This window comes from Gossypium arboreum, chromosome 12 (genome assembly GCF_025698485.1).
Source record: "Gossypium arboreum isolate Shixiya-1 chromosome 12, ASM2569848v2, whole genome shotgun sequence".
NCBI lineage: Eukaryota > Viridiplantae > Streptophyta > Magnoliopsida > Malvales > Malvaceae > Gossypium > Gossypium arboreum.
In genome coordinates, this window is record NC_069081.1 from 10,241,029 (window position 1) to 10,313,117 (window position 72,089).

General features: G+C 34.1%; 6 protein-coding genes and 1 long non-coding RNA gene across 7 annotated transcripts; 5 read left to right on the forward strand and 2 right to left on the reverse strand.

Annotated features, from left to right (window-relative positions):
- The first annotated feature begins 7,376 nt into the window (after positions 1 to 7,376).
- On the forward strand, positions 7,377 to 12,764 carry LOC108479463 (protein SUPPRESSOR OF FRI 4). The gene is made up of 7 exons (XM_017782082.2): positions 7,377 to 7,726; positions 8,548 to 8,648; positions 9,419 to 9,545; positions 9,802 to 10,181; positions 10,281 to 10,435; positions 10,534 to 10,587; positions 11,343 to 12,764. Exons 1-7 carry the CDS (start codon positions 7,533 to 7,535, stop codon positions 11,412 to 11,414), a joined length of 1,083 nt encoding a protein of 360 aa, XP_017637571.1. The 5' UTR covers positions 7,377 to 7,532; the 3' UTR covers positions 11,415 to 12,764.
- A 656-nt stretch (positions 12,765 to 13,420) lies between these two features.
- Positions 13,421 to 15,740, forward strand: LOC108476921 (UDP-glycosyltransferase 43-like). Its single transcript, XM_053023646.1, has 2 exons — positions 13,421 to 15,347; positions 15,434 to 15,740. Exon 1 carries the CDS (start codon positions 13,837 to 13,839, stop codon positions 15,316 to 15,318), a length of 1,482 nt encoding a protein of 493 aa, XP_052879606.1. The 5' UTR covers positions 13,421 to 13,836; the 3' UTR covers positions 15,319 to 15,347; positions 15,434 to 15,740.
- A 16,787-nt stretch (positions 15,741 to 32,527) lies between these two features.
- Positions 32,528 to 34,381, forward strand: LOC108477309 (UDP-glycosyltransferase 43-like). Its single transcript, XM_017779810.2, has one exon. It carries the CDS (start codon positions 32,805 to 32,807, stop codon positions 34,290 to 34,292), a length of 1,488 nt encoding a protein of 495 aa, XP_017635299.1. The 5' UTR covers positions 32,528 to 32,804; the 3' UTR covers positions 34,293 to 34,381.
- A 6,552-nt stretch (positions 34,382 to 40,933) lies between these two features.
- LOC128285149 (uncharacterized) lies at positions 40,934 to 43,433 on the reverse strand. Its single transcript, XR_008275569.1, has 3 exons — positions 43,327 to 43,433; positions 42,768 to 42,851; positions 40,934 to 41,190 (listed from the first exon to the last, which is right to left on the reverse strand). It is a non-coding gene; the product is annotated as an uncharacterized LOC128285149 (long non-coding RNA).
- A 6,984-nt stretch (positions 43,434 to 50,417) lies between these two features.
- On the forward strand, positions 50,418 to 52,702 carry LOC108477437 (cationic amino acid transporter 5). Its single transcript, XM_017779980.2, has 2 exons — positions 50,418 to 51,035; positions 51,132 to 52,702. Exons 1-2 carry the CDS (start codon positions 50,687 to 50,689, stop codon positions 52,442 to 52,444), a joined length of 1,662 nt encoding a protein of 553 aa, XP_017635469.1. The 5' UTR covers positions 50,418 to 50,686; the 3' UTR covers positions 52,445 to 52,702.
- Positions 52,703 to 52,927: 225 nt separating this feature from the next.
- Positions 52,928 to 55,755, forward strand: LOC108479879 (pentatricopeptide repeat-containing protein At3g57430, chloroplastic). Its single transcript, XM_017782716.2, has one exon. The coding sequence runs from the start codon at positions 52,989 to 52,991 to the stop codon at positions 55,584 to 55,586; it is 2,598 nt and encodes an 865-aa protein (XP_017638205.1). The 5' UTR covers positions 52,928 to 52,988; the 3' UTR covers positions 55,587 to 55,755.
- Positions 55,756 to 56,837: 1,082 nt separating this feature from the next.
- LOC108479880 (uncharacterized) lies at positions 56,838 to 58,391 on the reverse strand. The gene is made up of 2 exons (XM_017782717.2): positions 57,321 to 58,391; positions 56,838 to 57,064 (listed from the first exon to the last, which is right to left on the reverse strand). The coding sequence occupies exon 1, from the start codon at positions 58,135 to 58,137 to the stop codon at positions 57,331 to 57,333; it is 807 nt and encodes a 268-aa protein (XP_017638206.1). The 5' UTR covers positions 58,138 to 58,391; the 3' UTR covers positions 56,838 to 57,064; positions 57,321 to 57,330.
- Between the last annotated feature and the right edge of the window lie 13,698 nt (positions 58,392 to 72,089).

Genomic DNA, 72,089 nt, shown 5'->3' on the forward strand with positions numbered 1-72,089 from the left:
AGGAGCATGGCGACTGGCCATGTATTTGACTTAGCATATTTCATCGCCCTCGCCTTTCACCACCAGACGGATCACCATAGGAGGGGCCCCATCTGCCTTGGCCCTTACGTGACTCACCTCGCTCTACATTTTGGCCTCTTCGACACTCTAGAGATGTCATCGACACTCACACTAGTCAGCCAGATGTATCCTCAAGGAATTTTCAGCATGATCTATATGAGGATGATAGAGCAACGCCGTGGATTTGACCCCCTCAGTACCGAATCGTTCAGTCTGATGACCAAGATGAGCCAGAGGACATTACTGATGATGTCCCTCCCCCTCACGAGGATCCACCATAGCCACCACGATCGAGTCATCGACATACTCCCTCCACTGCAAGCTTTCGGACAGTGTCATTTAAGGATTTTACTGATTTCCGTTAGTACTGTGCTCAGAGGTTTGATAGTCTTGATGCGAGGTTTAACAGTATCGATAAGACTTTACGGCAGATTCGCGAGCACCTCTATATCGCTCCTCCAGCGCCACCGATTCACGACACCGATGATGAGGACCTTTGAGTCCATCTATTTTATTTTTATTTTTATTTTTATTTTATCTTTCTTTTATTTATTTTTGAAGACTTATGTTTTTAGATTTTGAGCTATGTTTATCTTAATGGTTATTATCGAGTAAGCCTTAATTCTCTTCTATAGTGGTGTTTATTTTCCTATTAGTAACTCAGAATCATGACTTTCATTGGTCATATCTACAAATCTAGCCTTCACTATTCCAAGGATTTTATCCAAAAATTCAAGGCAGTTTCACTTCTCTCCCTTTCTTTTGATATTATGCTTATATTAATATTATATATCTTTGTACATTGAGGACAATGTACATCTTAAGTGTGGGGAGGTTATTTATATGATTATCAGAAATCCCTGAATTTTTATCTTGTTCTCAAATAATTTTCTCATATCAGTATTAGAGTGAATTCTGATTGATTTATAATTTCTATTATGTTTTTGAAGTAAATCATAGGTAACTGTGCATTGATTGTTTAAACTTTAAGACATTAGAGAATCGAGTATGATAAGTTGAAACTTTTGAGAAACAAAATTGCTAGGTTGTTTCCCTGAATTGATGTATGATCTTGAAGTTTTGAGTTTACAAGGATTGACATCAAAAACCCATAATTTTCATGAGATTTTGAGCCTTTTAGAGCATATATCTTTCTTGCTCATTGATTTTATTGGTTATGAGTGTGTCAACATTGATTTGTTATTCTAGAACTTGTATCGATTATACATGTCAAGACCACACCCTTGATTTGATATACTAACTATTGTCTTTCTTTCGAATCTTATAATTTTCTCTTACACAATTATTCTTATTCAAAAAAAATTATTATATTCATTTAGTTACATATCGTTCTAAAGACCTTAGATAGATTAAAGTCATTATATTGAGAGAAAACAGCTCATTTCATTTGTTTTGGATAGTTTGACTTCTGGTAATCGTTTGTAATTCAGTAATTAGCTTTATTTTTCTAAGTTTGGTAATTTATTGAGTTAATCTCGATTCTAACCTTATTTTTCAGCTTTTATCCACACCTTTAACCCAGGCCCCATTACAGCCCTTTTAAAGACCTTTTGATTTGTGTATCATCTCATTTATAGTGGTGGAGATTTGATTTTCATGCAAGCTTATGGTAATAACTTTTCATGTGTGACTATTAAATGCTTAATTGTTAAACCTTAAATACTTTGAGTGATTTGAGTGAACCTTTAGTGAGGATGTCATCCCTTGTCAAATTTAGAATTAAAGATAATTACTTAGATAAAGGGAGATGCCCATAATTTTATGATTAAAATGCTCAACCTTGATTATTCGAAACTTTAATGTTCTTTTAGTTAAATGCTCAATATATGATTGCTTGTGGATTATTTTGAAAATTATTGATGAAAAGTATAAATTGAGAATGATTTATTTTAATTGTGAGTTGAGGATTTTGCTTGAGGACAAGCAAATGCTTAAGTGCGGGGATATTTGATAAACCGTAATATATACATATTTTTACCCCATGTTTGGCATATTTATGGATGATTTTTCCTTTATTTCATTGAATTCGATGCTCCTAATCCTTTAAATTCTTGTTTTATACTTAGGTGAGCATAAGAAGGCGAAAAGAGCAAGAAACGGACCAAAAACAGACCAAATGGGCTTAAAACAGTGTTTCACACGGCCTAAGCAGTTTCATGCGGGTGATCTACACGCACGTGTGAGTCACACGAGAAGGCCACACGCCCATGTGACATAGCTGTGTCGACTAAAAATCAACTCAATAGTACACACGGCTTAAGCACCTTCACACGGGCGTGGCACAATGCCGTCTCCCTATCGAGCCAAAGTTTAGTTCTACTCAGAAAAAGGCTAATTTTGGACTATTTTAGGCATTCAAAGGTCTATATAAACACCCTAGAAGAGGATTAGAGAGACACACAGAGTTGGAGGCAGAAAATACTCAAGAACAGCCATCGAAATCACCTCAGAGCTAGGATTTACATCAAGACTAAAGATTTCCATCCAATTTCCTAGAAGTTCTTTGGGTTTCTTTATGTTTTGTTGTTTTCCAATCTTTGAGATGTTTTCCATTATTATTATAAACTAAACTCCCTAAATACCTAAGGGAGATGAACTCTATGACGAATCTTATTACTATTTGAATTATATGATAAAGACTTATTCTTATTCTTAATTGTGAGTTCTAAATTCTTGTTTTAATATTATAGGGTATTAATTCAAGTTTTGATGTGCTTAATCAGTGGAGCAAAAGTACCTGTTTAAGAGTAGATCATCCATAATTAAGTGGAGTTGAATGCAATCTTAGAGATAGAACGACATAAATCTGCCAGATTAGAGTCTAATCTAATAAGGGAATCCATAGATCGAGTTAATGCGATAATAGGGGTTTTAATTAGAAAGAGATTTCTATTAATCAACCTAAAGTCAGTTGTTCTTAGTCTCGAGAGAGATATTAACATAAATTAGAGATTTTTATGGATTAAGTTAAGTGAATAAATTGTCTAATTCAGAAGTAATAAGTGAAGTCTAGGTGGATTCTTCCTTGGGTATTGTCTTCTTCATCGGTTTTTCCCAAAGTATTTTCCAAACTTCATCTTTGTCGTAATCTTAGTTAATTAGATAACTAGTTTTAGTTTAAAAACACACTTTAATTCTTAGGCTAGATAATAAAAAATATAGTAATTACTAGTACTTTTAGTCCTCGTCGATACGATATTTCTGGTCTCACCATAACTATACTACTGTTCGATAGGTGCGCTAGCCTTAAGTCGAATTTTTAGTTAGAAACATGACCATCATAGACCTTGGCTCAAAATCTGTTTAAATTGAGAAAAGAGTGAGAAATCATAAAAGATCTGAGCACTCAAATAGTTATTGTTAAAAGTAGTCCTTAACAAGATGACATTCACCTTTTCTAAAAAAGTAATCGTTAAAAATTGGTTCAATTGAGAAAGGGGAAAGTTGGCCTCTTTAAAAATCACAGATTGAAGCTAAAAAAAAAATTCATCTACTAAGACAAATTAGATTGATCAAACGAGGCACAATTGGTTAAGAGCATTCAAAGCTAGTTCAGACAACAGAAGCCTACAACATTATTCGGTAATGCGAATTTGACCATGCACATGGCTAGTGCATTTAGATGTGTTTTCCCCGTAATTTGATGACCACACACAAAAAACTCGCTTAATAGAGGTTCTCATTGTTTATTTTTCATTACATATACCATTACTTGTTAGAAAGGAAAGAAATTATCCAATTCTCCTCTTCAATATTTGAGTGTTTCACAAAAAAAAAAATGCATATTGATCAATAAAAATAATCACTTTTTAGATTCTATTATCATAAATGTATAATACTAATTGTGTGCGTGTGTGTGTATGATAGAGATACCAAAACATACACATATGGGTTATAGAGTGCACCCTTGATAGCACAATTGGGTTAAGATTTCATTGAGCATTAGAGCAGATCAAAGACTAATAAAAATACTGAGGGACAGGAATTTCCACATCATAAGAATATGCCAGCTGAAAGAGCACAAATTCAGTAAATATTATAGGACAATGATACCAAACAACCAACACTTTAACTTTCTTTCTAAAGCAGTCTCTAAGTCATTGTCATTGTTTACTTAAAATCCAACTCAACTTGATAACATTTCTTTTTTCTCATCTCTTGATGTCAAAACGTATCGCTCACTAACCTACCCACCTCTCTTTCGATCATGACATAGAAATATCGAAGATTTGTAAGGATTCCAAAATACGAGCAATGAAATGTATAACACTCCTGGTAAAATGCAAGATGCATAACATGTTCAAATTGATGTTTTATGCTATTTTTGCTTTAATAAGTGAATTAGTATGTTTTATACTACTTTTAAGACTTGGGTTTTCCAAATGCGCCCTAGGGGTCCTAACGGATTGATTGAGTGTTATAGGGAGTCTATGGTGGCTTGAATGCAAAGAAAACATCACCTAGAAGGGGGATATCGCGATATCGAAGCATGAAAGTTGTGATACCCCTAATAGTGTTGAAACGAAGAGGATTGAGACCACCTACAATGGTATCATGATACTAGCCATAGGGTATCATGATACCCAAACACCAAGGACTCTACTATTTCAAGGCTAACAAGGGTATCTAATCGTCGCCAAACGTGCAAACATCTGGGCTAGAAATACTACAACAAAAAGATATATAATAAAGCAGCAGTGTCCACAAGTATACGGGTCAAATTGTAATATAGTAAGTTCTACAATGAAACACTCTAGGAAATATTTCGAGGATCATACCCAATGAAAATTGAATTAAACAAAAATACTACTTTCTACGCTAACAAGGCTAAATAGTAATAATCTAAAATTATAGTACGAAAAAAATCAAAATTAATAAAAAATAACATAAATTGAATAATTATAAGAAAATAAATTGACAAACAAAATTACTCAAATAACAAACCGAAGATTAACTCACATCGATGATCATAATTAACTTCAAAACTCGGGGTTTTAATGAATTAATTACTAACTAACCAGTTATTACCTCTCGGCCTCTGACTAACTAATTAATTGACAAAAATCACTTATCTCTCGACCTCTCAGTTTAAACCGTGATAAATTAAGAGGTGTTTGGTAAATTATTCTCTCAACCTAATTTACCTAGATTGCTTCTTAGGGTTGTCAATTCTAAAGTTTAAGTATGCATAATCTAAGCCAATTAATTCTAAGGAACCCCTAATTCTTCCATTAATTAATCCTACATCTGATCGTTAATCTCCCTAATGAATTTAACCACTCATGAATCTAGATGCAATTTTCCCTAGATTTAATTTAAACATGCAATAACAATAATTAAACTAAAAAGAAGGAAAAAGAAAAATCGATCCGATTTTGATAGTAGACGCGCTCGGAAGTTGAAAATCCTTTAACAATCATCGAGATAGTGTCAACCGCAATTGAAAACCAAAAAGAAATTGCCTTATTTTTTTATTTTGAAGCAAATAAGATTAAAAGTTTTTGAGCTTACACTCAAAACTTATTATATATTTTTATATTGAAAGCAAAAACTTAATATATATCAGAAATCCTATCACAATGCTATGCGTGTGAAAATTACAAATTTAGAACATAAATGTGTGTTTAAAAATAACATACAATAAAAATGAAACGTATGGTTTGAAACTAATTAATTCATACACACAAATATATAAAAATTTAGAACACAAATATACTTATTAGAGTTTCAAATTCAAATGGTAAATGAAAAGGTTTTATATGCATGGTGTCCTTGGTTCAAATTTCATTATGGATAAATTTTTATTGATTTATAAAATACAAAAGATGAAATCACCTAGATAATCATATATCTTACTTTTCAAATAAAGTGATTTTTAATAATTTCCTAACTGAGTTGGGACCTAGTTGATGGGTGACACAAAGACTTAATAAATTGTAAATATAGATACACAAATTTGGTGAGAGGAAATAATTTATGTTAACAGTTAATTTTTAAAGTTTATTTATGCCCAATTCGTATATTTCTCTCAACCAAAAAATGGAATTGGATTTATTTTTGAAAGTTTTTTATTATTCATTTTAGAAATAGAATGCTTTGAGTGATCCATTTTTTTTGTTTCTTTTGAAGTTTTTCAAATAATTTTATTTTTCTTTTAAAATTGTTAAAACTATAAAACATTATGTTTTCAATTTTTTATTTTTTTAATTCTTTAAAGATGGGCTAAAAAAATGAACGCCGTTTTTGAGGAAAACCGAAAGGTAGTTCAGTTTCCATCCCCAATTTGTTAAAAAAGCAAAAATCATTCTAGAATTATTATTGGTGTATCCATTAAACACATATTCAATCCTTAGACACGTTAATTTTAATTCTATTATTTAAAACCATATAAAAGTATGAAAAGACAAAAATGACATCAAAACAATAATAGCAATCATTTAATTAAAGGGTATATTAGTAATTTTCTAATCGAGTTGGTACCTGATTAACCCGTGATATCAACTCAATCAGGGATTTTATTAATAGTAAGCATGTAGTATAAACATACAACTTATGTTAATAAATTGTGCATATTAAAATAACAATGTATTAACCATTATTAAAATGGAGTTTTGGTTGAGTAATAAATTTAATGTTTTACTAATTCAATTAGTGCGGATTCAAATCCCATTATATGCAATTTTTTTATTTTTATTAAAATAAAAAGATTAAAATTCCTCGAATAATATGACTTATTTTAATTAGAGAAGGATATATTCGTAAAAGAATAATAGTATAGATATAAATACACAAATTTGGTGAGAAAAAAATCATGCTAGAAGTTAACTTTTTAAGTTTAATTGCTTTCTGTGGTAAAAAATTGTTTATAATTTCATTAAACATAGGTTTAACTATTAGACATGTTAATTTTAGTTCTTTTATTTAAAAACTATTTAAAAGTATGAAAAGATAAAATACCTCTAAAATAATAATAGTAATTTAATCAAATGATATATTAATAATTTCTTAACCGGGTTGGTACTCAATTAAATCATGAGACTAATTCAATTAGGGTTTTATTAATAGTATAGATATATTTTAGAGACATTTTTGTAAATATTTCAAGAAATTTACCACTGTTCTCGACTATTTTTTCATTTTCACCCAACCCAAAGTAGGGCCCAAGTCCAAACGAGCACAGTAATAAGTGGTGGGACCCACTCGACCCATTTGGCCAATTGACCAATTTATATAATATGAAATATAATGGAAAAAAAGGTTATAAAATTAAACCCACCCCACCCCACCCCACCCCACCCGCTTTCGTATATACATAAGTCATAAACCCAACCCATCCATCGATTGTAAAGGAAAAAAAAAAGAAAGGAAGGAAGGGAGGAAGGAAAGAATTAATAAAATTAAATAAAAGAAAATCGCAGATCAGACAGAGAAAAACCCTAACCTAAATCTAAATGGGGAAGAAGAAGAAAAGAGTTCCGTCAAAGGTATGGTGTTACTATTGCGACAGGGAATTCGATGACGAGAAGATCCTGGTGCAGCACCAGAAAGCCAAGCACTTCAAGTGCCATGTCTGCCACAAGAAGCTCTCCACCGCCGGTGGTATGGCCATCCACGTTCTTCAGGTTCACAAGGAGTCCGTCACCAAGTATCTCCTTTTCCTTACTATTATTATTTTTTTCTATTTGCTTCTCTATTTCTGTCTACTATTTTTTCTTCGTTTTCCTCTCTTTTTAGGTTTCCGCCCCTTCCCCCCCCCCCCCCAAATCATTGTTTTCAATTTAATTTTACGGGGTATGATATCGCTTTTTGCAATAGGTTTATATTATTTGAGCGTTTACTTTTTCAGTTTATCAGAAACTTGTTCCCAAAATTTAAAAAAAGAAGAAATAAATGCACGATGAAAGAAAGTAAAAACTTGTTCCCAAAGAAAAAAAAATCTCCTTGTTTTTTTAGATTTTTCTACGTGGCCGATGCTAAAAACACAACCCTTTTTTTCACTACGAGTAATTGTTTTCTGGACTAAATGTTACCTAAATACCTTTCTCTTTTGGATGAACAAACCAATTAGGAGAAGTGGTAACACAATGAAATCTATATTAGTTCTTTGCCCCCGGTTTTTGTTTATCTCTAGAAGTTGTTGCATTCTATGCACTTTCTGTGCACAAGATAAAAAATATAGAGAACTTCAGTTAGATTTTTGTCTATATTAATTAATAATTAGAAGCTGCTGAAATGATTTTAAAATAAAGTGAGTAGCCTCTATCAAATTATTGCATTGCCTTGCTTCTGAAAAGTTGTCTAAGAAGTTCTACTGCCTGTTTGAATCTAAAGTTTTTTTTTTTTTTTTTTTCTGGAATGCACCCAACATTTCAATTTTTGATAAGCTGTCTATCACTTAAGGTGAAACCCTACTCTTTTATTTTACAATGAACTTTGCATTATATTGACACGGTAGTTCTTTTATAGGGTTCCTAATGCAAAAACTGGCAGAGAATCGACTGACATTGAAATATACGGAATGCAAGGAATCCCGCCTGATGTGCTGGCTGCTCACTATGGAGAAGAAGGTAAACATATTGATGTATCATTTATAACCCTGTTCCATTTCAAATGATGGTACTTGAGTTGTTTCACATACTTGTGTTTATGTACCTTTGCACACTTAAATGCCATTTACTTGCCACTACTTCTTTTTGACTGTTTTTTGCTTTTCGTTTTCTTTTTCAGATTTCCTAATGTGGAAAAAGCAAGTAGTAAATAACAAATCATATGTATTCGTCAATAAGTAAACCATGATAGATGTGTATTGGTCTAAACCATGCTTTCTGGTTTTTATAAAGTTTAATTTTCTTATAATATTTGCTAAAAATACTTTTTTTAGTTGCACCCAAACATTGCTTTCTCTTTTTTTCTTATGGAAGAATTACTGATTATTAAAAAAAGTGGCAGCTTGAAGGTGCCTTCATAAATATTATTGTAATAACATAGGTGAGTATAATCAAGTATGCATTTTAAAGTTGAATAGGAATATGCATTTTAAAGTTGAATAGGAATGCACGTTTTTGTTTAAAAGAAGAAATAAGGATGCAAATTTTCTCTTAAGCAAATCACTTTGCAGGCAGAAGTATGCTTATAAAATGAGTTCTGCAGTTTTCTGCAATTTTCATGAGTTTCCTTTATGTGAAATAGTATTTTCTTGCAAATAATTTCTTGATGTACTTGTGCTTGGAGTGTTTACATTATAATTGCAAATATTTTAATTAACAAGTTTGATGCTGTTGCATATTGACTGTGATTTCATATTTGCTGTTAATTCATAAAATAAGATTTCTCGCAGAAGAAGAAGCTCCATCAAAAGCGGCCAAACTGGATATCCCATCTACTCAGCTTGTGGGAGGATTGATGCCAGGGCCACTTGGTGTTGGATATCCTCCTCAGTCAACTTTAGGAGCAGTGCAGCCAATGTATGTTCTCTTTAGACTTTTATCCTAGCAAACTCTGTTCTAGTTATTGTTAAGGTTTTGGGTTATGGAATATTTAGAATTGGCGTTATGTAAGAATAATAGACTTTTTTATGTCATTGTTACTTACATTTTGTGGCTTTGTTCATGTGTGTATATGCATGCAGCATTTCAGTTTGCAATTTTAAGGATACTCTTCTTCATCTTGAAAAGTTGTTAATGTAGTTAATCTAGCAGTTTAATGTGTTCTTTGCCTCAGGTATAATGCTGCAGTGCCTGTACCTCCTGTTGGTTGGGCAGTTCCACCTCGTCCACAGCCTTGGCTTCCACAGCATCCAGCAGCTTCAGTTCCTTTATCTGCACCTATGGGATATGTGCAGCAGCCATTATTTCCAGTGCAAGGTGTGAGGCCTCCTTTGGCAGTGCCTTCAACATCACCTTCACTCCAACCTTCACAAATTGCTCCACCTGGATTGCCGGTGTCAGCACCTACACTTCCTGTATCCCAACCTTTGTTCCCTGTTGTCAATAATAGTGTACCGGCTCAAAGCTCACCATTTTCTGCTTCTTTGCCAACAAGTGTTCCAGAAGGAAAAGGTTCAATTGAAGCGCATTCAAGTGGTAGTGCTTCTCTGACAGGTAGCTATCACCTTCTTCCCTGCTGTTGTACTTCTACTTAATTTTGACTCAACTTGCTTCCTATTTTTGTAACTTCTCTTTTAATTTGCTTGGTTATAGGCGGAGCTGGAGGCAATTCTCATTCTTATGCCTCTGGTCCGAATACTGGTGGTCCATCTATTGGACCACCCCCTGTTATTGCAAATAAAGCTCCTGCTATCCAGCCAGCAGTAAACGAGGTTTATTTAGTATGGGATGATGAGGCAATGTCCATGGTCAGTTCCTAACTTCTCTTTAATTGTGTTTTTATTTGCTCTTTTCTAGATTATGGTTGCAAAATTTTATTGAAGGATTTTATTTTATATACTTGCAGGAAGAAAGAAGAATGTCCTTAGCGAAATATCAGATGCATGATGAAAATAGCCAGGTAAGTCATAACTCTCTCTCTAGTACACGGAGTTGGTTTACGCATCTAACCAGATGAGTAGGCTTTATGTTTCATGTTTTCAGATTCAGTTGTTTATGCACTTGTTACCTATTTGATAAGGTATTTCATGTGATTCTTTTTTTTTTTTTTTTTTAACTTTCCATATTAAAAAGAAAACAATTTGCGAAGAATTCATGAGCCTTTTAATCAATTATACCCATTAATTGATGGGCATGCACTTTTGTTTTAAAATATGACTTTTCCACTTTGCAAGCAATTGCCTCCAACTGTTTGGGCCTCAAAATATTTAAGTAGGTATTATGTCATTTTCTTTTCTGGTGTTGGTAAGTGCAACTTTGACAAGCTTGCTGCAACCCACTCAAGGATTTCTTCCGTCTAGCATTGAATCCGGTTAAGAACAGAGTATGTATGTATGCTTGTATGTATGCATGTAGGTATGCATGTATGTATGTACATGATTCCTTCAACTTTGGATTTTATTCAATGCTATTCATTCTCCCTATGCTTGATTTCAAAGTGTGGGGTTTGGGTGGAACAAGATGATACCCAACAGATTTTTGCTCAAATAAATAGCATTGATCGTGAATTCAGACTTTTCCAGGTCAGCTTCTTTCGCAAAGTTTGGTATCTTTTGCATAGGACCAGGACCAAGCTTCTAACGAATTAAGTTCTATCCAAGTGAGGGATTGGTCATGGTTCCTGTCTGATCAGTTTCATTTGGATTTTGATTTCAGATGAGCTCTATTGATGCAGCAATAGACAGAAGGATCCTGGAAAGCAGACTTGCTGGTCGAATGGCATTTTAGTTGGGAGGAGAGGAATGCGTCTTGAGAAGTTCTCTTGGGATAAATGTGCATGCTTTTGTGATTGCACTACTTACATGAATTGGAAATGGATTTGGGTCAATCAATTTTTAGGTGGGTATGGCAACCAAGGCAGATGTATTTGTGTTGTATTCTTTTGCGAAGTGATGCAGAAGAGAGAAGATAAGTCATTGTTTTTTAATCTTAAATTGTAGTTTCTCCAAAAAAAAAAAACTGTTAGGATATAAATTTTGAGTTATTATCATTGTGGATTGGTTGGTTTCTAATAGGATATTCATTTGAGTTTATTATAGATAATGAATTTTATTGAAGGAATTGGAATGTGATGATATTTGAAGAGAGAGGATGTATGTCCCATTTTTGATCAAAAAATGGAAGAGTATATAAATGTATTATTTCATACATGCATACATAAGGCGGTCAAGTTTCTTTTTTCTTTGCAGGTCCCTGTACTTTTCTCTCTCGTTTTGTAATCCCGAGGAGTGTTATTTTGCTGCTGGGCAGTGGCTGTAGGGCCGACCGTCACCCCCCCCGTTCCTTCTGTTTCTCTGCTCCAGCTGGCCGGCTGTCAACCTTAGGGCCGACTTCGGTCCCCCCTTTCCCTTCTTTTGTCCCTTTTCCTCTTGTTCCACTCTGACTTTTCTTCGCTTCCCCTTCCTTGCTGCTACTTTTGTTTGAGTCCAGTGTGGTCTCCGGTGGGGTTGCCGTTGCAGACCATGTCGGAAACAGTTGGCTTGGTTTCTCTCTTGCCACCCTGTCTCAACCTTCACTTTCTTCTCTCTCCTTCCTACTACCGGCACCCTTGTTTTGCCGGCCTTTTGTTTTGGTTTGATAATTTTGGCCTTGGGTCTTCTTATGGCCCCTCCCTCGAAGGAAATTTCTGGAGTCGGTTAGGACTCACTTTTCTTAGATCCTCTGTGTCTCGACTCACTCGAGTTCTTTATGATCTGCCTTCTTGAGGCCTGATTGAATTGTTTTTGTTTCTTGTTTGATGTGTTGGTTTAACATTCCGAGCTTTCGGGATGGACAATTTCAGTCTTTAGTAGGTACACTGCACCAGTCAATGTGTTCTGTTTTGGTGGCTGAGGTCTTTTGTTGGAGCAGAAGCTTTTGACGTGACTTGTATTTGTGGTGGAGGCGTTCTTGTTCGGCGTTTATTCCTAGGATTAGACGGTTTTCCGATATTGCTTGCCTTTTGCCTAAGTTTCATATCGCTTTTCTCTAATTTGTTCTTTGAGCGGATGTTTCAATGTGGTGAAACTTTTTGCTTTTTTTCTTTGTATGAATTATAAATCAATGGAATAAAAATCTAGATAAAATGCGTTTGGAGAAGGTATTTAACTTAGTAGCTGCTTTTAACACCCAATCGTAGCTTAGGTCAAAGAGTGAATATGAAAAATTTATTAATCAGATAATTATTTTTCTACTACTAATTTAATCATTAGATTAATAAAATTTTCATGTTTTACTAACAACAGTTTAAGTTGGGGATTGAGGTTTAATCCGTTCATTTTTTTAGATATATGGATAGTAATGAAAGAAAAAAAAAATGAAGGTGGTCTTGATCTCTAAATTCTTATCATGTATATATGGCTTTAGTTCAGATATATCTTAGCATGTGATGTGTATTTGGTGGTAAATAGTTAAAAAGCTAAGACATAGAGGGGTGGGCATGTTCCAATAGATAGTCTCATGTGTGAGCATGTTTACAAAAAAAAAAAAAAAAAAGCCAAAAAGGTAATTGAACCACATTGGTAATGAAGGGCATTTCAACTTGACAAAATTAGGTTTGGTTATAGTCTTGAATCAGTATTAACTTCCTGCTCATCTGATCCATAAGTGCAGTGCTAGAGGTGGAGGAATTAATCATTCCTTAACATAAACATACAAAGTTGAATGGGCCATTCTTTGTTTTAATCATTTTCTATTGCAAAATGACACATTTATTTAAACAGAATCACAAGTATGTCTTGGTTGTTGTTGACTCACAAGACTATCCTGCACTCCTTGAATTCCTTGAAGGCAGTCAGGATGATCTACAGTTCCGGAGAAAGCTTGCTTGGAAAGCTTTTTGAGCATGTTGCTTCTTATGATATAAAATAGTCCCCAAATCCAACAAAAATCAAATCGGAATCCACAAACCCAAAAAAATAAAAAATAAAAAATAAAATCTAATAATATAAAAAACAAATGGATGGTAGAAAAAAAAAATCAAGCATCAAGCATCAAGCATCAAGCATCAAGCATCAGGCCATCAGCCCTCAACCCTCAACAATAAATGCAAAAACAACCAAAACATTTCAAAGCATCCTTCCATAACCATTTCCCCTTCTCCCTAACTATTTCTCATCCCTAACCTAAAGAACATATTTGCAGATTCAAGACTCGTGTGTTATCACTGGGCATGGCCATTGATAAATATGAGGTGGTCTTTATCTCCACTCCTTTGATCGGCAACTTGGTTCCTACCGTCGAATTTGCCCACCACCTGACTCGTCATGACCCTCGATTCTCTGCCACCATTCTCATCATCACGGTGCACGAGAGAATAATCGTCAACCTTTACACACAATCACTTGCCACCGCTGCCTCTCACTCTCAGTCACACGTCAATTTCATCCATCTCCCTACCGTTCAACCTCCCACTCGTTATCAGTACCAATCTTCATTGGGTTACACATCCCTCTTCATAGACAAGCACAAGCCCCACGTCAAACATGCCATCTCCACCCTCGCCTCAACTACTTCTGTTGCTGCTCTCTTTGTTGACATGTTTACCACTTCCATGATTGATGTTGCCCAAGACCTTGGCATTCCTTGCTATCTCTTCTTTGCTTCTCCAGCCAGTTTTTTGGGGTTTATGCTTCATTTGCCAGCGTTAGCTACCCAGCTAGCTGCCGACTTTGTTGACTCCCACTCTGGGTTAATCGCTCCCAAAGACTCCGCAATTGAGTTGATCGTCCCCACTTTTTCTAAACCCTTGCCCCCAAGCGTGTTGCCGTCCAGTGTGCTAAAGAGAAACAAGGATGGCTATTTCTGGTACTTAGAGCACGCACGCAGGTACACGGAGACAATGGGTATCGTAGTAAACACGTTTCTTGAACTGGAGCCCCATGCCATTGCCTCGCTCTCAATCAGTGGGTTACCTCCAGTTTACCCAGTGGGTCCGATTCTGGATCATGCTGGAGCATCCCAATGGCACACGGATGGAGCCCAGCTACATGATTCCATAATGGAATGGCTTGATCAACAGCCTCCCTCTTCAGTGGTATTCCTCTGCTTCGGGAGCATGGGAAGTCTTAAAGGACCCCAATTGAGAGAGATCGCAATTGGGTTGGAGCGTTCTGGGTATCGATTTTTATGGTCCATCCGCGAGCCACCCAAAGGCAAATTAGATCTCCCAGGTGAGTACACCAATGTAGAGGCTGTTTTGCCGGCGGGGTTTCTGGATCGGACGGCTGGATTGGGGCTTGTGTGCGGGTGGGTTCATCAAGTGAGAGTATTGAGCCACCAAGCAATTGGAGGGTTTGTATCACACTGTGGGTGGAATTCCATATTGGAGAGTGTATGGCACGGGGTTCCTATTGCAACATGGCCAGTGTATGCGGAGCAACAAATGAATGCATTTGAGTTGGTGAAAGAGCTGGGATTGGGTGTGGAGATAAGATTGGATTACAGGGAGGGCAGTGATTTGGTGGTGGCTGAGGAGTTAGAAAGAGGGTTGAGGCGTTTGATGGACGGAGAAGATGAAGTGAAGGCCAAGGTAAGGGAAATGAAGAGCAAGAGTAGGATGGTACTGATGGAAAATGGTTCCTCCTGTAAATCCTTAGCATCCTTAATTCAGGAAATCAGCGGTAGGATACAAGGTTTGAAGAAAGATTGTTAGCTACAACTTGTGGTTCATGCACTGCCATGGTACCAACTTTAATATTAAGTTTAGTGGGGATCATTGTATACATTTTTTTACATCTTCTAAGATGTTATTCTGCATATGCAAGCAGCTGTGAGGATAGGAGATGCACCGGTGCAATTCTGATCGGCATGATAAATATCGAGCTTGCGGGATTCTCATGGTTAGGAATTTAGGATGCAGGTTTTAAAGGAGATATTGAAGTCACTTGTGCAGGCATTGCTCATAGAAAGGATAGTTTTTTTACCAATCTATGTTATCTATCACCCCAAGGTCATGTTTGCTGATCATTTATTGATCACGGTTACTTATGATTGTAAGACATTTATATTACTTATGATCACCCCAAGGCCAGGTGTTCACTCAGGTAGTGAAAGTAAAGCTACTCAAGAGGTAAATTTATTGGATCGTGCGTGAGAATAATTATATCATATCTACAACACTTAGAACTTATACCATATTGATCAAGCATTGAAATGCGTGAGAATAATTATATCATATCTACAACACTTAGAACTTATACCATATTGATCAAGCATTGAAATGCGTGAGAATAATTATATCATATCTACAACACTTAAAACTTATACCATATTGATCAAGCATTGAAATTTGATAGCTAGAAGTTCAAAATGTGATGTTTAATTTTATATATAAAAGGGACAGATTTATTTATATTGATGTAAATCTTTTAAGTGTTTTATATTACTTTATAATATTTTATACGATCAATATTTAACAGGTCAATAGATTATTAATGTCAAGTTTGACATAATAATAATTTTCTAACAATTAGCTTTTATGTAAAAGACTTTTAACCCTTAAATATATATTAATATAGATAAAATTTTAGATAAATATGATGGAGATATAAGGTCAATTAAAAATTTATATGCATGACACGTACAAATATATTGATAAATTCAACAATTGAATTGTTAAAATTAATTGTATAAAATTACAGAAAAATGTAAAACTACTTTAAGTTTTACATATATATATATATATAAGTGGGATCCTCCTATATACATATACACATTATATAAAAATACATACACATACATACATACTTACATACATACATACATGTATAAATATATATATATATATATATATATATATTAGATTTTGTCAAATCCACAATGTGATTGAAAAATATATGTAGTAAATTTAAAAAATGATAGAAATAACGAAAGAAATGGTTTTGGTTGAAATGGTAATGTTAAAAGATTCTAATATTTTGTGTTCAAATCCAATTATGCACAAGTATTTTTGTAGATTTTATATGAAAAACAAAATTATCTTTAAAATAGTATCTGCTTATTAAAAATAGGAGCTTTTGGTAAAATTATTATTGAATTGGTGAACCAATTAAGAGCGACATTAGCTCAATAAAATATTTAAATATAGTAATAATATATACTAGATTTTATCACACCAAGGATATGGGTGAATGGAAATATTTTTGTATTAACATATATATATATATATATATATATATAGATAGATAGATAGATAAAATTATTTCAACAAATGATTACAGGTGGAGTGGTAAGAGATTTCTATTTGAATTTGTTGGTCTTATGTTTGATTTTTAAATAATTTTTATGTTGTTTTATTTGAAATATTGTATAAAAGTATGAAATAACAAAAATACCCTTATAATAATATTAATTACCTTTTAAAATAAAATATTCTAATAATTTCATAATCGAATTGGTGTTAAATTGATTCGACATCAACTCAATCAACCATTTTATATATCGTATAGATGAATAAAATAGTTTTATTTTTCAAATAAATCACATTTTCAACAATTTTGGATACTTTTCGATATTCACAAACACTAAGGTTCCAAAATTTTTTAATTCAATTGATAAATCGAAAATTGTATTATGTTGTTAACAAAAGATGGGAAAAATCTTTCCCAACAAAACGTAGGATATACCCATGCATCCAAAGTGCAATGAAAGATGTATGTAAATAAACGTAGGATGGTAATGTGGCTTAATCATAATGTGCTTTCGCCGATATTTTATCACCTCGATGAGAAGTAAGGCCAGATCATATTTTGTGGAAATGGTATTGCCACAGTTTCTAACGTGTATGAAGCTCTAAACTCTCATAATTCGAGAGCCAAGAATTCTTTTTGGTCGCTGGTTTTGTCCCCAATGGTTTAAGAATTTCTTGTGGCTTCTTGGTAGAGGAAAACTTTTGACCAATAATAAGAGATGTCATAGAGGTATTTCGATGAATCAATCTTATTCTTTATGTGGAGCCTTAGTCAAGGATGTCATTCATGTAGTGAAAAATTGTCCAGCAGCTTCTAATGTACGGAGAAATGTTGATACACAGAATCAATAGAGGTGGAAAATGAGAGAGAGGACGCTCTGGTGAAGAAGCAGAGAAGAAGAAGATAGTAAAAATGGAATGTCTGGAGTGCCCTCTTCCCAAATAGGGGTTTTTTAGAAATATATATATATATATATATATATATATAAATATATAGGGTTTATCGAGTTAGATTTCGGGATGGGTTATTTTCTTATAATTGTATAATAATTTGTCTCCCACCTTGTCGAAAAAGAGTTATAAAGTGACCATTTTGAGACAAGCTTACACGCGTAAAGTGTGTAATTTGGGACTTACTATATAAGTTTTAACTTGAAACTTTACTAAGCAAATTTTGTTGTCTGATAGTGTGAGACAAGAGTCAAAAACTGTATTGCAGAATACCACGAACTATATTTCTCGTAAGTAAAAATTTGTCCCCCTCCTTGTCGAAGAAATCAACTAGCTTTAAAAATGACAGTCGTGATTGTAAATCAACGAATTGTTAGAAAATCGAAAGTTGTGATTGTAAATCAACATTTCATAAGAATAAGCCGTGATAATAAATCAAGGAGCTTTAAAAATGACATTCGTGATCGTAAATCAGTGAATTGTTAGAAAAGCGAAAGTTGTGGTTATAAATAAACGAATTGTAAGAATAAATTGTGATCGTAAATCATCGAATTGTTAGAAAATCAAAGGTTATGATTGTAAATCAACGAATCGTAAGAATAAATCGTGATCGTAAATTAACGAGCTTTAAAAATGATAATTGTGATAGTAAATCAGCGAACTGTTAGAAAACCGAAGGTCATGACCATAAATCAGCAGACCGTAAGTATAAGTCGTGATTGTAAATCAATGAGCTTTAAAAATGACAGTTGTGATCATAAATCAGCGAACTATTAGAAAACCGAAGTTCGTGATTGTAAATTAGCGAACTGTAAGAATAAGCCATGATTGTAAATCAACGAGCTTTAAAAATGACAGTTGTGATCGTAAATTAATGAACTATTAGAAAACCGAAGGTTGTGATCGTAAATTAGTGGACCGTAAGAATAAGCCATGATCGTAAAAATGACAATTGTGATCGTAAATCAGTGGACTGTAAGAATAAGCCGTGGTCGTAAATCAACGAGCTTTAAAAATGACAATCGTGATCGTAAATTAGCGGACTATTAGAAAACCAAAGGTCATGATCGTAAATCATTGGATCATAAGAATAAGTCGTGATCGTAAATCAGCAAGCCTTAAAAATGTCAGTTGAATTAAATCCTGAGACACTACTCCTAAAAAGTTATTATTAGAAAGCGAGAGGTACCTTATCTCCTTCATCTCTCCAATATATAATGGAATATGACCTTGCAATCCATTTCCACTAAGGGTAAGCTTATGCAGAGAAATCATGTTAGTGAATGATGTAGGAATTGAGCCAACAAATTCATTGCTTATTAAACTCAAAATTTTCAAGCATTTGCAAGTGTGACCCATGTTTAAAGAAAGTTCACCTACAATTTTGTTGTTGCTAGCATCAAAGATCGAATCATCCAACCTTAGACAAGGATCAAAAGAATATACAAAAACATTACCTTCAAAATTGTTCCCATTCAACTAAAAAAACTTAATCACATATATGACATTGACAAATTCAGGGAGCCATTAGAGCACTCACCATGAGAAAATCTTGAAATATTTCCAAACAAGGAATTTTAGTTGATACTGAATACAACCACGCATAGAACAAAATTGCAGCTGGAAGCGAACCGGACAAATTATTGGAGCTCAAATTAAGGAAATACAAGTTCTTACAATTACCAAAGGACGCAGGTCAAGAAGTTTTTTGCTACACTTAGCATTTTCAAGATAGAACATGACCTCAAGTCTGCGGGAAAATACCTTCTAAATTCACATTTGGCAGACAAAAGACATGGATACCGAAAATTTTTACAACACTGTCAGGTAGTTTCGAACAATTTTAACCGCTTACCATCCCCCAAAGTCGGCGGTACAAGTCCACCTAAGAAATTCCCCGGTTACCCAGGTTGGATGAAATTGAATATGAAAGCCCATTACTTGCAAGATGCAGGGGCATTAGACTCCTACAATTTTCGCCTAACTCATTTGGAATTTTACCACTTAACTTATTGAAAGAAAAGTCAACAACTTGCAAACTTGTAATCGGCCCAAAAATTGCAGGAATGGTTCCATTCAATTGATCTCTCTAACTTGATCACTTTTCACTATTTTTTTCGATGCAGAGAGTTGAAGTACAGAACATGTATAATTGAGGTTAGGAACACTTTTCATTGTTGTTATTGCTATTTTTGATACATTGATTCCTATTTCAAAGCTAAAATTACTACCAATCAAACAACAAACTAAAAATCCCCAATTAAATAAAATTTCAAGCATAAATAAAAGGAGAATTAAATCCATAGAGTTTCTAAAGGGATAAACGTATAATATCCACCAATAGCAGTAGCGGAAAATTTTTTCATTCATGATTCATGCATTCACTTACATAACTATAAACTAATTAGTATTTTCTAGCACATATATAAGTTTTTCACTTTTACCTCTTGTGTAATAAACAAATAATCTAACTTGATAACAATAATTTTTTATAAATAAACCAATACCTTTCTTGATTTCAGATAATTTAATATTCCACAGAAATGAACAACCTGTGCCTTTATTTACTTTTCATCTACCATGTAATGCCAATGAGAGGATATCATTTACCCATATCTTGGGTTATGAATTCCACTGTTGTGAATGATGCTACATACTACAAAAGTCGTATACCCAATGCACCAGCTTTCTGTTCCTTATCTATTTGAACTCGGTCTTTTACTTACATCAAAGTATACAAGTCACACATACATAGTCCGTTATCCACTCAGGATTAAGTTATGTCACACTTTGAACGTCATAAGTGAATAAATCCATAAACGAATTTAGGATCTATTGTTCTTGGGTCCAGTCCAACGTACTATGAGTCTAGCTAGTCATATCTATGTCTCTATCTTCTAGGAGTCATCCATTCTGATAACCAAGACAAGACATCTCCCTAATTAGACTTGATAGACGACATATTAGTCTTTCAATCGATTTGCTCATTTTCGATTAGACTAAGGACATGTTTAGGTTCGTCTACTAATACAAGTTATCTTTTCGTATTACGATCCAACCACGTAATACCGCTTAGTATTAGTTAAACAATAGACAACCAATGGGCTAATATTTGCTTCTCTTTTGCTTAACATGCAAAAACCACATGAGGACAATATACAAAGGGAAGTAATGTAATTCATGAATAATTTTATTAACTAATCTATTCGAAAAAAATTACAAATGCCCATAAACAAAAATAATACACTTAGAGCACCTAATCCAACATACCCTGAGAAAGCCATCATTGACTCCAACCATTAATTTGCTCCCGTAGGCGATCACACAAGCATTAAACAATATAGAAAAACCTTCAGCACACGAGATATAATTAAGGCAATAAATGGTTCCCATGCCCGAGGCCCTAAGATGGAGAAAAGTGTGCATAACTCAATCCGTTTACCACCATAGAATAAGTCACTGTTCGAACAATGCATTACCAGATCAACCCAAACGAAGCATCATATTCTCTACGAAAGACTTTACATGATCATAAGCCTTACTTATATCGAGTTTTAAGGCCAAACTTCCCACCTTACTAGAATTTTGATTACAGAGAGAATGTATCAAAAGCCACCAAGACATTATCAGAAATTAAACATCCAGGCACAAACGAACTTTGAGCATCATCGATACAGGAACCAAGCACACCTTTAAATCTATTAACCAAAACCTTGGCTATAATCTTATATAACACAAAGTAAAGACTAATAAGGTGAAATGGCCCATATCTCAAGGCTTCGCAAACTTCAAAAGCAGGAAAATGTTAGTGTGATTAAAACTAGCTAGACTTTGACATCTATTTAGCATAGATAGATAAAACTGAATAATATCCCCACCAATTACTTTCCAGCAGATGTGAAAAAACAAGCCATCAAACCATTTGGCCCTAATGCTTTTGCTGGATGCATGTCATGCTAAGCCTCCACAATATTCGAATGTGTGAAATCTTGAAGAAGACTAGCATTAGCCTCAGCCGAGATGCACCATTGCACTCCATCCAACTGTGAGAAGTGAACAAATGAACAAAATAGTTGACAACTACCTAGGCAACCTCCACATCACTCCCTACCCACATACCAATACGATTCTCAATATTAATATTTATTTTATGGTATCGATATTTTATGGCATACTGTTTGTTTTAAATCTGTTCATATAATTAAGTATCGATACCAAATATAAAAATATCGATACTTGAGTTCAAAAATGGTAAAAACCTCTCTTAAATGGTCCACTTATGCATATAACTTACCTAAACTCAAATGATATACCTAGACATAAATAAGGGCATGCAAAACATCATCTAAGTACAACTCAAATCACTTATATATATATATACACTATTTCATCCAACAATTCAAAAACATCAAAATCCAAGCCAAATACATCCTTAGAATCAACCACCCTAAATATTTAACCATTATACCATTATGGTACCTCTACATGAACAGCTAAACATTCAATTTCATTTATAAAACATACACAAAGCATTAGCAGCCATTGCAAGATCAAACCATCATTCTCACAACTATGTGTTAACCAACAACTCATCCAACATATTAACTCCTCAACTAATTAACCAATATGCATATAACCATACTACTTTAGTAAGACATTTTCAATATAACCATTCCTATCAATCACCTTCAAGCAATCATCAATCATCAAGCCAAGCATGAAACCAACTCATTCAAGACCACATTAGGCAATTACCAAACAACACATCTTCCAAGCTATTAACAATTTGATCATTTCCAAAATACCTTACTTATTCACATAGCTATAAGGATAACAAGATTCAACTAGCCATCAACTATAAAACTAACACTTAAAAATCAAGACTCTCTAGGTACATGCCATCATCAAAATAAGAACTTCACCAACGTTCGAGTTCGGGATTGTTGCTAGATGCTAAGTCATGTACTAACTGAATAAACCTAACCCGCACACGAACAAACAATAACGTACGCTGAGTATAACTCAACAATATTTCTATATTCAATATTAAATTATAATATAAATTATGTAATGCGTAACTTAACAACAAGATCTAATGCAAATTAATATTTGGAAAGCTACATGTCATAATGCACCATTTTATATTACAATTTGATTTACTATAATAATTCTATCTAACATAATTGTAACACATATACATTTCTACTTAAAACAATCAAAATAATTTTATCACATCAATTTTATATACACATTTCCGGACTTAACTCTGGTATCCTCTTGATAATACTCTAAAATGACGTATTTTTATATATTAATCATGTGTTTATTTTGAGCTTGAGCCTACTAATTTGAGCTATTTATGTCTTTTTATCTTTTAGGGACTAAATTGGAGGCGAAAAGTAAATTCAAGGGAAAAATCGTCAATTTGGAGATTAAATGGGCCAATATGCAACGTGGGACAAATATGGTGCCAAAAGTGCGAACATGGAAGGCACAAGGACTTAAAAGCAAATAGAAGAGATTTTATTTTGGAAGACTCTATTTTCTTTTATTCTATTAGGATAATTAATATTAAGATAATTATTAGGATTATTCAAATTTAGGATTTTATTTTAATTATCTTTGTTTATCTTTAATTAAATGTATTTATCTTTTAGAATTTAAGTTCAATTAGACTATCTCCTAGCACTATAAATAGGGGTGAAGTGACTCTATTTGGAGGAGCTTTTTCGAAAACACTCTCCCCAAAAGTCTTTTGTTCTTTCATATTTCTTTTCAATAAAATTTCTTTTTCCATATTTTTATTTATTTTCTTTCCCACAATTATCATGAGCCACTAAAACCCTTCTAGCCAAAAGTTGTCAATATTTCCCCAAAAAAGGTTCTTGAGGCCTAGAATCCGTACTTAGCCTTCTCGCCAAGTATTCATCGTTTCTCCGCACTACGGGCTGACGCTTCAGTCCATGGCCCTTAAGAAGTAAGCTTTTCAGCATATGCAAAGGCGGCCGCTTTGTATGTATTGGAAGGATTGCATAGTCGGTTCGTTAACTTACTGCGTCAGAGGTTGGCGAGCCAAAGAGACAAAATGGCGTGGGATTCGCCATTGAGAAGCGTTGATCTAGCATAGATTACTGGCTAGAGTCAGGTTCCCTAAAAATCGTAAGTCTAATCTTTGGAGCTGGTGGTCGTAGGCGTCCTCTTCCACTATAACTAGCTTACTCGAGTCGAGAAGGATCATCCAAAAGCCAAGGATTGAGCCCAAGGCGGAATGAGACAACCGGAGGCTGGAACTTTCCCATAAGAATTTCTTTTCTCTTAAAACTCTCTTTATTATTTTTATTATTTTCGTAATCATAATTTCAATAAACTTTAAATTCTGTTTTTATTTTATTTTCGCTTCCAAAATCAATTCTTAAATTCTGTTTTTTATTTTTTTTCCAGAACGCAGTTTTCTTGAGCACGATTCGCCTTGAGTTTGAGAGACAAGCATTCGTATAATCCGGTCCCCGAGGATTCGACCTTACTTCCCCTTTACTATTTCTTTTTCATTATTTTACAGGGAATAGGATATTTTTGGTGCTCTCAACGACCGCATCACCTCTATTCAATTTCATTTATAATCAATGTCCCAATTTCGTATCATTATTTCATCCATCATACTTATATACATATACGCAATTACATTTATATATATCACATCTCAAAACATATTCAATTTCATAATTATATTATTATACGATATTTCCAAAACTATTCAATTTTATCCTCATCAAAATAATAAATTTGAATAAGATCAATTCAACTCTTTTTATCATTTATAACTTACCTTATTATCTTCCCATGTAATACAATTCATAAATGCATCAATTGAAGCTGTTCAGGTTATAGAAATATAAACCGTAAACTCTGAGTTATTCATCAACGACCTTGTCTTTTCACTTCTTTCTTCGAGGAATCTGGGTCGACGTTAGCTACAAAATAAAATAAACAACATATTTATTCAATATACATATAATTTCACATTCAATTACTAATTAATGCAACTTTTACATTTTAATCAATTTAGACTCTAAAACCGAAACTAACATAACTTTCACATTTAATCCCAAATTTTTATATCAATTTCACTCTAAGCTAAATTTAATTCCCTATTTCTCATTTTTACCCCTAAATTTCAAAATTTTCGTAATTTGACCCCTATTGCTCAAAATCAACTATTAACTTCACAATTTAGTTATTTTTCACTTCTAACCAAAAAATCTATCAAATTAGTCCCTAAAACTTTAACTAACCAACAATGATAACATTTTCAATCTTAAACAGTACCGAAAAAAAAGACATGGGTTAGCTAGTTCAAGATACTAAAATTCCAAAAACATAAAAAATTATAAGAAAATGACTAAATTGTACTAACCAATTTTAAGCTTGAAAAATCAAGCCCTATGTCGTTAGTTTCTTCTTCTCCTTCTCTAATGGTACGACCAAAGAAAGAAATGAAGAAATTTCATTCCTCGTTCTTTTCACTTTACATATTTTATACTTTTAAATTTTAAATTTTAAATTTTAACTTATGTTTTAATAATTAATTTTTATAACATTTTCCATATAAAACTTCTCTATTGCCGTCCACTTCCATTTAATTAACGGTTTAATTACCTAATAAGTCCCTTAACTATGCTTTACTTTACGATTTAATTATAATTTAACTTTTGACTCTTGTGTAATTTAGTCATTAGACTTAAAATTTAACGCTAATTCGACAAAATTATTAAACCAAACCTCAATATAATATTATAATACCTATGTAAATATTAATAAATAATATTCACTAATTCTATCATAAAAATAGCATTTCAAAACCGCCGTTTCCGACTCCACTGACTTTCGAATCGTCACAGTAAAGGTGCAAAACCTCCCAAGTTTATAGGGCACTGATAAATTACCAGCATTCCAAGTATCCTGAATTAAAATTTCACATTCCTGTTCCAGCGTCCAAATGATTTCAAACTTAAACTGGCAATCTCTCATCGCCACACCCTTATTGGACATTAACCAGTATTCAACAAAATAGCTTAATGCCGAATGGACAATATGAACTTTATAATGGGGATAGTCAGCCAACCAACATGTAGTGCCTTAGGCACACCACAATAACCAACTTTAATCCCATACGTAAAGCCACACAACCGCCGAACCATTTTCATATCCTTGTAATGTAGTTTCATTTCAATCAAGAATACTACATGGGAAGCTGTTTGCCTCCAAATGTGCGAACATTTAAAGTAAAAATCGTGCAAAAATATATATAAAGAGTAAGTGTGGTATTTGCAAGCGAACATGTCAAATTGTAATATAGTTTAGTGTTACAATGGAAAACTAGTAAGTGTTTCGAGGATTGTACCCAAGGGAGGTTGAATTAAATATAAATATATTATCTCCACTAGTAGATCTTAATAGTAATCACTAAAAATCATATTACGATAATTAATATTAAGTATTAAGGTTGTAAAATAAAAACTAAACTATTAAAACAAAGTTAACAAATGAAAATCTCTCAATTAACAGGTAGAAGATTAACTCGCTTTAATGGTTACAATTAATTTCAAAATTCGGGTTTTATTAGGGAATTAGTTATTAACTAACCATTATTACCTTTGTAACACACCTATACCTAGTTCAACCCAAGGAACCTGATATAGGAATCTTACATTTGGTGCCAAAGTGATTTTGGCTAATCACTAATATATTTGAATATTAAAAAAAATAATAAATTGTTATAATTTATATTTTAGTCCTTACTACCTGGAACACACTTGATCTTCCTAAGTACATGCCATTTTATTCAAAATTTTGAAACATACCCTCTTGGCACATGGAGATGTGATGAGATGAACGCTCACAACCTTAATTACAACTCTTCAAAATTATCAGACCTAATCTGCAAGACCGAAAACAAATCGTGCATGAGTAAAAACTTAGTGGTATTTCTATAATCCGAATATTTAAAAATAATATAATATAATAATAGGCACAATTAAATTATAAGGACATATTAATATCTAGTATTATATCATAACTATCATTTTTCATTTATTAAACAATATCCTAATTCACACAATTGTTATATAAATGATTATTCACATATCAACCATATTTATTCGTACAATGGCATCAGTCATGCAATACTCAATTCATGAATACATCATTTCATACCACACTCAATTCATGAGTATATAACTCATATATTCCATGTATTGTCAACATATTTCACATTCTATTTTCAATTCACTATATCACTTCCCTTTCTCATATCATTTCATTTCAATATCAATTGTAATACTTTATTATTCATTTACCCCTATTAACAAGACTCGAACTTGGACGGATACACGGATCCAACCAAAACACACCAGTTTGGCACCCAGTACCTTATCGGATAATTCAAAGTAATAGATTAACACCCAGTGTCTCATTGGCCATGCCGAAGTAAGTTGGTACCCAGTACCTCATCGAATTTATCCGAAGTAATAATTTGACAGCCAGTGCCTCATCAACTTGTGGTCAAAGTATCCCTGAACGCTTTCAATCCTATGGCATGCCAACTATATCCGACTCAGCCCGATACAGTTAATAGGGTTTCTGATTCACTTTTCAGACACAACCAATATTTAGTATTCCATTGTCACAAAATTCACATTTCAATACCAATCAATAATGTAACAGTCCAGTTTAGACCCTAGTCGGAATAGTGGTTTTGGGACCACAAATATGAGTCAAAAAAATATTTTTTATATTATTTTCTATGCTTTTATATGTGAATTAGTATGTGTGAAAATTTCGTATGAAAATTTAATCGTTTGTGTGCTTAATTTGATAAAATGACCTAATCGCGTAAAATGTAAAAGTTGCCTGCTATTTGTTAAAGTACCTATTTGATGTGTCTTTCTAAATGAAAGGTCCTTATGTTGTTATTTGACCATTGAATTTATGAATGGACATAAATGGCCTAATGTTAATGTTTTGATAATGTTTTCATTAAGGGCAAAATTGGTATTTTGTTAATAATTATTAATTAAATAAAAAAAAGCATGAAAATTGGCCATTATCATCCATGTTTTCCGAAAAATACAAATAAAAAGAAATAAAAGTACAAGCTAGGGTTCGACCATTGATTTCTTTAATTAGGGTATGTGTATTGATCCGTTTTTTATAATTTTTACGTTTTGTGATCGTTGCTTAGAGTTCTATCAAGCCCATGTTTGAATTTCTGATTTTGATGATGATTTTGAGTTGAGCCATTGATAAAACTATGAGTTTTATGAAGTTTGATGATAGTAAATGGAAGATATGTGTTAGATTACTAAGTTTTGTCTTTGAATTTTTGATGAATTTGAGTAATTTGGATTAAATTGTAAAAATGAGATTTTAAGGGACTAAAATGTGAAATAGATGAAACATATGGGCTTATATGAATACTATGAGAATTCGGCCTAACATGGGTATATGGAAATTATATGTATTTTGTGATTTTGAGAATTAGGGACTAAAGTGTCAAAATATATAAATGTGAGGGTTAATTTGTAAATTTCCTTGATTTGAATGATTTAGTGAATAAAATAGTTAAATTTGAATTTATATAGATCAAGAACAGAAGAAAGTAGAATTAGATCGGGGGAAATCGAAAGCCGTCGAGTAGTCGACTCCGTTCGTTCGAATCCGTGCGAGGTAAGTCTATATACAAATAAATGTATTTGAAATGGTTTATTTATGCTTATATGCTATTGAATAATGATGAATGGCTTTATGCCTTGAATATGAGATATTCGAGAAAGTATCAACAAAGTTCCGACGTCCGAAAAGCCCCGTACGAACCATAGGAATAGTTAGGATACATATGTCATGACATAGGATCCGATATGTGTTTTCGTGTAAGACCACTTCTGGGACATTGGCATAGATATTGTGATTACGTGTAAGACCATGTTTGGGACATTGGCATCGTATTTGATTTTATGTAAGACCCTGTCTGGGACAATGGCATCGATATTTGATTACATGTAAGACCACGTTTGGGACGTTGGCATTGTATGAGTTTTCTGAGCTATTCGAGTATCCTTATTGATTCTGAACGGTTCAACGGGCATTCTGAGAAAATGGATGACTATGTGATTTTGTATCTGATCCAGGTACGTTTGAATTGTATGCTATGTTTGTAAATGAAAGGTAAGTATATGCACCTTGGTGAACATATGATATAAGTATGAGTTGCCATGGAAATGAGATATAATATGTATTTGTGAATCATATTCAAATGAACTATAAGAGAGATATGACTATGTGAATGTATTTTGCCCTGAAATATATGAATGAATTGATCAAGATTGATGTTATTTGTCAAGTTTATTTGTATATGGCTTACTAAGCTTTTGAAAGCTTATTCTGTGTGTTTTCCAACTGTTTTATAGATACCAAAGCTACCGGGAGCTCGGGGATCTTCGAGGATCATCACCACACTATCGAACTTCATTTTGGTACCTTTTGAAAATGTATATATCTAAGTATGGAATGTATAGGCTAGAGATCTTTGGACATGTTTTGAAATGTATATATATAGCCATGTGATATGGCTTGGTTTTGGTTGGGTAATGAATGAGTTTTTGGTATGAAATATGTAATGCAAATATGTCAATATAATGTGTTTTGGATGACCAATAGAGTTTGTCTATTTGGTAAGTTTTGTCATGTGCTTATTGAGAAATTGGTAAGTTCATAGTATGAGATTGAATGATGTGTATTAAAATTATGAATCGTATGTTTTGGTATGATTTTGGTTTATGATATGACATAATTTGGTAAGGTTCATATGCATGGAATTGGTTGGCAATGATATAGCATGAATGGTTTATGTTTTGTGGTTGAAATTTGATTGGACATATGATGCATTTGATGCCGAATGGTACTTGTAGGGAGGACCCTTAATGGGTGGCAATTTGGCCTTATAAATGACCTATTTTTGCCTACACAGGTAGGGACACGGGCGTGTGTCTCAGCCGTGTAGCTCAATGGTCATTTCGAAATGAGCCTGGTTAGACCACACGGTCACATACACATGGGCATATGCCAGGCCGTGTGGTCAAGTCAGTTTCGAGCAGGGGTTAGACACACGGGTGTGTGACTGGCCGTGTGATACAAGTCAGTTTTGACCACGACCAAGGCACACGGGTGTGTCTTGTGGCCGTGTGGAAAAGTTAGTATGTATACTCTGTTTTGCCACGGCCTAGACACACGAGTGTGTCTAATGCCGTGTGAGGCACACGGCCTTTTCATACGGGCGTGTGACTTGTATAATTTTGAGAAATGTTTAAGTATCGAAAAATTTTGTATGTGTTTGATTTAGTTCCGGCCTCTTTCTAATATTTGTTTAAGGTCAAGATGACCTAAGGGACTTATTATTGATGTTTAATTATGATTTGAGAATAATGTTTATGAATTGTTTGTAAAATATTCTGATTTGTCCGGTAACGCCTTTAACCCTAATCCAGCAATGGATACGGGTTAGGGGTGTTACAAATAATTTCATCAATCACAAATTCATATAATCTCAATTCAATATCAAGATAATAATAACAACACCCACCTTAATTACTTACCATACACAATAATTCAAAATACAACAAATAAAAATTTCTAAATTCGGATTATAAAAATACAAACCGTAATTCTCGCGCTACTCGTTAATCTTGTCTTTTCCTTTCTTAGCCGAGGTCTCCGGCACAACGTTAGCTACGGAAATTAAAACAATTTAAAATCATTAATACGCACAATTTCACATTGAATATTTAAATTTTTATTCAACTTTTGCTCACACTTCAATTTAATACTTAATCAAAACTAACTTTATTTTATTTAAAACTAATTTCATATTTTCATTCAACTCCCACTTTAGACTAATTTCAACCTTCAAATTTCACCATAAACTCTAATTTCAAAATTCTCTCAATTTAGTCCCTATTATTCAAAACTTATGATTTATTTTACAATTCAATCCCTTTTTCACTTCTAACTTGAAATTCTATCAACTTAACCCCTAACACTTCAATTTATTCAACATGAACAACTTTTAAATATTGACTAACTTCTAAAGTTTCAATATAAATCAAGTAGTATTTTATTCTAAGATTCTAAAAACATAAAAATTTTAAGAAAGTGACTAATTTAACTTACAACTTTAAATTTGAACCTTAAAACCCTAAATTTTCTCTTTTCCTTTTCTTTCTTTCTTTTCTTCTTTCTTTCCCTTTCGTTGCCCAATTCTGTTCTTTCTTTTCTTTTATGTTTTGTTATTAATATTATATATATATATATATATATATATATATATATACTTATACAATAAGAAATATATGTATTATTATATACATATAATTTTTATTTTATACATGTATTTCACCATTACCATACATTTTTCATGATTTTGGTTTAATTATTTATTTATATATTTTATACTTTAATTATAATATAATATAATATAATAATATTTTCTTAAATAATAAGTAAGTGCATATAATTATTACAAGTATTTGTATAATATTGTTACACATGTAATTTACTATTATCATATAATGTAAATTTTATGGTTTATTTGCTTAATTAGTTCCTTTACTTTTACGTATTCTATTATTAAGCTTTCACACTTTATTCAATTTAATCCTTATACCTAATTAGCCTTAATTTATACAGATTCGCCTAACCAAAACCTAATTAACTACACTACTAATCGTCATAAATATTTTTAATAAATATTTACGAATTCGTTTTTCGAAAACAGAAACCCTAAAATACACTTTCCGATACTCGTGACTATCGGGTCGTTACAACCTCTCAGCCTCTACTAATTAACTAATCGACTAGTACACGCTTATCTCTCGACCTCACTTTCTTGATCGGGACAAATCCATAATTTACACGGTAAATTTATCTCTCGACCTTGTTTTTACTAGATTACTTCCTAGTGTCGTCAATCTTTAGGTTAAAAAACACATATATTTATGCCAAATAAATCTATGGAAAAACTATAATTCTTTCTTTAATTACTGTCATATCTTCTCGTTGATCTCCCTAATAGCCACTCATGAACACAATTTCCATATTCTTTAAAATTAATTCAAGGTGTACAAACACACAAATAAATTAAAACGAGAGAATGATAGAAATTGCTCCGCTTGATAAGCTGAATGCGTTCAGGTCTGCGAAATCCTTTAACAACTAACAAGAGATTATCGTTGACAAACAAGAAGTGTAAGAAAAATAAAAGAATACTTAAAAACAAAGTTTTAGACTCAAATCAAATCTAAGTAAAAGAACAAGAAAATAAATTGTTTTAAAAATAAAATAAAATAAAATAAAATAAAACCTAATTTAAAATCTAATTAAAACTAAATCTACTCCTAAAATCTAATTTAACTTGTGGCCTCCAAAACGACCACCCTTCTAATTAAGCATAAGTCTCCTCCTATTTATAGGCAAAAGTAACTACTTAATTAGATCAAATACAGGCCATAATTACACTAAATATTGATGGTGCGGGTGAAAACACCCTCACTTTAGTTTTACCTTCTGTCAACCTGTCTCGCGACACACACTTTGATAGTGAGATCTGGAGCTCGTCTTGTTGTGTTATGACTTGGCAGTCTTTTTTTTTTTTTTAATTTTTTGGGCCTAAAAAGAGGTGTTTTGCACACTTAATTAAATCGTTAAAATTATTTAAGTCCTTCCAATAAGTTAGCTAACTTGAAATATTGCGTAAAAATACTTATTTTACAATAATTTAAATTTAAGCTAAGAAATATGAAAATTTAATTAAAAAAAATACAAAAATGGCTAAAAAACCAAGTTGATTAAGGGAAGAAAATATCTAAACCGTCAGTACGATTTATGGCAGGTGAAGAGCTTAGTAAGTAATGAAATACAATGATAGTAGTTTTCAAGCCTGAGTGGCCATGGCCATGGATAAATATGAGGCGGTCTTCATCTCCACTCCTACCATCGGTAACCTGGTTCCTACCGTCGAATTCGCCCACCACCTAACTCGTCATGACCCTCGCTTCTCCGCTACCCTTCTCATAATCACGGTGCCCGAGAGAACAATCGTCAACCTTTACACAAAATCACTTGCCACCGCTGCTTCTCACTCTCAGTCACATGTCAATTTCATCCATCTCCCTACCGTTCAACCTCCCACTCCTGATCAGTACCAATCTTCATTGGGTTACACATCCCTCTTCATAGACAAGCACAAGCCCCACGTCAAGCATGCCATCTCCACCCTTGCCTCAACTACTTCTGTTGCTGCTCTCTTTGTTGACATGTTTACCACTTCCATGATTGATATTGCCCAAGACCTTGGCATTCCTTGTTATCTCTTCTTTGCTTCTCCAGCCAGTTTTTTGGGGTTTATGTTTCATTTGCCAGCGCTAGACACACAACTAGCTGTCGCCTTTGTTGACTCCGACTCCCACTCTGGGTTTATCGTTCCCAAAGACTCTGCAGTGGAGTTGATCGTCCCCACTTTTTCTAAACCCTTGCCCCCAAGCATGTTGCCCTCTCATGTGCTAAAGAGAAACAAGGATGGTTATTTCTGTTTCTTAGAGAACGCACGCAGGTACACAGAGACAATAGGTATCGTAGTAAACACGTTTCTTGAACTGGAGCCCCATGCCATTGAGTCGCTTTCCATCAGTGGGTTACCTCCAGTTTACCCAGTGGGTCCAATTCTGGATCATGCTGGAGCGTCCCGATGGCATCCGGATGGAGCTCAGCAACAGGATTCCATAATGGAATGGCTTGATCAACAGCCTCCCTCTTCAGTGGTATTCCTCTGCTTCGGGAGCATGGGGAGTCTTGAAGGACCTCAATTGAGAGAGATCGCAATTGGGTTGGAGCGTTCTGGGTATCGATTTTTATGGTCCATACGCGAGCCACCCAAAGGCAAATTAGATCTCCCAGGTGAGTACACCAACGTAGAGGCTGTTTTGCCGGCGGGGTTTCTGGATCGGACGGCTGGATTGGGGATTGTGTGCGGGTGGGTTCAGCAAGTGAGAGTATTGAGCCACCAAGCAATTAGAGGGTTTGTATCACACTGTGGGTGGAACTCCATATTGGAGAGTGTATGGCACGGGGTTCCTATTGCAACATGGCCAGTGTATGCGGAGCAACAAATGAATGCATTTGAGTTGGTGAAAGAGCTGGGATTGGGTGTGGAGATAAGGTTGGATTACAGGGAGGGCAGTGATTTGGTAGTGGCTGAGGAGTTAGAAAGAGGGTTGAGGCGTTTGATGGACGGTGAAGATGAAGTGAAGGCCAAGGTAAGGGAAATGAAGAGCAAGAGTAGGATGGCACTGATGGAAAACGGTTCCTCCTATAAATCCTTAACATCCCTAATTCAGGAAATCAGCAGTAGAATGCAAGGTTCTGAGGTGAAATACTGAACCGTACGTTTGGAAATACAGAACTAGCTACAAATGAATTGTGGTCACTTTCTCACAATGGTTATATTTATTGAAATGCTTTATTTGTAGATGCAGCCATTTAACCATCCACAACTTCTGGTTCATGCACTTCCATGTTTTGATATTTTTGGCATTAGATTTAACAATGCTAGGCAGTGGTATAACACTTTTGTTGACCTACAGATGCTAACATATATGATCGTAGCTCAAGTACAAAGTTCTTGGAAGCTTCCATCCCTACCGGTTTTAACAATAAGTTCAGTAAACTTGTTATCTATCATGTCACAAATTTTGCTCACCAGTCGAGTTATAGATGTAGGATTTTGCATCATGTAAGATGTTATACTCTATAAGCATGCAACTGTGAGGATGTGAAAGAAAATGTTAGGATTCTCATCATCTGAAAATTACCATGCGAATATATATATATATATATATATATATATATTTATCAATTAATGAACCCAACAGTCGGCTGGTGTTAAAGCTGTTGCTACATGTCACCAATAAAATGCTGAAGGCGTGGAGATCATGATACTTTGAATTCAATTAAATTGGAAAAAGAAAAAAAGTTAAGGCCCCTCGGATAAATAAGCCCTTCATTCGGAGGGCCAAAAAGAAAACCAAAACTTATTTATCTTTGTAGTTATCTACGGGATGACGTTGAAGGTGTTGAAATTGAACTTGATAGATAAGAGCCAGGCCAGCGATGAAGATAGTGATCAATCATGTTGTCTTCTACATAGCAAACAAAAAACAAAAAAAAGAATCAATTAAAGGTTAAAAAATACAATAGGCCCCTGTATTTTTCACAAATTTAGAACTTAGTCCATGTACCTTTATTTCTAGAAATTTAGTATCTTTACTTCTTAAATTTCAAAATTCAGGTCTACTTGTTAACCTTGTTAATTTTTTTTATTTTGATAAATTTGTTAGTGTGATATTTTGAAATAAAAAAATTTACTTAATAGCCATGTAATTAAAAATGATATTGTAATAAGCCTGAATTCAATAAAAAAATATTAATGTGTTGTTGATTGAACATGAATTTTAAAAGTTGAAAAGTAGAAGAATTAAATTCTTAAAAATAAAATTATAAAGACTAAATTTCTACTTCATGAAGAGTATAGGGGTTTAAGACAAATTTTACTCTAAATTAAATGGCTTTAGTGCTTAAGTCTCACGCTCTCCAGTAGCTTAACAATTGTAGCAAATTTCAACTTGATGATATCATATGCAGTAAACGACGCCAACTTGCAACCATTTGTTGTGGATAGAGGTGTGCATGGGCCGGGCCGGGCCGGACCCACTGAAAATTTCAGGCCCGTTTTTAGGCACGGGCCCGGCCCAAAATATGGGCCTAAAAATTTACCCAAGCCCGGCCCGAAATAAAATTGTTAAGCCCGAGCCCGGCCCGGCCCGGCCCGACCCATATTAAATTTTTTTTAACTTATTTCATTAAATAAATTTTTTAAAATATATTAAATAATCAAATACATTTAAAACAAATATTAAAACAAGAAACAAATAAAAATATATTAAAACAATTCTTAAAACAATACACAAATTAAAAATATAATAAAATTGATTATATTAAAATTAAAATTAAAATATAAATATGATTAAAAATAAAAAATATATATTTATTATATAATTCGGGCCGGGCCAGGCCAGGCCCAGGCCAAAAAAATTTTACCCGAGCCCGGCCCATTTTCTAAACGGGCCTCGTTTTTTTGCCCAAACCCATATTTCGGGCCTATATTTTTACCCGAACCCTCCCATTTTTTTGGCGGGCCTACGGGCCGGGCTGGGTAGCCTGGCCCATGCACACCTCTAGTTGTGGAACCGTGGGTTTTTATTTATATAATATAAAATAAAAAAATTATTAAAATGACGTTTAAAAAATTATGTACCAAAATATATTCAAACTAGTGGAGGGCGGTGCATAGACGGCACCACCTTAGAATTTCGACAAATCTGACTGAAAAAAAAATTGGTGAAGGTAATGTAATAGGCAGTACTTAAAAAAAAGGGGTTAAATACGACCTGTATACGAAAAACCCGACCCAAAACCTGATTCGCTGTCACAGATGAGACAACACAAGGGGTCACGCCTAGGGAAGAGGCGGCATCCCCTAGTCACACCTAGGGAAGAGGCGGCACCTCCTGGTCACGCCTAGGGCAAAGGCGGCACCACTGGTGACGCCATCTCCGTAGGCAACACAGACTTGCGGTGTCAGGCGATGGGACGGGTCATGGCTTCAGCCCGTGAGTTGTGTGTTTGGGGACCTTATAATGGTCCCCAATGCCTCATTTTTGGCCAGAAGAGAGAAAGTTTTTGAAGAAAAGAAGAGAATAAGAAAAAGGAGAATGAGAGGGCGGAAGGGAAAAAGAAAGGAAAAAAGAGAAGTAGAATAGAGAAAGGGAATGAGAAAGAGAAGAAAAAAAAATAAATAGAAAAGGAGATGAGAGTTCGTTGTTTAGGGAAGATTAGGTGTTTAAGAAAAGATTTTTTTTGTTATAAATTAATGTTAATGTTAATATTAATTTGTTTTTGTTGTTATTATTGTTAATTTAATTCGGATTTAATTTTTAATTTTATTTTAGTAAGGTATTATTTGGTTAAAAGAGCTATTAAGGTATGCTTGTATTTATTTTATATTTTCATTCATTCATAATTTATTTTTAATGTTTATTGAAGTAAAAAGCCTATTTATGTTATGTACAAAGAATGTTTTATTTTTTATGTAATTTATTTGTTATGTGTATTTTAGGTTGATCAAATATACTTTTAATGTAATTTATTTGACAAGTTATTTTAATTATTTTAATATAATTTTTATTTATTTTGTATGTAGGTAAAAGATGAGACCATTATATGGAATTTGTGAATGGGACCATTGAGTTGGAATTTATAAGATAAATTAGGAATTAGTTTATATGTTCTAATTTTTAAGATTTTATAATTGAGAATAAGAGTTTATGTTTTAAATTTTATTTTATGTTCTTTATAAATATTATAAATGAAATTTCTTTTGAATCCTTTTATGCAAAAAAATATATATATATTTTTACAATAATTAAGTTGGCATGTTATTATATACATTATATTTTAAACCAATACATTTCACTTATTATCATTTTAAAATAATAATAATATTTTTATTTATTATGTTGAGATAGTTTATGTTATGTTTTTGTTATATTTTTTTATTGACATGTTATTTTTATTATTTTAATAGAATTTTTTTGTTTTTTGTATAGGTAAAAGATTAAACCATTGAAATGGAATTTGTGAATGACACCATTGAGTTGGAGTTTGAGTTGGAATTTATAAGATATATTTATTATGTTAATGTAGTATAGTAAAAATATGATGTGGACAAAACAGATTGGTATTTTTTGTAATTAAAAGCAATATATAAAATTGAGGTATTTTGATAAATATTTAAAATGCATCAAATTTTGAAATTAATAATCGAAATTTGTTTTGAAATTGCAGATATCACAATGGGTTCATTGATTAAGAACGATGGTTACATATCAAACACAGTTAATAATATGGTAATATATTGTTATTTGTTAATCACATGTTCCCTTCAAAAAAGTTCTACGTCATTTAAGAAAATAAATTATGTTATTATAACTATTTTTTGTAATTTAATAGTATCAAGGCCCGTATTGCGCATTAAGGGGTCGGGTGAATGATTTAGGATATTCCCTGGATGAACGACTGATGCCATACTTGGAGTTAGCTGGATTCGGGTCAGCAGCATTGATCCCGATGTTTGATTTGCAGTACGATTTAATATCCGTATTGGTCGAGCGTTGGCGCCTGAAGACCTACACTTTTAATTTGCCATGTGGGGAGTGCACTGTCACTCTGGATGATGTTGCATTGCAACTTGGGCTCCGAATTGACGGGAGTGTCATAACGGGCGTAAGTACGATAGCTGAGCCGGGTGCCATTTGTTATAACTAGGAGTCTCGCCCAACGATGTTGAGTCCAAATTTACGGGTTTGAGATTTTCATGGCTGAAAGCCAATTTTGAACATTTATCAATTAATGCTACTGAGCAGAAGGTGATGTGCTCAGCTCAAGTGTACATTATGCATATAGAGGGTGTACTGATGCCGGATGCGAACAACAACAGGGTTCATTTGATGTATTTACCCCTATTAGCTGATTTGTATAATGTTCACTCGTATAGTTGGGGTTCTGCAGTTTTGACTATGTGGTATAGTTAGCTTTGTTAGATGACAAAGCCTAATGTCGTAAACATAGGCATATGCCTTATATTGCTGCAGTCATGAGCTCTTTATTGGATGTCATTTTTGGCATCGGTTAGGCACCAAGCATAGGTATTTCCATTAGTGAACAGGTGATAAAATTTAACTTGTTATAGCAATTAATTGACTTTTTTTTCTAAAGATACTATTCTAACGATACTATTCTAACATGTAATTTATTTTCGTAGATAGAGTTTTTATCCGAGTATCGGGAGGTCGTACACTGTCCTGATATATCGTCTAATGATTGAACAACATGCCGAGAAAGGGGTAAGCTATTCCAATATTCATGACATGTAATTACTTTGTATATCTTACTCAAACTATGTTAAATTTTAACCATGTTATTAATCGTGCAGTTTATTTGGATGCCGTATCGGAGACAAAAAATTGCGGCTGTTATAACCTCGCCTGCCCACATTCATTCTCACCTGTGGTGCATCAACGCACCAATTATCAAATTTCAGACAGTCGAGTGGTATAACGGGGATCGAGTGCTCTGGCAATTTGGTTGCATCCAGTATATCTCGGCTCCGCCAATGCAGTTGGAGAAGATTCACGGGATTAAAAAGAGATGAAAACATGGAAATAATTGAGGGTTTGTGCACTAGAAATATATTGCAGTATGGGATAATCGGATGGCACGGAGACCTCAGATGGATATTTCTTTCGATTTGCAACCATCGTTAGAGTACATACAATGGTACTCTAGTACGGGAAAACCATACTTACTTGGTGGGCAGTCGACTGTAGTCCCCCGCACATGTATCAACTTGGGGCATATAAGCCAATGCCTGATATTGAGGCTCAGCCAAAGCCCGAGCCAAAGCCTGAACGTTCGCATACACATTTCACTGATAGTTCTTATCATCCGGAATTGTGGGCCAATGGCTATTTCTCGAGCTTATCAGGACATGGATATTATTTCGGGTTTGATATCTTCAGTCTAGTACCACTGCAGTACAACACTCCTCCCGGCCTGTATCCACTGCAATACTCCACTTCTCCTGGGTCGTATCCACCGAGTATAGTATTTCTTCCGGCTCAAGTTCATCGATGGTGTTTGGGGCATATGATTTTTCTTCCATGTTTTGCACACCCCCACTTGTGACTGAAGAGGATGTTAATCGCTGTGATCACCCACAACGTAAACGTCGACCCCCGCAAAAATATACCCCTAGGACCACACCATCAAACCATCAATTTAGGAGTTTCTTGCAATTTAAATATTACAAAGTTTGTACTTTTTATTCTAAAAATATAAATCAAGAAAAAGATAATCTTTGTATTTATTTAGTTAGATTAATTGCAACATTAAAACTTGGAACAAACTTTGTAGTCATAAATTAGATTAATTGCAACATTACAACATTACAACATTATAACATTAAAACTTGGAACAAACTTTGTAATATAAATTTTTAATATAAATTAAATACATTACAATATTAAAAATTAGAACAAACTTTCTAATATAAATTTTGTTATATAAATTAAATACATTACAACATTAAAATTGGAACAAACTTTGTAATAGAAATTTTGTTATATAAATTAAATACATTACGACATTAAAAATTGGAACAAACTTTGTAATAGAAATTTTGTTATATAAATTAAATACATTACAACATTAAAACTTGGAACAAACTTTGTAATATAAATTAGGTAAATTGGATTACATAAGCTCAATTCCTACCCGATTATGTAGTTTCGCCGTGGGCATTTACTCCGATTATGATCAGCTAATCTGCATAATCCACAACGCTTACCGTCAGATTTCTCCCTAATGCCCATTTCGTTATGGATTCTGGATGATTGCAGACGACCTTTCGGATTCCTATGTAACTGTAACACCCTTTGCCCTTATCCAACGCCGGGACGGGGTTCGAGGTGCTACCTGACTTTTACTAACACTTCTATACTAAACAGGGCCATGAAATCTCAAATAATTAAAAACTTTTCTTTTCACATACAATTTGTCCCATATACGGGCTTACGAGGCTCAAAACATACATCTGGAGTGGTTCGGGACCCAATCGAGAACTCATGAAAAACTTAGAAAATCTCTTGCATCAAGGCTTCATACGCCCGTGTGGGTATAGAGCACACACCCGTGTGCTGGGGACACGCCCGTGTCCCGAACCCGTGTCCAAAAACCTAGACAATTACAAGGCTATTTTCCAAGCCATTTTGTCACACTCACAACAGATGCACGCATACTTATACAATAACATACAATATGGCAAAATTAGGTACTTAAACATTCCTAACATGTCATGATTATGGCAATTTCACATGTAATAGATATCATAGATTTTACTCGCATCTTTACCACATTCATGCTATAATCATTATAAACTCATCACATAATACCATAGCACATGCATGCATAATTAAAATGGATTTACAACCCCATAATCAAAATAGGCCAACACATATGGCTAAAGCCATATCACATACTCTAATATTTAAACTCCTATACATGCCATAGGCTCAAAGTACTTGAAATCACTACACCAATAATGTTAGCTTGACAGTGTGATAATATCTCCGACGAACTCCAACCCGAGCTAACCTGGTAACCCTAGGAAACATGGGAAAGAAGGAGGGGTAAGCTTTCGCTTAGTAAGTTCATATGAAAACAATAAGCAACTCATTAACTTGTTTTATCAATGTTTACAACATATTCTCAAGTTCACTACAAGCTGTCTTTCTGAGCAATAGTCACTAAATTATTTATATTTAGAGCTACGAAACTCCGAATTAAGTTCCGTTAATTTTCCATGAAACTAGACTTATTTTCCTTTCTTCCATAAAATTTCCATAATTTTTGGTTAAGCCAAATAGTACAGTTTATTCCTCAAAGTTACCCCTGATTCACTGTCTGATAGTTCCGACCCTTCTGTACTAAAGTTCAATTATCTCATAGTACAAGACTCGAATAATGTTTTCGTCTATTTCTCTTGAAACTAGACTCATATTTATACTTACTAATTTTTTTCTAGAATTTTTGGTTGGGCCAATTAGTACAGTTTATTAGTTAAATTCTCCCCTGTTTCAGGGTATGACCACTCTGACCCCTGTGCACTACGAACCGAATTTCGCCCTGTACAGAATTCCAACGACCATGCCGTTTATTGCCCCTAAAAATAGACTCAATAAGGAATCCATGAATAAAGGTATTACTCTTAACAATTTTTATACAATTTTTGGTGAATTTCTAAATTCAGAACAGGGGAACTCGAATTCATTCAGACCCTGTTTCACAAAAAGTCAAATATCACACAATATGGAATTCTTTTTCTTCCCTTGTTTCTTTCATGTGAAAATATACTCATTAAGATTTAATCCCATATTTTATTCTGCCTCTAACTCATTTTCCAATATTTTTAGTGTATTTTCAAAGTTACACTACTGCAGTAACTCAAATCTGTCAAGGCTAAATTACTAATTCATGATTATTGTTCACAAAATTAATACAACATCATTTATATAATCATCACCGAGACATTCATATCACATTTTCATTTACCATCTTACCATTTTTTTGTTATGTCGAGTTTTCAACCCGAGGGTTAAGTATATACCTGTTCAAAGTATCCATTTCACAACATTTATCAATACGTCCCTTTCATCTCGAGTATTCCTCCATTTGAGTAGAATTTTACCCATTGAATACATCGAAATATAATTCGGATACATGGAAAGTTTGCACATAAGTGCCACATATATAGCCAAGCTACTATGTAACCCACCCATAAGTGAACTCGGACTCAACTCAACGAGCTCGGATGCCTAGTTACATCTCACGAACTCGGACTCAACTCAATGAGTTCGAACATTCGCATCCATAAGTGAACTCGGACTCAACTCGACGAGCTCGGATGCCCAAATATTCTAGTGACATGTCACTTGTATCCTAATCTATTCCTAAGGTTCAAATGGGACCTTTTTCCCAATCATGTGTCTCAACCATCTTCTAGGGAATGTCGATACTAATACTCGGTAGTATTTTACATTTTCCAAGTATATCATATAATTTGACATATTATCAAACAATTATCACAAGTATAATATCTCATAATAATTATCATATCATTTAAATAACATCAAAACATTTAAAATAATAACTATGTTACCAACATTTACATATGAACTTACCTCGATACCACAAAGGTAAAAAAGACGTAATTATCCCTTAATCAATTTCTTTCCGTTGTAGGTCCAAATCTCGATTTTCATCATCTAAAATATCACATTCAACTTATTAAAACAATGTACTGATCAAATTAGTCCATTGACACACTTGAGCAATTTTTACAATTTTGCCACTATATTTTGCCAAAATTACCAAATTACCCCTAGGCTCGTAAAATAATTTTTATCACATTTCTTTACTCCTTGAGTCTAGATGAACCATTTTCATAACTATAGCAACTCATAATTTCAACTATTTCACACATTTACAACTCATTTTACAACTTAGCAATCTAGCCCTTTTTAAGGTGTTTTCATGCAATTTCTTTCACAAAAAAAGTTGTTTATTAGACAACTAGGACTCATAATATTCCATAAAAACACAGCAAACAACACAATTACTCTCATGGAAAAACCCTAGACTCTTCATCATTTTGCAAAATAGACCCCTCATATGAAAGCTCATGCTTTAGGGGTTCCAAAAATGTAAAAATCATCAAGAAAGACATTAAAAATCACTTACTAGCAAGGGATGTAAGTGGCTGATATTTCAGAGCTTCAAAACCCCTTTCTTTTCTTCCATTTTTGGTGGAGGAGAAGAGAAAAATGATAGCTTTTTCTTTTTAATTTGTCAATAATAAAACTAGTCAAAATTGGTGACCAACTTCACCTAATTTTGACTTTTCAACAATTTTTTTTTTGTCTCCCATGGCCAGCCATCACAATTTCAATGGCCTAATTTTACTTTAAAGAACCCCAATTTAAGATACAAGGCAATTTAACACCTTTAGGTATTAAAACACAACTTTTACCTTTTACGCGATTTAGTTCTTTTTCGAAATTGGACTAGAAATTGCTAAAATTAACTTACCAAAATTTACATGTACTTATAAAATTATATTATAACACATAAAATAATACTAAAATAATTTTCTCTGGCCTCGGAATAGTGGTCCCGAAACCATTGTTCCGACTAGGCCCAAAATCGGGCTGTTACAGCAACCCTTTGTCTGGGGCAAGCTCGAAATTCGTTGGAGACACCTCCTACATAGACAGGTCAGGCAGGACGAGGAACTTATTCTTTTAGACACGCAACATGCGCTCGAGGGTGTACACATCATCGATAAATTGTTCAACATTGAGCGAGCCTTTAGCATACATTGCCACGACATACGCACATGGATAATGAAGTGTTTGAAACCTCCTGCAATCGTACCGTCTGTTTCGGGGATCAAATTTATAGGACCTAGGTGGTATATCGGGTCGACGACCGATAGTCTTCGTAACTTGAAATGTTTCAAGGCCTCGTGAATATACTTCTACATTCATTGACCTCGCCATCCGACATTTTGCAACCATTGCATCTTGACATCTTTGACAAACACGTGTCCCGCTTCCATCTGGTTGACTTGTTGTTGACCTATTCTTGGCATCAAGGTAGTCAATCTGTAAAATGTAGCTGAGAAGATAGATGAAATCAGAAGATGTTGTATTTTCAACAACACAGCGTTGATCCCCTCCACCAAGTTTGTGGTCATTTGACCATAACGAAAGCCATCGTCAAAACTTTAAGCCCATTTTCACAGCTCTATAGTACCCAACCACCGTCGGAAAGATGTGTTCGTTTGACCCTCAATGTCACTCTCAACTTGAGTCATTCTTTGGTGGAAAATGTGTGGCTCTAGCTCGTGTGTTGTATATGTATTAAGAAAAGATAAGTTACAGTATTGCCCTAAAATATTAAAACTTATATTAAAAAGATAAGGTTGTTCTTTACCCATGCTCACAACTTGTCTTCGCGAGTTTACATTCTTATAATCTCAATAGAAGTTAGCCGCGATGTGCCCGATGCAGTAAATGGATCTTCATGGCACACCAGAACGCCTAATGGCTGCAATTAATCATTTCTCTTTATCGGAGATGATGCAAATATTATTATTGCTAATAACATACCTCCACAAGTTGTTAAGGAAGAATCCTCACGATCTTATGTTCTCCTTATCTACGATGGCAAATGCTATCGAGCGCACGTTCTTGTTGCAGGCTTGAGCAACCGCAAGAAGTAAGATCTGTGTATATTTTTCGTATAGCCAAGTCTCATCTACTTGCACAAATGGCTTGCAATAGGGAAATGCAAGCACATGGATCAAACGTCTAGAACATCCGATGAAAAATTCTTTTTCCCTGTTGCAGTTGGTCATCCGGGCCGTAATAAGGTCATATTTGTAACTCAATGACAGTCTTCAATACGTACTCTTGTATAGCGGGTATCTATCCCTATAGTTCATTATACGACGCATCGAAATCCCTTTACAATTGCTCAATTGCTATCTATTTAGCTATCCATGCATTTCAGTATGATACTTGCTACTAGAATCGTGCCTACATTTCGACAATTAGTACCGAAACTTTAATGGTCGACATGTCCTTCATCATTGGCGTGATACACGTACAAATAGTTTTGGAATCAAGTTTCAATGATCTTCTATCATACGTGTTGATATGCATGTGCGAGGCCTAACAAATTTTCGTATCTCCCACATTTGCGAATTTTGAATAAATGCATATTGTACCCACCAATTATAGCCTTCCGCCAACTTCCAACACTCTCTAATATATAATATTGGTTTAGACACTGCGACTTTGTAATCCACTAATATATTCATGCTATACCGTTTAATAGTAAATACGCATTCTTCCTTACTTTCGAATCTCTGGCCTACAAACAACTCATCAGGATTAGAATCTACGGCCATCCGGTGAGCAGGTAGTATTTCAACTCAGCTACGTGTACGGCGTCGGGGTCTATGAGTGACATGTGTGGCCCAGGATTATTGTCTATCATAATACGGCGAATTTGGTTCCCGACTGAAGACGCATTAATGTTTCTATTGTCTTTCACGCCTTCGTCGTCAATATCATTAAGGACCTCGTCCACATCAGAATCACTATCACTATCGACCTCTTGATCACAATTATCACTACTATTGTATTCATCATCACCAGCCACATAAATATCGGGTGCAATATAAAGATCGATATCAATCATGCGTATAGTCGATTCACTATCAACGTAAGATATTGGAGCCACCATACACGATTTTTGAGCTCCATGTTCTTCACTAGATGCAGTGAGATCTTCAGTTGGCTCCATACCAGCTGACTTAGCAAATAATTGAATCGGTGCATTTTGGTCACTCCAATTCCCACAATAAAGATCGATCATTGTCTTTATGTCTTCATCGTCTACAAGTTCTATTTTGGTGAATTTGATGGGATTTGTCGAGATCCTTCTCCCACAACGTTTAACAATTTTTGCGCTAATCATTTCCTTCATATCATCGGATGAGACATTTCTATTAAATCTCATTGCTATTTGTTGCCGACATTCAAATATACATCCAACGGTTGTTGTCAAGATGATTCCATTGAAATAAACGCTGATGATGTCATAAACTAACTAAAATACGACAAAGGCAAACGAACCTATCGAATGGTAGTATAGCTACGGTGAGTCGGGAATATGGTTTCCACGAGGACTAAAAGTACTAGTAATTACTATCTTTTTATTATCTAGCCCATAAATTGAAGGGTTGTTTTTAATCTAAAATTAAACTAAACTAATTACTAAGCGACAGAGAGCAAATTGGAAAAATAATCGAAAAACTTATGAGAGAGATAATACCCAGGAAAGAATCCACCTAGTCTTCACTTATTATTCTAAATCTGAATTAAACTATTTATTCATTTGACTTGATCTGTAGAAATCCCTAAATTATATTAATATCACTTTCGAAAGTAAAAATAACTAACTCTAGGTTGATTAATTGAAATCTCTGTCTAATTAAAACCCCTATTGTCGCATTAACTCGATCTATGGATTCCCCTATTAGATTTGACTCTAATCCGGTAGATTTATGTCGTACTATTTCTAGGATTGCATGCAACTCTATTCAATTATACCAGATCTACTCTTAAACAGGGACTTTTGCTCCACTAAATAAACACATCAATCATGAATTAATATCCTGAAAACATTAAACATGAAGGTAAGTAAACATAATTGAGATCAAGAACAAACATTTATCATGTAATTCAGGAAAATCAAATAATAAGATCTGTCATAGGTTTCATCTTCCCTAAGTATCTAGGGAATTTAGTTTATACTTAGAAAGGAAAACATCTCAAAAATAGGAAAACAACAAAACATAAAGAAACCTAAAAACTTCTAAAGAAATTGAATGGATATCTTCAGTCTTGAAGGAGATCCTGCTTCTGAATTAAGTCCGTCAGCATTTTTCGAGTAATTTCTGCGTACTACTCTGCATGCCTCCTTTAGGTCCTCTTCTAGTGTGTATTTATAGACTTTAGAATGCTCAAAAACCCTAAAAATTAGATTTTTCCGCGTAACAAGGAAACAGGGTGCGAAATCGACATGGAATGGCACATAGGCGTGTGGCCAACCTGTGTGGCTCACATGGGCGTGTGGCCATCCCGTGTGGAAATGCCCAGGCCGTGTGGATCCTGGAAACAGCTCTTTTTACCCGATTTTGGCTTGTTTTTCACTCCTTTCGCTCACTTATACTCACCTAAGTATAGAAACATGAAATTAAAAGATTATGAGCATTAAATTCATTAATTCATATAATAAATCATCCAAAAACGCATCAAGAATGGGATTAAAAACATGTTACTTTTATGGCTTATCAAACGCATACGAAAAAATTGATTATCCATCTTCAATATTCAATCTGTGAAGAAATAAACAAAAATTCTCAAAACAATTTCAAGAGCATAAAAATACTTACATAAAAATTTAATAAATGAAAAGAGACCATTTCTAACAATATCAAATTTATTGTCATTCTAATAATATCTATGATGAAATATTTTTAGTATTTATCTATTTTTTCTGTTGTTATCACTGGCTAACAATTACTTTATTTAAAACATAACATTCACAATAAACACATAATTAATCTAACACAAAACTTACTAACAAATCACAATAAACAAAATAACTTTAAAATAAATCATAAAAATAACACTAAACAAACTATACAATATTAATAAAATAATTTTTCTTATAATAATCTATTCTATTTGAAAATAACAATAAAAATAATAATACCTTTTTTCTTCTCTTCTCCTCTCTTGTTCTACTATTTTTTAACGATAATTTAAAATTGAGCCAGATAGAGGAGCGCCAGGAGGGGAAGCTACTAGTGCCCCCTATCAAATAGACACCATACCTCTTCCGTATTTTTATACGTTTATATACTAGAATGGACAAAGTGATGCTGCTACTAAAATATTATTATTTTTAATTGAAATGTGTCAGAATCCTGGAGTGGTGCTGCCTATGCACCACCATCCACTTCTTTAAATATACTATTTTGGTACATAATTTTTGAAATATGTAATTTCAATATATATTTTTTAATTTTATATTATATAAAAAAAACCCTGGAACTGTGGAGACGGGGACTAGGGCATGCTTGACTTTGAAGTTTGAATATTTTAAACAAATTGATTAGGCTTGTGGAACGAATATCTATATAAAGGCCAGCTTCCTACACACTCACCATGCTTTTTATATATATATATATATATATATATATAAATTCTTTACCTTCTAATATCTTTAAATTTAAGATTTAATCTTAGACTTTAATTTTTATTTTTACATTTTAATAATATTATAAATTAGATGAAAGAATTAATATTATTGACTTTCAATTAAGATGTTGCGTGATTATATAAAATTTAAAAGTAAAATTTTAAATAATAAAAAAAAAGGATGGATCAAATTTTTGAAAATAAAAGTAAGAGGGTTAAATTCAAAATGTACGAAGTGTAGAGACCTGGGATCATGGTTGTTTGAATTGGATCAGACTGGCTGCTCGAACAAGGAAATGGTTAGTGTATTGGTTTAAAGAGAGGCATCAAATCGGTTGACTCGCGAATTGGTATAAAACAATTGAACCATACTAAAACATTGATTACACAGATTTTCTATTTTTATAATTTTTTTTGATTTATTTAATCAAATCGTATGAATCAGTGGCTTAATTGGTTTGATCGCTGTTCGATTCTAAAATCTTACTTAAAGTATTTTTTAATCTTGAATTTTTACTGTATAATTTAACACAAACAAATAATCAAACTATCACAAAGCGTGAGTAAACCATACTAGTAAAGAATAATTATTCGGTAAGAATAAAATAAAAATTTATAATTATTACTTAGTAAATATTATTTTGGTAAAATAAAATTGTGTTATGAAATAGATTAGAATCATTTTAGAATTAAAAAGAAAATATGATTAGAAGTTTGGAATGATGTAAATGTTTCAAATAGTAAGAATTGTTTTATTAACAATTTTTCAAAAATAACTAATTTAAATAAATTCTATACAATGTTTTTTAATATTAAATAATGTGTCGAATCTTTCTTTTAGGTTTGTTAATCTTATTAAATTTTATGTAATGCAAAATTTTAAATTAGTTATTTATCACTTAATTCGAGATATAAGCATATCTGATATAAAGAACACAAATTGGAATATAAATCATGCAACATGATCTAATAATAATACATATTTATACTATATCTAAATTTTTTCTACTTTTGGATGTTAGGAGTAAATTCAGCATCCCACAACTGGAAAATGAGTAAATTTGATTTATTAAATTAAGTTATTATAAAAATGCTTTTACTTTTTTTTTTATATTATTAATAAAACCTCAGACAATGTGATATTTAAATTTAAGACATAATAATTTTTAAATATTTTAATTTATCTTTACTACAACTTCATTTTATTTTATATAAACTTTTAATAAATATACGTATAACATAATTTGAATGTTATAAACTTTTTTTTATTTTCAAGTAAAAATAAAATATGATGAATTAGAATGCAAGGTATATTTTTTTAAAATTTTTATTCATGTTAACATAAACACACATATTTTAAATAAATATGATTACTCAATAATTTTATAATAAACTATTTGGTTAAAGCTCACGATGTTTGGCTCAGATTTGGACCATGTTTTCCTTTAAAAAAATTAAAAATCGTTGCAGAGATTAAGTGTGTTCAAATGGTTAATCGAAACAAACTAATATTAACTAAATTTTTTAATCCTTTAACCATTAACTAAACGAAAATTTTTTCAAAAAAATTAACCAAACCTAAATATTTCGGTTAATTCGGTCGGTCAACCGAATTAATCGAAATTTATATATTTTTGTTTTTCTAGTTAAACAAGTATGAAACATATAAAAAAATAAATTGATAATATTCATTTGAATTAAAACTACATATAATTTATATTATTGATTATTAGGTTCAATTAATTCGGTTAATTACTCGATTTCAAACCGAATTAATTGACAACCAAACTTTCAAAAAATCATTAACTGATCTCCAACCAAATTAGTTCAGTTAACCGACAAATTAACCGAATTAGATCAGTTGAGTCTGTTAATTCAATTTTACCCAAAATTTGAACACCCTAACAAAGAATCAAACAGCTGGCCCCTGGAATCTTGACGTGAACCGGTTACAAATGACTAGAAACAGGAATAGGATTTAATGCAGAGCAGGCAGACTAGGCCAGGCAAGGCAAGTCAACGACGTGAATGAAACGACACAGCATGCTCTTATCTTACCCTTGATGCTGTATGGAAAGAGGACGAAACACTCCAAAACATCAGTAACTAGTATGGCAAGTTGTGGTGACAATGTCACCGTTTCAAGGATCCATTGGTCTATAATTGAGTTACAAATTCATACTAAAGACAAAATCACTACATCGTATTATCACTAGTCTACCCTTGATATTGGTGAAAGCTGTGAGAAACAAGAAAACCAAGCAATGAGTTACATTGGGAAAGAAGATGAGGTTCAACAACGACCTTACTGGAGATGGAGCAAAGTTGATTTCTTGCCTGAAGAATCATTCCAAAATTGGAACACCTACCTATCTGCACTCTCACAAATATATTCCCGATTCAATGACCGCCTTCTAAGCCGCTCGGATGATGCAAACGAGATAACACAACTTCGTAAACAAAGTGAAAATGACATGAAACGTTGCCTCACTTGGTGGGATCTTACCTGGTTTGGATTTGGGTCGGTTATTGGAGCAGGCATCTTCGTGCTCACTGGCCAAGAAGCTCATCATCATGCTGGTCCTGCCATTGTCTTGTCCTATGTTGCCTCAGGTATTTCAGCAATGCTTTCTGTATTTTGCTATACTGAGTTTGCAGTAGAGATCCCTGTGGCAGGTGGGTCATTTGCTTATTTAAGAATTGAATTAGGAGATTTTGCTGCCTTCATCACTGCTGGAAATATACTTCTTGAAAGCATTGTTGGAGGTGCAGCTGTTGCCAGAGCATGGACTTCCTACTTCGCTACTCTCCTAAACCGTCAGCCCGACTCACTTCGTATCCCTAAGGGGAGTTATCTCTTGGACCCGATTGCAGTTGCAGTTTTGGCAATTGCTGCAACCATTGCAATGATTAGCACAAAGAAAACTTCTCAATTGAATTCGATAGCCACTGCACTGAACACTTTAGTGATCTTGTTCGTGCTAATTGCTGGGTTTGCTCATGCCAACACATCAAATTTGACACCCTTTTTACCCCATGGAGCCAAAGGGATCTTCCAAGCAGCGGCTATTGTTTACTTTGCTTATGGTGGATTCGATAACATTGCTACCATGGCTGAAGAAACAAAAAACCCTTCAAGAGACATGCCATTAGGATTACTTGGATCAATGTTAATCATCACTGTCGTATATTGCTTGATGGCATTGTCCCTAAGCATGATGCAGAAATACACAGAGATAGACCCAAACGCCGCCTATTCTATGGCATTTCAGAGTGTTGGAATGAAATGGGCCAAGTATCTTGTAGCGCTTGGTGCTCTTAAGGGGATGACCACTGTCCTTCTGGTAGGAGCCCTCGGGCAGGCACGATATACTACTCATATTGCACGAGCACACATGATCCCACCATGGTTCGCGCTTGTCCACCCAAAGACTGGAACACCAATAAACGCGACGCTATTGATGACCATTTCAAGTGGTCTCATTGCATTTTTCTCAAGCTTGGATGTCTTAGCAAGCTTGCTATCTGTGAGCACTTTATTCATATTCATGATGATGGCTGTAGCACTACTTGTGAGGAGATACTATGTGAGGGAAGTCACACCAGAAATAAACCAGCTGAAGCTTGCAATATTCCTGCTGATTATCATTGCTTGCTCAATGGGAACTTCAGCCTACTGGGGACTAAGGCCTAATGGATGGGTGGGATACGTTGTAACAATTCCCCTTTGGTTCCTGGGGACTATGGGGATATCAATATTTCTACCACATCAGAGGACGCCAAAAGTTTGGGGGGTCCCACTGGTTCCATGGCTTCCATCTTTGTCAGTTGCAATAAATATCTTCCTTATGGGGTCTTTGGGGTCTCCAGCTTTTATAAGGTTCGGAATCTGTACGGCGGCAATGCTGGTCTACTACATTCTCGTTGGTGTCCATGCAACTTATGATATGGCCCATCAACAACAAAAACTAGATGCCCTCAAGGTTAAGAATGAAGATGAAGATAAAGAGGGGAAACCTTAGGCCTTGCCTTATTTTCCTCTTCTTGTTGGTGTTCCTTCCACCATCTATATCTATCTGGTCTCGTCCTTAAGCAGTATTCTTCATAATCTGTATAAAAGCCCTGTGTTTTACGGTTCAGACCCAATAAAATATATTTACTAATGCGAATCCCAAAAAGGATCTACTTGCATGCATGATGCACTTAATTAAGAGAAGAATATTATGTAATAGATATATTTATTAAAAGTTTATAATAAAATTTTTAATTAAAAAGGAAAAGTTAAATATTTAAAATTTATTATGATCTAAGTTTAAAATTCAATTTTTTTAATTTTATATATATAAAAATAAATAAAAATGTCCTCATAATAATTAAACTTATTTTATATATAGAAAAATATTTTAATAATTTTTAATAGAACTGATATTCGGTTAACTTGTGATGTCAAGAAACGTCAACTGGGCCTTATACCAGATCCAATTGGGCCTGGTACTCCAAGATACTATATAACCAGCCAAATTCAATCCTGCTTGTGGATAACAACACAACGGCAATAACGATCAAATGTCCTCCCCTTTCCTGTATTCTCTTCCTCCAACTTCAACCCCTTCCCTTCAAACCCACCAGTCCATCCCCACAACAACCCACTCACTCACTCGGCAATCATGGACCCAATCTCTCAGAGCCAATACCCAGTCCAACCAATTCCACCAAGCCATTTTAACCTATGTCAACATGACTTCCTCCGGTATCCTACCTGATCACTTCGCTTTCCCCGCTATCCTCAAGGCCGTTGCCGCTCTTCAACACTTGGCCTTAGCAAACCAGATTCATGCTCACGTTCTCAAATATGGCTATGGAACCTCCTCCGTCCCCGTGGCCAATTCCCTGCTCAATGTCTACGGTAAATGTGGGGACATTTCCGATGTCTACAAGGTGTTTGAAAGAATTCCCCACTCCCACAGAGATACCGTTTCTTGGAACTCCTTCATTTCTGCCTTGTGTCGGTTTGAGGACTGGGAGACCGCTTTAGAGGCCTTTAGGTTAATGCTGCTGCATGATGTGGAGCCTAGTTCATTTACGTTGGTGAGCGTTGCACATGCTTGTTCGAATTTGCCCAGGCATCATGGCTTACGTCTAGGAAAGCAGCTTCATGGATACAGCCTGAGAATGGGAGATATCAAGACGTTTACTAATAACGCATTGATGGCCATGTACTCCAAGCTAGGACATCTCAACGACGCCAAGGTGGTATTTGAGTTGTTTGAGGAGCGCGATTTAGTATCATGGAACACCATGTTGAGCTCCTTGTCCCAAAATGATATGTTTTTAGAAGCATTACTCTTATTACACCGCATGGTTCTTCAAGGTCTCAAACCTGATGGTGTCACAATTGCAAGCGTGCTTCCTGCTTGCTCACACTTGGAGCTCTTAGAAATTGGGAAACAGCTTCATGCGTATGCATTGAGACATGATATTCTGATTGACAATTCTTTTGTTGCTAGCGCTTTGGTTGATATGTATTGCAATTGCAGAAAGGTTCACAGTGGTCGCCGAGTTTTTGATTATGCCACAGAGAAAAAAACTGCTCTTTGGAATGCTATGATCACTGGGTATGCACAAAATGAATTGGTTGAGGAAGCCTTGATGCTTTTCATTGAAATGGAAGCAGCTGCTGGGCTCTGTCCCAATGCCACTACAATGGCCAGCATTGTGCCTGCATGCGTGCGCAGTGAAGCATTTGTTCACAAACTAGGGATTCATGGATACGTACTGAAGAGAGGTTTGGGGACAGACCACTACGTGCAAAATGCACTTATGGATTTGTATTCTAGAATGGGGAACATACAAATTGCCAAAACCATATTTGACAACATGGACGTTAGAGATATTGTGTCTTGGAATACAATGATAACCGGTTATGTTATTTGCGGGCAACATGATAATGCACTTCTTCTGCTGCATGAAATGCAAAGAGTTGATCAAGAGAAGAATGAGAGTTCTTATGAGCATGAGAAAAGAACCCCCCTTAAACCTAATTCTATAACTCTCATGACAGTCCTTCCAGGTTGTGCCACCCTGGCTGCGTTGGCAAAGGGAAAAGAGATCCATGCATATGCCATAAGAAACATGTTAGCATCAGATGTTGGGGTTGGGAGTGCATTGGTAGACATGTACGCAAAATGTGGCTGCCTGAACACATCCAGAAAAGTGTTTGACACCATTCCCTGTCGAAATGTAATTACCTGGAATGTAATTATTATGGCTTATGGCATGCATGGCAAGGGAGCAGGAGCCTTGGAGTTATTCAACTGTATGGTCAAGGAAGTCAAGCCTAATAAAGTTACTTTTATTGCTATATTTGCCGCATGCAGTCACTCGGGGATGGTAAGAGAAGGCCAAAACTTGTTTTATCGTATGAAGGATGAGTATGGGGTCGAACCTACAGCAGATCATTATGCTTGCATTGTCGATTTGATTGGTCGAGCAGGTCAAGTTGAAGAAGCATATCAATTGATCAATGACATGCCCTTGGAATTGGATAAGACAGGTGCTTGGAGTAGCTTGCTTGGTTCTTGCCGGATCCACCAAAAAGTTGAAATCGGTGAAATTGCAGCTAGGAATCTCTTCCACCTAGAACCTGATGTGGCAAGCCACTATGTTTTACTATCCAACATATACTCATCAGCTCAACTATGGGACAAGGCAACAGATATTCGGAAGAGGATGAAAGAAATGGGGGTAAAAAAAGAACCAGGGTGTAGCTGGATTGAGTTCGATGATGAGGTTCATAAGTTTATAGCTGGTGATGCATCACACCCACAAAGCGGGCAACTCTATGGATTCCTTGAAATACTGTCAGAAAAGATGAGAAAGGAAGGGTATGTGCCTGATACTTCTTGTGTTCTACATAATGTTGATGAGGAGGATAAAGAAACTTTGCTTTGTGGGCATAGTGAGAAACTGGCAATAGCCTTTGGCATTCTCAACAGCCGTCCTGGTACCACAATTAGAGTTGCAAAGAACCTTAGAGTTTGTAATGATTGCCATGAGGCTACTAAATACATCTCAAGGATAACAGATAGGGAAATAATCCTAAGAGATGTGAGGAGGTTTCATCAGTTCAGGGATGGAAGGTGTTCCTGTGGAGATTATTGGTGAAAATGTTCCCTGAATCACTTTGCTCTCAAGAGTAATATTCCTCTGAGACTGTACACTATCTAGAAAAATACTTTTCCACAATATTTTCTTCATTCTAAGGCTCTCAGCTCATGTTTCTAATATGGAAAAAACGGTTCAATGAAAAAGCTATGAGCTTTCATTTACGGAAGTAGAAGTACTAAGAACTCTCTCAACTGTCAACCTTAAACAAACTGTCAGTGCCTTGTAATTAAGATCCACATCAGAGTATCTGCTTATAGTAAGCTCACAATCAAACCAAAGACCTCTCATTTAAGAGATTCCTTTCGCTAGCCCAATTGGTACTTGTGTACGAAAACAACTCTCTTAAATGAGAGATCATTTGTTTGCACCAAGAGAGGTGAACTACGGGTGAGAAATCCTTAAAAGGCCAGTGAATACCCAAAAGAGAATACTTTGATATAAGCCTACGTAGGGGCAATGACAAAATCCTGGTACATAAATACCTTAAGCTCTAATAATCATTTCTCACCTCTATATTACAAACTTTAATCTCAACAACAATATAATTACACCAGTGATTAAAGGTTTGCTGAATACCAACCATAAAACTCCTAAATCTCAATAGGTTAAGAATCTAATTTATTACTCCTTGTCAAAAACCTCAAAAACAACAATAATTGTTCTCTACAAGTGTATAATCTCCTGACAATTCTAAAAGCTCGTTCTTTTGACCCTGAATAGGTACAATCGAGATCATAGCTAATTATTATCGGAGCTCAATAAGCAAAACTCATAAAAATTTCACAAAATTTTAAATATAACTTCAGTTTATTAAGATCTTCAAAAGATCAAAACCATATAACAAACTTAACCTTAACCTACTCACATCAAGAATCCATCGCTTGCAATTTATCATTACTCTTTTATCAATTTCACCACAATTTATACTCATAACAAAATTCAAAGCCAAACAAAATAATTATCGGAGTAAGAATCCCAGGAAACATAGAATCACTAAACCTGGCTTTGATACCACTCTTTGTCAAGCCTCATTAATCCTAAGAAACATAGAATCACAAAACCTGGCTTTGATACCACTCTTTGTCAAGCCTAATTAAACGAGGTGACAGATACACATGAGATGAATCCCACAACAAGCATAACATTAAATCAAAAACAACTCAAAAGTCTCCAAGATTTATGTTTACAAAGCCTCAAATATGCACAAGTTCAATATTATTATATATTTGATCTAAGAGAACGACAAAATATCTCTAAAATAGACTAAAACTAATATCAAATTAATCATGTTCAAAGTCTTACAAGACTAATGCAGATGCTAAACTTTGTACACAAGGGCTCTCGTCAAAACTAAACTTGAAAAATGCACATATCCAAATCTGAAAAGTAAGAAAATTACTAAAAAAAAAAAAAATTGAGTATGAATGCTCAACAAGTAACCAACATCTTCTCTCCTCTTAATTGGATTAGGCGTGCTACAAAGAATTCAGAGCAAAATGATCAAATTATAATGATTCAAAAAATAAAATAAACATAAAAAAGGGTCCTTATCTTTAGGATACATTGACATGATATTTTCTAGTCTCATAAGATTTCCCAAGTACTGATCATTCTCTTTAATGCCCAACGCCCGGATTACTTCTCTTCTCTATGAACAATTTCTGGTGCTATTTTTCAACTCACTCTGCACTTAAGAATTAAAACCTAATTGCATATGTAAGAATCGCATACCTGGTACTAGCTAGTTCGACCAATTTCCAATATGGTGATCCAAAAAATCCAACACCTTGTTGAGATCCCCAGCACAAGGCAAAAGTTCATCCAATGCCTTTGCCTCCCTAACCCTAGCCTCTCTCAATAAACTCCTAACTACCTTTCTTCTGAGACCTTCCCCTGGCAAAAGACGGACCCTCAGCATATCCCTCAAAACCATCAAGCCCTCGAGAACCAAGCCTCTGGCGCACAACCCACCAACCAAAATCCCATAGGCAGACTTGTCGACCATACAATTACAAGGAGAGCCGGGCCTGAGCATCCAATTGTATACTTTGAGAGCATCCTTAGGCCTGTCTTTTTTGAGATAAGAGGCAATGAGCATGGTTGAGATGGGCGTTAGATATGGGTGAGGTGGGTGCTTGCGGGAGAGGCGGGTGAGGAGTGACATGGGTAGTTTCAGGTCAGGCTGGAGAGTGAGGGAGTGAATGAGAATGGAAAGAGAAAGGGACTTGGGATGGGGGGGAGGGTTAGGGAGAGTGAGAGCGGTGGTGGTTAGCTGGATTGCAGTTGGGAGGTGATTAAAGAGGCAGAGACGTGGGAGGAGGAGGTTGATTTTGCTGATTTCTTCTGGGGTAAGTGTGGGAGAACTTTGGGGTTTTGATTTGAGATAAGTGTTAGTTAGATTTGGCACAGATGAAAAGGAAGATGATGACAATATAAGGTGGCAAGAATGCGATGATTGCGGTTGGGGTTTTGAAGGTGTAGTTGAGACATGGAAGAGTAACTCAAACTTCTTCCACTTCAAAGTCTTTTTCATATTTCTCACTGCCATGCGATCAAAGCATCCCTTCTTAGTTTATTTGGGACTGGGTTTTTCCTTCATTTGTGATTTCTTGTTTTCAGCCGCTCCAATTCCCCCTCTCCTCTTCCTCTTTCTCTTCCTCACTCTGTTCTCTGTTACAGCCGTAAAGGTGTATCAGTAACACTCAATAGTCATGGACTCATTACTGGGCTGAGTTTGAATTTATAGCTCAACAATTTACGCGGCTACTCAAATCCAACAATATTAACTGGTGCACAAAATTTTTGCATAGATGAAAATTTTTCTTGGGTAAACTATATATTGGTTACTTCACTTTCAAAATTTTTTATTTTGGGCACTAAAAATGAAAAATTGAAAATTAAGCACTACTGTTAACAATTGTTTTCATTTTAATCACTCAACGCTTATAAATTTTCATTTTGATCACAAATTTTATTTTTTCCTTTTCTAGAATTATTTTAGTTTTTTTCCAGTAAATAGGAAAAAGCTAGGTTTTAAGAGTTTTATAAAGTAATTTTTTTGGATTTTTACAGTCAAAAACCTTTTTCTAAATTTTATTTATATTTTTAAAATTAATTTTAGTTTTTCTAGTAAAATGAAAAAATATGGATTTTACTAGGAATTATTTGAGTTTTTATAAGGAAAGCCTAATTTATCTTCTTAATTTTATTATTTTTCTTTTTAAAATTAATTTTAATTTTTTCCAAGTAAAAAGACCGAGGGTTTTATAGAAAATTATTTGGATTTTTACAAGAAAATAATTTTATCTTTTAATTCCTTTATTTATGGTCCTTTTAGAATTAACTTTTATTTTTTTAAAAAAGAAAAACCTTAGTTTCCTCGAGGAAAAATCAAGTTTTTTCAATAAAATTTTAAGTTTTTTTATACGAAATGAGATATAAGGAAATATTTGGGTTTCATCTCTACAACTGAATAACTTAATTTCCTATAAAATTAAGTTTCGATAAAAAATAAAAATAATTTTTAAAAAGTAAATGAGTGACCAAAATGAAAACTTAATAAAGTTAGGTGATTACAATGAAAACTATTGTTAATGGAGGTGCCCAATTTGCAAAAAAATCGGTGCTCAAAATGAAAACTTAAGAAAATCGGATAATTAATTGTTGGGAAATATGTCTATATTATAGTAAACATGTAATTGTTTTCTATGTATTTGAATAATGAATAAATAAATTTTACATTTCACTTTATGTCTTTTGTATTTCTATCTTTTATATTTTGCATGCATAGCAAAATTGAGGCAAGTAAATATTAACTGATTGATTGTCTAAGTTCAAACTAATGACAAATAGCACTGTAAGAATGTTTACATTGTGAGAAAGACAATTTACTTCAGTAGATAATCTAAATAATTTTTTTAATCCCGTAAAAGAATCAAAATGAGCATTTGATTCAAATATTGAGAAGGATTATTATGTTGTCTACAATTCCAATTGACGAGATGACTAGCCTTGGTTATCAAAACAGTTAACTTCACCGGTAGAGATATAGATGTATTTATTAGCAAAATGATACATCAGACTAGACCTAAGATGGATTAATTTTGAATCTGTTTATGGATTAATTCACTCATGACATTTATGGTTTGGTTTACCTAAATCCTGAGTTAGCCACTGACCATGCGTATGTAACTGTGCTTTGATATAAGTAGAGGCTTATGCTCTAAAGATTATGATGTGAGCACATCCATGCCAATCAAGAAAACTGATCCAAAGGTCTTACCATTGGGACCTATTACCCGTTCTAAGGCAAAGAAATTTAGGGAAGTTCTTTTCCTTACTTGTGCTACAATTCCAGATTCATTCGATCATGTTTATGCCTTAGAACATAGGATTTATAATGTGTTGCATGCTGATATGTGACATATTTAGGTTATACTATTCATTCTGTGTGTTTAACTTTGTATATATTATGCTACGTATGCTTTGGGATTGGTTTGATAGTGTTTGTATTGCTTCTAAGTTGTTTGGGTGTTAATAAATAAGCGTGCACTTCTTTACAACTTATTAAACTATGTTACATTAAGTCTACATAAACTTTGATAAGTGTTTGTGCCTTTTGGATTAGGTACTCGAAGAGACACTAGCTCAAGAGTGTATATGCAGCTCATCTTCAGCTCAAGTTAGCTCAGAGTACTCTACACCAGCTCATGTCAGCTCACTCCACTTGTAGCTAGCTCGTTCTAGCTCAGTTCAGTTTCCGTCAGCTCAATTTCAGCTCCACTAGCTCAACTTCAGCTGGCAAGTCCAGAAGTAGCTGGAAAATGATTTACAAGTCGGGGAGTGTACCAGTGCACATGTGGCAGCCTAAGTGGCAGCCCAAGTAGCATCCGATCATTCACACATCCGCGTGACAGCTTGGATGAGTGAGTACATTATCGGCCGAATTGAAGCAGCCCTTTCTTTTTCTTACTTGGTGTCAACTTCAAGGATAAGATCAAATAGTTTGTGTTTGAATTTCAAATTTCAAATACAAAGCTTCAAGGATAAGATCAAGTAGTTTGTGTTTGAATTTCAAATTTCAAATACAAGGCTGTCATAAAATGCCGCCCATTTTAGGAGTTATTAGGAGTTTAAAATTTGAAATTTTAAATCCTCTATTTTCAGCCACACAAGGAAATTTGGCCATACACCTCTTGTTATTCATCTATATGTGTAAAAACAATGTAAGAAGGTAAACACTTTGAATGAAATATAATCTTTGTGAGACTTTCTCTCAAACTTCGGTTTTTCACCAAACTTTCTTAGCATATCAGAATGTGTTTGTTGTGTCAATTTTACTTGATTCTTTGGGTTCCTAGATTGCTATCTAGTGGGTCAAAGTCCGTTGACGAAGAACAGATTCGATTCAGGTTCGTTTAGCATATTGTCCGAATTTTTTCGAGTTCCTCGTTTTTCTAAATTTCCAGCAATATTCTACATCAATTCTACCATCTTTGAATGTTCAAGGCTGCCGTGAATGAAGCTTCAAGAATTCATCTTCAAAATTGATTCAAATCTGCCAGAAATTTTAGCCCTTTCTTTTTTTTCATTTTTTTTTTTGTTTCTTTTCTTGTTCCTAATATCGTTATAAGCCTAGAACGTCCATTGTGTCTTCTTTTTGATTGCAGGGAAGTGTTTGCTTCAATCCTAGATCCGCAACTTACAAGGAATGTTGTTTTCATCGAGCAAAGCCCTTATCAGATTATCGAGCCGATAGCCGGTATGTTGGGTACATGACTTGTATATGACATAAATTTACTTGTTAGAATTAAGTGACCCAAATTCTTATTTAAATAAAATACGATGGAAAATAAAATAAAAGTAAAATCCATATAGAACTAGACTTCTTTTATTTTATTTTAGAATAAGGTTTTTAAACCTTATTAAACTCCATCTATTTTATATTGATTAGGATAAGGTGTTTCAATCCTACTAGAATATGGCTTTGCAAGCCTATAAATAGACATAGTCTATTCCTCTTGTATTTGATTTAAATTTTTCGATATAGTGAATTTTCTTCTCCTCTGCCCGTCGTTTTTTTCCCGAAAGGGTTTCCACGTAAAATTTGTGTGTTCTTTATTTTATTTATTTTATTTTTTCACAAATTGGTATTAGAGCTTCCTGGTTATTCATCTCGATCACGGTAATGGCGTCTTTGAAGTATGAAATTCCTCTGTTGGATCGCAACATCGATTTGCGTTGTGGCAAATTAAGATGCAAGCGCTTCTTGCAGATGGATCTCGGAGGATGCCCCGCTAGGGATAGATAAGATGCCTTCGACATTAACAGATGAAGAGAAGAAGCGTAAGGATCGAAAGGCATTAACACAATTACATCGCATTTGTCCAACGAAATTTTGCAGGATGTGATGAAAGAGAAAACCGCACGCATTATGGAAGAGGCTAGAACAAATATGTATGTCGAAAACTCTAACAAGCAAGTTGCATATGAAGCAGCGTCTTTATGCTCATCGTTTGGAGGAGGTGCGTCTGTACAAGAATACTTAACAGTGTTTAAAGAAATTCTCTCAAACTTGGAGGCCATGGAGGTTCAGTATGATAAGGAAGATCTAGGGTTGATTCTACTTTGTTCGTTGCCCCCGTCTTATTCAACCTTTAGAGACACGATTTTATATAGCCGCGAGTCTCTCACAGTTGATGAGGTTTATGATTCTTTAACCTCGTATGATAAGATGAAGCATCTTGTGGTTAAACCCGACTCTCAAGGAGAGGGTCTCATTGTTCGTGGGAGACAAGATCGGAATGCTGATGATGATCGTGGTAGGACACAGGAACGGAATCCTCGTGGTAAATCTAAAGGTAGATCGAAGTCTTCAAATAGAGGTAAAACTTGTAACTTCTGCAAGAAAAAAGGGCACATTAAATCTGAGTGTTATAAGCTACAAAATAAGATTAAAAAGGAGGCTGTAATCAAAAGGGAAAACAACCAGAAAATTCTGGTGAAGCTGATGTTGTAGAAGACAACAGCGATGGTGAACTTCTAGTCGCTTCTGTCAATGATTCTAAAGTAAGCAAGGAGTGGATACTTGATTCAGGTTGCACCTTCCACATGAGTCCCAATCGGGATTGGTTTACAACTTACTGGCAAGATCTCGAAGGTGTTGTTTTGATGGGAAATAATGCTTCATGTAAAATCGCAGGTGTTGGAACAATTACAGTTAAGATGTTTGATGAAGTTGTCAGAACACTTAGTGATGTGCGGCATGTTCCAGAATTAAAAAGAAATTTAATTTCGTTGAGTACTCTTGATTCAAAAGTGCAGATACACAATGAAAGTGGGGTTTTAAAGATTTCCAAAGGGTCCTTGTTGTAATGAAAGGCGAGAAAAGATTGCCAAGTTATATGTTTCTGAGGTTCTCTTCATCTTGGTGATGTAGCTGTCGCTTCCTCTTTCTTGTCAAATGATGATATTACTAAACTTTGGCATATGCGCCTAGGGCATATGAGTGAGAATGACATGGCAGAATTAAGCAAAAGAGGACTTCTTAATGGGCGAGGAGTTTGCAAACTAAATTTCTGTGAGCACTGTGTTTTTGGGAAGCAAAAGAGAGTTCGATTCACTAGAGGAATCCATAACATGAAGGGAACGTTGGAGTATATTCATTCTGATCTGTGGGGGCCATCCAGAGTGCCTTCGAGAGGTGGAGCTAATTATATGCTAACCTTTATTGATGATTTTTCCAGAAAAGTTTGGGCATTTTTCCTGAAGCAGAAAAGCTATGTGTTTTCCGCATTTAAGTCTTGGAAAATTATGATTGAAAAACAGAAGGGAAAATAGATAAAATACCTCCGCACAGACAATGGCTTAGAGTTTTATTCTGATGAGTTTAATAGATTGTGCAAGTCAGAAGGGATTATGAGACACTTGACAGTTCATCATACTCCACAGCAAAACGGCGTTGCAGAACGAATGAACAGAACGATCATGGAGAAGGTTTGATGTATGTTGTCAAATGCCAACTTACCGAAGGCATTTTGGGCAAAAGCGGCCTCTACTGCATGTTTTTTTATTAACCGATCTCCATCCGTTGCCATTGAGAAAAAGACTCCACAAGAGGTATGGTCTGGTAATCCTGCTAATTATTCTGATTTAAAGATTTTTGGGTGTCCTGCGTATGCTCATATTGATAATGGAAAATTAGAACCGAGATCTATTGAATGCATTTTTCTTGGTTATAAAGCTGGTGTAAAAGGGTATAAGTTATGGTGTCCTGAAAATAGAAAAGTTGCGATTAGCAGAGATGTTGTTTTTGATGAAACTGCTATGCTACCTAACTTATCTCTTAAAGACTCTTCCAATAAAGAAAATCAAAAGCAGGTGGAGCATCAGATTAATACAGAGTCAACTCCTCAAGCCAGAACAAAAATTGAGAATAGAGTTGCTTCTTCACCATAATACTCTATCGCCAAAAACAGAACTAGAAGAGAAATTAAATGTAATGAACCGAAAGTTACGGTATCGGAAATTGAGTCTTGAGTACTGTTTCCGTGAAATTTATTCATGAATATTTATTAGAAATATTTATGAATTATAGTTGAATGGTTATTTAGTGTTTAATTAAGTGAAGTAGCTTGAATTTAGTTTAAAGGATTAAATTGCATAAGGAATAAAAGTTTAATTATAGATTAAAGAAGTAAAAGAGACTAATCTAGCAATTAGACCCTAAATGCCATGTGTGTGAATGTATGATATAACATGTGTAATAGTTGGTATATATGTGTAATAGCTATAAGATATTTTATGTTATAGCTATTACACATGTTAATTTTATATTTATTATAGGTTAATAATAATATAATATAGTATAATGAATAAAGAATTATGAGTAAAGAAACATAGAAAGAGTTACAAAGAGCAAACGTGAGAAAGAAAGAAAGAAAGAAAGAAAGAAATAGAAAAGGAAAATTTGAGGATTAAGGCCCTAAAGCTTGATTGGTAAGTTGTTTTAGCTCATTTTCTTATGATTTTTATGTTTATGGATGCCTAATTCAAAGTTCTACATGTATGAGGTTAAAATGAAGAAAAATAGAAAATTTTTAGATATTGATTTAGTTGAAAAATTGAGGTTTTATGGGTTAAATTGATAGAAATTGAAGTTAGAAGTGAAAATTGAGTGATTTATTAAAAGAATTCTAAGTTAGGTTTAAATAGGGATTAAGTTGAATAGAGCTCAAAATTTATGTTTTATAATGAATTTTATGAGTTAGAAATTGTTAATGAGTTGATTAAAAGAGAATATGAAGCTTAAGTTAAAGAAAAAAGATTAGTAATGGAAAAAGGACGAAATTAGAATTTTTGTAAAAGTTTGATAGAAAGTGAAAATGTGTTTTATGAATTAGTATATTGATGATTTTTAATTGTATGATTGTTAGTAGCAAACGTAGCACCGGATACATCATCAAATAAGGGAAAAGAGAAAGTGAACGAAGATATCGATTAAATTCGATAAATAGTGGTTTGTATTTCTATAAACCGAGCTTAATCGTTATTGCTATATTTGATATTTATATTGTATGAAAATGTGAATGAGGTAAGTATTTTTACCATATTGAAATGAATGTGATTTTGAATACCCTATTAACAGTGTCGGGCTAGTCGGATATAGTTGACATGTCATAGGAATTGGAAGTATTGGGATATTCCGACATTGAGTCAATGAGACACTATGTGTCGACTACTGTTAAAGTTCCGGATTTGTTCCGATGAAGTACTTTGTGTACTATAATGTTAAAGTTCCAGATTTGTTCCGATGAAGCACTATTTGCTTATCCCGGAGTGTGGGTTGGATCCGTGTATCCGTTAGTGTTCGAGTTATGTTAATAAGGGTAAATAAAGTAAAGGTTATTAAAGTACTGATTGATATTGAATAATAGCAATAATGTGTTTGAATTACCATGTTGTAAAGTTGATTAAGCTATTGTTTATAGAAATACCACTGAGAGTATTCTCAGCGTACGGTTTGTTTCTTGCGCAGGTTAGGTACGAAAGTATAAGGACTCAGCATACGAGCCGATCCCCGAACTCAAATTGGTGAAGTTTTTATCTTTTTGGAAAATGGCATTGTACCTAGGATGTCTTTTGGTCATTTTGAAAGTATCTAAGTTGTTAAGTGATATTTTGGTATGTTTTGTAAATGTTACCAAAACCTTAAGTATGGTATGTTTTGATATGTTAGTGAAGAGTAATAAGAGGAATTGTTGGTAAATGTTGTAGAGAGAAGAAATGAAGATGTTATAAACTTAGTTATCAACATTTTATACTAAAACAGATTTAGACAGTAACAGTAGTCCAACTTTGAAAATATACCAAAAATAGTATAAAGTGAATTAGATGATGAATAAAATATGTAATTGAATCTTAATGAATCTATTTTTATATGGAAGAAACAAAATAGGTAAAAGAGTTGTATTTTATGAGATATTTACATTTTGGTGAAACAGGGTTAGAATAATTTCTGGATTCCCTGTTCTGACTTTAGAAATTCACCATAAATTGTGTATTAAGAATTAGGACTCAAACTTTATTTGTATGGATTCCTTATTGAGTCTATTTTTAATTGAAACAAATGACATAGTCATTGGATTTCTGTACAGGAAGAAATTTTATTCGTAGTGCACAAGGGTCAGAGTAGCCGAACCCGGAAACAGGGGAGACTTTTTCTAATAACTGTACTATTTGGCCTGACCAAAAATTCTATAAAAAATATTAGTAAGTAGATATATGAGTCTAGTTTCAGGGAAAATTTACGGAATTTGATTTCGAGTTTTGTAACTCGAGATATGATTTTTTTAGTGACCGTGACGCAGATGGATAGTTTACTACGAAAACTGTTTAAGTGCTAAGAGAAGTTTTGTAATGTCTCCTGCTTGACTCCGGCAACAGTCTCGGGTAGGGGGACGTTACATTAAACCTCCAAAGAAGTATGCCGAGGTTGATCTAGTTGTTTATGCTTTAAATGTGGCTGAAGATATAGATGCGAATCAAGAGCTATCTAATTATTCTGAGGCGGTTAGCTGTGAAGACTGAGAAAAGTAGATGTTTGCTATGCAAGAGGAGATGGAATCACTCCACAAAAACAGAACATGGGACCTTGTAGAACTTCCTAAAGGTAAAAAGGTTGTTCGCTGTAAATGGGTGTTTAAAGGGACTCTAGGAGTTGAAGAACCCAGATATAAAGCAAGGCTTGTTGCAAAGGGTTACAGTCAAATTCCAGGAGTAGACTTCACAGATGTGTTCTCTCCAGTTGTTAAGCATAGTTCGATTCGAGCTTTGCTTGGTATTGTGGCCATGCATGATTTGGAGCTTGAGCGGTTAGATGTAAAAGCGCATTTCGCATGGAGAACTTGAGGAAGATATTTACATGCAACAACCAGAGGGTTTTATAGTCTCAGAAAAAGAGGACTATGTTTGCTTGATGAGAAAGTCCCTTTACGGTTTGAAATAGTCACCAAGACAGTGGTACAAGAGGTTTGATTCCTTTATGACTTCTCATGATTTCAAAAGAAGTAGTTTAGACAGTTGTGTTTACTTTAAGAAAAACAGTGATGGTTCTTTTGTTTATCTACTTCTTTATGTTGATGACATGTTGATAGCAGTAAAAGATAAAGGAGAGATAAGAAAGGTTAAAGCCCAACTAAGTGAAGAATTTGAGATGAAAGATTTAGGACCAGCAAAGAAGATACTTGGTATGGAGATTCTCGAGATAGAAAAGCAAGTAAATTGTACCTAGGTCGGAAGGGTACATTGAGAAAGTTCTTTGCGGGTTCAATATGCAGTGCTAAGCTGTTAGTACTCCTTTAGCACCCATTTCGGACTTTCATTGGCCTTGTCTCCTCAATCGATGATGAGATTGAGTACATGTCACATGTTCCATACTCTAGTGCAGAGGGATCTCTCATGTATGCTATGGTTTGTTCACGTCCGATTTATCATATGCAGAGCGGTGCAGATTAGCGATATATGGCAAATCCGGTAAAGAACATTGGAAAGCGATTCGATGGATTTTAAGATACTTACGAGGCACTACTGATGTTTGCTTACAGTTTGGAAGAACTAAAGATAGAGTTATAGGGTATGTTGATGCTGATTTTACTGGAGACCTTGATAGAAGAAGATCTCTCACAGGTTACGTCTTTACAATCGGAGGTTGTGCAATTAGTTGGAAAGCCACTTTGCAAACTACAGTCACTTTGTCTACCACTGAAGCTGAGTACATGGTGATTACTGAGGCTTGTAAAGAAGCTATTTGGTTGAAGGGACTATTTAGTGAACTCAATGAAGAACTTCAAATCAGCATAGTATTTTGTGATAGTCAGAGTGCCATCTTTCTTACAAAAGATCAAATGTTTCATGAGAGAACAAAACACATTGATATTCGGTATCATTTTGTTCGTGATATTATTGCTCGTAGTGATATTGTTGTGAGCAAAATTAGTACTCATGAAAATCCTGCAGATATGATGACTAAGTCACTTCCTATAACCAAGTTTGAGCATTGCTTAAACTTGGTTGGTGTTCATTGTTGAAGTTAAACCCTTAAGGGGTTTTATGGAAGAGGTGGAGAACTTGTTTATTGAAAGTTCGCGATGAAGAACTTGTTCATTGAGAATTTGTGTCAAGGTAGAGATTGTTAAAATTAAGTGACCCAAATTCTTATTTAAATAAAATACGATGGAAAATAAAATAAAAGTAAAATCCATATAGAACTAGACTTCTTTTATTTTATTTTAGAATAAGGTTTTTAAACCTTATTAAACTCCATCTATTTTATAATTGATTAGGATAAGGTGTTTCAATCCTACTAGAATATGGCTTTTCAAGCCTATAAATAGACATAGTTTATTCCTCTTGTATTTGATTCAAATTTTTCGACATAGTGAATTTTCCTCTCCTCTGTCCCTGGTTTTTTTCCCGAAAGGGTTTCCACGTAAAATTTGTGTGTTCTTTATTTTATTTATTTTATTTTATTTTATTTTTTCACACTTCTCATTGGCATTGTGTGGATTGATAAATATAGAACGTGACCACGGGTTTCTAATTATTCTCGAACGAGTAATTTATCATAGTTATTTATTGACATTAGTCATATAAATCATTAAGAAGACACAATGGTGACAATGAGATAAAATATGATTGTATTGAGTGAATGGATTTAACTCAAAGGAATCAAGGATATCATATGAGGGTAATACACACATGATGAGGTTATGGGACAAAGTAGTTAAAAGAATTGCTTTCGTAAAGAGTATACACTAAGGGGTTTTCAATCATGGTACTTCTTGTGGATTGACTTCATGATGAAGTAATTGCGAATTATTGGAACGATACTTCTGGACATAATTGTAATTACTAAAACCTAATTGTATATGTCTGATTGATCTCTCCGCTAGCTTTACAAAAGTTTGATCAAACTACATTTGAATCAGAAGAAAATTTTACGACTTTGGAAATAATTTAATTTAGTCGATTTGTTCAATGTGGAATTAAATTATAAGAAAACTAGTCGAACTGAGCCTGATATGTGAAATCGGACCGACGGTCCAACTGGTGGTTGGACCGGATCGATAGAAACAAACCTGTTTAAGGTGTCGATGGCTGCAACGACGACATTCCAATGACCAGAAAATGATCGGCGGTGATGTATCTTGGTGGTTGAGCAGTGGAAAAATTACACTCCTACTGGGACTCTACCAAAGAATTTGATTTCAGATTAACTATTCCAAAAATAATATTATTTTAATAGATTTAATATTAAATTTAATTTAATACTTATCTTAATAAGATTTTATTAATTTAATATTAAAGTGATTATCTTAATATTGAATTTAATTTAATCTTTATCTTGTAGAGATATATTTTATTAATTTAATATTAAAATGATTAAGTTTAATTATAGTTGAACTCTCTAAACTCTCCTTATATAAAAAGAGTATTGGGTCATTTTTACACAAACTTGAATTCTTTGAAGAAATTATTTCAGAAAATTTCTAGAGATATTTTTCTTATTTATAATTTGGCCAAAAAGTTTAGAGAAATTATAAAATTACTCCATTGGTAATTTTTGTGAAAAATTTTCTTATTCAAAGCGATCCTACACTCGAAAGATGTGAGCTTGAGGATAGTGGAGAAAACTGCGCGGTCGAAGCGTTCATCTTAGACGAATAAAAAAAGGTACAAGTTTGATTAAGTGATTATTACTTTAAATATCACAACCAAGTTCTTATTTTGAAATTTTTTTAAAACTCTAGTTTTTTCATATATTATTTTTCCGCTACGTTTTCCAAACCCGACTTTCTAACACTAGTTGTGTAATTTACCCATATTTTTAAAGTTAATTTTATTGTTAAATTAATATTTAGTTTTTAGGAATATTTAGTATATTATTAATTAATATAAAATAGTAACAAAAGTAATATTAATTAGGAACATAATTTAATTAGATAAAATCATATTAATGTTAAAATAAACTTTGTATTTAACTTACATTTATTATTTTAGATTAATTATTATTTAATTAATGTTTCAATTACATATCAATTAAAATAAGGGAAAAGTAAAAAAATTGTTACTAAATTATTCACTTCGTTCAATTTTGGTCACTCAACTATTTTTTTTTATTTAGTCACTAAACTTTTCGAAATCAATATTTTGGTCTTTTTCCCATCATTTCCTTTTTTTCCCTACTAAATCCACAACAAAATGTTGCAAGCTTGATTGTTAGTAAATAAAATGATATAGTTTAGTGTTAAGAGAATTAAGTGAAGCGGTACATTTTGAATGGGTGTTGTTAAGGATTGTTGTAATAGCCTATAACGACTTACTTTTCTTCCAATCAATGTTAGTTAAAACTAGTGGAAAGTAACCATAATTCCCATCCTAAGGAAATTCACACGAAAAATCTTCTTTCTTCTTACTCTTTTCTTTCTTCTGTTCTTTTTTTTTTCTTTCAATTTTCTCTTAATATTTAGGTATCAAGGTCATTTGGTTATTGGTCCATGGTTGGCAGAGATGGTGTAACAACTCGTAATCAAAAAAATGTTGGAAAATTGTACCAGGATGTTACCAATTTGCAAACTAAGGTTGCTTAATGGGACAAGAAGCTTAAAGCCAATTTTTAAAGTTTTTGTAAGGATGTTCGCACAAAACTTAAGGACAAGATGAAAGCCCTTTTTGAGCAATATTTGGGAAAAGTTGATATGGATCCTGGGATTACTAAAGTTAAGGGTAAGGGTATTCTTGGGGCTCCTCCTATGTTCCCTCTCAAGGAAATTGTTGTTGAGGCTCCCTCCGTTGTGTTGGAGGAAGTCAAGTCAGGATTGAGTAAGGGAGGTTTGGTTGATGGGCTAATCGTGCCTATAAGTTGAAATGTCCAAAGCTTGGTGAGTACAATTTTTACAGGTGGTGGCAAAGTTGGAGTAATATTTTAAGGGTGAGGTTATTCCTGACACTGCCAAAGTACAAACAATTATGTTACAATTAGAGGGGAAGGCTTTGGATTAACATCATTTTTACACATAGGGGGTTTTCTTTTGTTGGAATAGGAGTCCTATTCTCAAAAGTTGAAGGAACAACTTGCTTTTGACTCTTTCCAAGATCTAATGGCAGATTTGGTGTTTTAGAAGCAACAAGGATCAATGGAATAATTCCATGATGATTGTGTGAAGATTCTTAATCGAATGCAACTTTCAGAGTCTTATGTTCTTAGTATCTTTGTTAGTAACTTAAAGCCTGAAATTTCCCAATATTTAAAGTTTTCTAAATCTTAAGCCTTGAATGAAAAGCTCTTTATGGTCAAGCAAGTCGAAGCTATTTTGTTATGTACTTAGAGGAAGTTTTTCCCTTCTATGTTTTACATTCGTACTGGCAGCACCTTGTCTCCTTTATCCTTGATTCATCAAAATTTTGTTTTGGGCTCGAGTGTTTCTCAACGACCAAAGGATTGCAATTTAATTCAAATTCTCTTAAGATTGCTACTAAGCTACCCTTTCCTGTGGAAATAGAAGATAGGAAGAAAAAAAAGGTTATCTTTTTGGTGTGGAGCACTGACTGACCAATACACACTCACATAAAAATAAAAAAATGCAATCAATAATATCCACAATGCAGGCACAACTTTATCACAAGCATGACGGTGTCAAATTTTAATATAATGATTTTCATTGGAACACTCTAACAAGTATTCCAAGGATCATTCTTCTAGAGGGATTGATAAGGGTAAATGCAATAGTCAAGCCACTCACTAGTTAATATATTACTAATATAATTGACTCATAAATTATTAGTGCAAAATCGAATTGGAATTACAAAGAGACTTATCAATAAACCCCATATTTTCAGGGAAGCTCTTGATAGTGGTAACGAGACCTCTTGTATTGGAAAAATTCTAGGAATTAGATCCAATAATGATGTAAATGCACATTTTCTGAACCATGGGTTTGG

What these genes read in the sequence shown, in the direction of transcription:
- LOC108479463 (XM_017782082.2), top strand. Translation starts at nt 7,533, where the DNA reads ATGGGGAAGAAGAAGAAAAGAGTTCCGTCAAAGGTATGGTGTTACTAT. An exon ending in CACAAGGAGTCCGTCACCAA is followed by an intron (nt 7,727 to 8,547) that starts GTATCTCCTTTT and finishes GTTCTTTTATAG; the next exon opens with GGTTCCTAATGCAAAAACTG. An exon ending in TGGTAGTGCTTCTCTGACAG is followed by an intron (nt 10,182 to 10,280) that starts GTAGCTATCACC and finishes GCTTGGTTATAG; the next exon opens with GCGGAGCTGGAGGCAATTCT.
- LOC108476921 (XM_053023646.1), top strand. Translation starts at nt 13,837, where the DNA reads ATGGCCATTGATAAATATGAGGTGGTCTTTATCTCCACTCCTTTGATC.
- LOC108477309 (XM_017779810.2), top strand. Translation starts at nt 32,805, where the DNA reads ATGGCCATGGATAAATATGAGGCGGTCTTCATCTCCACTCCTACCATC.
- LOC108477437 (XM_017779980.2), top strand. Translation starts at nt 50,687, where the DNA reads ATGAGTTACATTGGGAAAGAAGATGAGGTTCAACAACGACCTTACTGG. An exon ending in CTTGTCCTATGTTGCCTCAG is followed by an intron (nt 51,036 to 51,131) that starts GTATTTCAGCAA and finishes GAATTGAATTAG; the next exon opens with GAGATTTTGCTGCCTTCATC.
- LOC108479879 (XM_017782716.2), top strand. Translation starts at nt 52,989, where the DNA reads ATGTCCTCCCCTTTCCTGTATTCTCTTCCTCCAACTTCAACCCCTTCC.
- LOC108479880 (XM_017782717.2), bottom strand. Translation starts at nt 58,137, where the DNA reads ATGGCAGTGAGAAATATGAAAAAGACTTTGAAGTGGAAGAAGTTTGAG.